Genomic DNA, 72,089 nt, shown 5'->3' with positions numbered 1-72,089 from the left:
GAGGGTGAAGACTGTATGGCACCATAGTAAAAACTGAAAAATGTTTCATGACCATTTTATTAGATTTTAAAATCATCACACAAATTAAAGTTGGCTACTCAAGCCTTCTATGAAACACTACATCTACATCCTTCTTGGTTTCTCGTTATAATTTTGCATAACTCTGTTAATGCACTTCTTGAATGCAATGCATTCATCTTTGGTGGCTTCTCGTATGTCCGGTACTTCCATTCCTTCAATGATATGCTCATTAGTTCATTCACATGATCTGGCAGAAGGCGACTTCTTTTCAAAACACAAATTTCTATTCAATGATGAAAAACACTTAGTTGTAGCTGTTGTGACTGGGAATAGCAAGAGATGAATTCCTACTTCTTTGCCCAGGAAACATAGCATAAAGATTGGGTCGAACCACTAGTGATGATAAAAAAGAAGTTGAAGTCAAATCTTCATTCATTCATCATATGATATTCCACTCTGTGTTCAAATTCTCTATTCTGTCCTGAGCACATGGCAGCCCCATTGCTGGTAGTGCCTCACTCCACTCAACGTCGGTGTTTTATAGGACAGGGATCTGTAAAAGTTACGTAGAGGTTGAGTAGAATCTAGAAGTCGCTGTTGTAGATTTTTAAGAATCAAGTCTGTGTACTTTTTCAGTTGTCTTAACAAATGCTTCTTGTCCTCTTCACTTAAGGATTCAATATAAATGCCTTCATTAGTCAACTTCTGGACTTGAAGTCTTTGCTTCTTCCAGTACTTTTTCAATGGCTAGCTCTCTGATTGATCCAAATGTAGCTTCTATTGCTGGACAAAGATCTACTATTGTTGTAGCAGATGCCTGGATGGCACTGTTTAATGATGCAAGTGGTTTCAACAGTAGACTTACAAGGGAGAGAATGGCAATAGTCTTCTCTGAATGTAGTATGTGATACAGCATGGCCAGAGGGCAGCAGGAGAGTGTTGTTGTTTTTTTTTTTTTTGAAGCAGAAAAGAATTTTATTTGTGTAACACTTACAAAGAATCACCAAAGAGGATAAAGCAAAATTATGCAACAAAACAAAAGCAAACAGAAGGTATAACACAGCAGCCTTCAGGAGGGAAAAGTGTTCAGGCTAGCCTGGGCCCAGAGCGGGAGGGCTTCCTCGACACTCATGGTCTTCCACCCTCCTGAGTTACCTGGTGGCCTAGAGCAGTGGGGCTTCCTCGACACTCGTGGTCTTCCACCCCCTCGAGTTACCTAGTGTCACGCCCAGTGTCATGGATTATTCCTCTCCTGAGAGTGCCTGACAAGATGGGCATGGCTGCGGGGTGGGCGGTTTAAGGGTGGGGGGGGTTACACCCACATGTTATAGGACCCCTCCTAGGTGACAGTGATGATGGTATCCAAAGCGGCAATGGCTGGGGCTGGGGTCTCTCACTCTTCCCCTTAATCAAAGGGTCAGACGGAGGGAACAGGATGGGGTCACCGAGCAGAGAACCTCGGACAGCACCCACTGCTCCTCGAAGGCGTCAAGGGAGTCGGTGGACGCTGCCCAGAGGAACTCCGCCCGGATACAGGAATGTACTGAGGATCGGAAAACATCCCTACACCGCAGGACGCTTCATTAGCCAACCTCCCCTCTCTGGTTTTATAAATGGCTGTTTTAGCTAGGGCTAGGAGGAGGTTAACCAGGAGATCTCGCGATTTTGTGGGACCACGGATAGGGAATGTGTAGATAAGCAGGAGAGTGTTAGAAGGGAGCCTTATTCCCTGTAGAGGGAAGAAAGTTTGCTATAAATTAATTAAAGCACCTGAAGCCAATTAAAGCACCTGAAGCCAGTTACATGATAAAACCCCCCTGCTTCAATCAGACAAGAGGAGGAGTTGAAGCAGAGTGGATTGGTGTTGGAGCAGAGAGCGGTTTGGAGGGAAGCAGAGGAGAGTTTGGAGAAGTGCTGCGGTGGGCTAAGAAGACCAAGACCCTAGGTAAAGGGACACCTGGTTTGTGCAGAGGGAGGGCAGGAAGCCCCACAAGCTGAAGGGCAGGAGAGGGAAGTAGCCCAGGGGAAGGAACCGCTAGTTCTAGTGGTTTATCGCTATCCCTAGGGCCCCTGGGCTGGGACCCAGAGTAGAGGGCGGGCCTGGGTCCCTCCCTCTCCACTCCCCTCCTCTAGGACACTAGTGGGGCAGTTAATACCCCAGTTCAGGGGCAAGAAACGGTGCCCTGAACACCCTCCACCCCCCCAAGAAAAGAAAGCGTGAGACCCATCATAGTAGTGCCGGCAATTTGCCACAAGTAGCAAAAGTAATCCACCAGCATCACTACTTAGATCCATCCCATCTTGGTAGATACTTTCCAAAGCCGGTAATAATGGCTGGAGTAATTTTAAGACAAACCAAGAATCGCTCATGAGAAAGCCAGTGGGTTTTTCCCAGGTTGGACTAATTTGAACTTCAGTCCCAGTGTATCTTCTATATTTTCCAAGATATTCAGTCTTTTTGGACTCTTGCTGAAAAGAATATAATGAAGACATTAAATTTATAGCTTTTTAAATGTCTTTTGAAGAGTCTGCAGCTTGTACTAGTGCTAGTTGGAGTAGATGGCCTCTGCAGTGTGTATGGAAGAGACTACGGTTACACTTTTCTCTGAGCAAAGCTTGTGCTCCACCATGTCTTACAGAGAAGTTTGCAGCTCCATCAAATGCACAAGCAGCCATCTGTTTGGGGTCCAAGTGACAAGGATTTAACTCTCCTAAGATGTGGGTTGTCACAGATGCAGCCAGTCTGTCTTCTATAATTTGAACATCTAGAAATGCATGTACTGGTCTACCACTGACATCAAGATAACATACACAATGACTTAATACTTGATGACCATTTGCATTGGTGTATTCATCAGCCACGTATGCAAATTTTTTGAATGTGGTGAGACAGTTCTTCACTTTTTCAACTGTTGAGTCTTTCACTGTTGCACCACATGTGTCTAGCCAGTCAGTTGAGTTTCTTGTAGAAAGATAGTGAGCATTTGCTGGTCTTGTTCGGAACCAGTGTTCAACTTCAGGATGGACAAGTGACAATGCACTTAACATTGGCCTCCAGTTTGTAGTGTGTGGTATCTCTTGCCTAAATAGAAAGTATGATGCCACAGCCATGTTTGTTCACATGAACTGCGTTGTGTCATAGCCTCATTAACACAAATCGGTGTTGTCCTTGGTCAGTGGAGATTCAGAGTTCAGAGGTGCTTTCATATGAATTCACCTCCCAGGTGGGGGGCAAGAAGGCACCTTGCTCGTTCCTCTAGCTGCTCACTGTTCGCTCCAGCCACTGTTGTTCGTTGTGCCACCGTTCACTCCATCGCTCTGTTGCCAATGGCCCTGCACCATCACCTTCTGCTGCCACCTGCCCCTGTGACCTCTGTGAGTTGGTCTCTTGAGGTTCCACCCAGCTCTCAGTGATTTCAGCTGAGCTCTCAGTGCAGGAACCTCACTGTTAGTGCAGACTGGGCCGTCTCTTGGACAGAAACACTGTCCCACAGCAGGTCTAAGCACTTAGACCTGATTATTAGTGATTTCAGCTGTAGTAGTCACTTAACAGAACAAAAGACTATCTATGGAGCCTAATCAGCTCTTTCTTTAAACCGTGGAGAGGGGCAGGTCAAATAGTACTTGTGATTCAGGCAGACCATCAAGCAAAACACCTGTCCCCACCCTCTCTCTTGATGCCCTCGATCAGCAGAGGCTAAGTACAGTTCTGCCACCCTCTACTCATACAATAAGAATAACAACATTTCTTCCTCCTCCCCCCTCCCCCCCCGCCCCCCCTCTCCCCCGCCAACGCATTCAAGTGATTTGTAACCCAACCCCAGCCAAAGTCTATCACTTGGGAAACACAGCTTTGTTTGCTGGATGCCTAGGTAGATGAGGTGTGAATGTAAATACAATCCGGTCCTGAAGCCTTTCCCCCCCAGCCCCCAGCTAATCACTAGCTGTCAGAGAGAGCTCATTTAGACTTTGCTTACAAATCATAATTTGAAATTATTAGGTTGGCCAACATCACCGAAATGAATACACTGACATGGTCATAAAAACAACAGCTGTATAAGGAAGCTAGTCTATGTTCATACTTTACAAATTTATTATACTTTTTCAGATACACATATTTTATCATACACTTCATGTGCTTTTAAAGTGTATATTAATGTTTCAATTTCAATTCAAATTTCCAAACAATCACTAAATTGGCAACACTGCATGTAACTAGTTCATGAAACTGGGGAGTGTTGGGGAAATTCGGAGGGGGGAGGTAAACACCCCCATGCGGGGGGGTGTAGGGAAATCCCTGGAGCTGAGCCCTTGGAATGGGAGGAGGAGAGGACACAAAATCCCCTGGCATGGGAAGGGAAGAATGAGGAATTCTGGTATGTGGGATGGGGAAAATGGGGTATACAGAGCCCCTGGCATGGGAGGAGTGTTGCGGGGAACACAGGGTTAGGGGGATGGGAAGGTGGGACACAACATTATGGGTAGGAGTACAGCTGCTTGGAAATTTTCCAGCAATATTTTTTCTGTCAGAAAATGCTGACTTATCGAAATGGAAACATTCTGCGGGAAGTGTCATTTTTGACAAAATATTTGCTGGAAACCAGGCAAGCTGCCTGGACAGCCGGCCCACCAACCAACCAGAAGTCCTTGGTGTGTACAATGAGGTTGGCCTTCAGAAGCAATAAAATGTGCAACTCTCTAGTAATACTTGTCACTTACACCTTTTTTCAGTCAGCACTTTCCAGAGGTCCAGTGCTGCTATTGTTCATGATTTAGTGCAAGTCTTATACTATTCGATGTTATGTGAGACTCTCAGCTTTTATTAAAAAAAATAAATAAGTTTCTGGCCTTCCTGGTTGCAGAGAAAAGCTTAAAAATGTGACACCACCCCCAATGGCTCAAAAAACCAAAGGCACATTAAAAACCCGAAAATATATTATTTAAAAACCAATCTCATAATTTTGAGGGGCCTGACTTTTGAATGATTACATTGGCAACACTAAAGACCTATCCCTACCATTTCACAAATGGGGAAACTGAGGTACAAATCTGAAGTAAATTGACCAGGGTCATAAAGTGAGTCAGTAACAGAGCTGGGAGTAGAAAACAGGACTCCTGACTCCCTGACAACTGCCCTATTTACTAGGCCAGGCTGCCTGCAGAGGGACAGAATTATTCTCGAACCAGTAATCTCCAGCTCTGAAACCTTTTGCATGTCTTCCACCCGGATCCCTGGCTTTTGAAAAGGCAGCAATTCTATCCTTTTCCAGGGAGCTACTACTTCTATGACTGGTTGCCCCTACTGAACTCTTCAGACTGGGTCCAACGTATCTTTATTTATTAATTACAGTAGTTCCTGGAGGCCCCAATCAGGATTGTGGGCCTCTTGTGCTAGACACTGCACAAATGGACAGGAAGGCATGATCCCTGCCTTGAAGGATTTACAATCCAATTTAGGACAAGATACCACTGGTGAGAGTAGCAAAGAGTTGGAGGAAGTGGGATTGAAGGTAACAATTATTGGATTATGTATAAAGTTGTGCACAATTAGATAGTTTTGAGTCATTTCAGTATAATTATAAAATACGAATAATTATATAAAATAAATATAGGAAATCCCTACTGCCACCCTGGCTAGTTGTTATCAGTTGGTAATTGATCCCTGATTCCTAGAGGCCCCATGGCAGATGTGGATCTTGAGGAAATCTTTGAAGGAGGAGAGGTTTGTGGTAGCAGGTTCATAGACTAGTCAAGGGAGGGGTTTTCATGCTAAAGAGTGGTGTGGGAGAATGCTTGAAGGCGTCTGTGAGACAGATTGACAAACAGGCAATCAAGAGCAGTATCATTAGCGAGGTGGGGCAGGGGCAGGGGCAATGCACTAAGACAAAACCCTTTCTCTGCATGCTGAGATAGCCAGTTTATATCTCTTCCAGCAGGAAAGTACCTTTAGCTCCTATTATGTTTTCCCTTTTTCTGAGCAGGAGGGACACTTTTTGTGATCATTAGAACATAATACCTTTTGAGTGCAGTAGAGGTGTCCTTAGCAGATGCCATGAGCCATACCTGGGATGCACAGCAAGTGTATCCTGCTCAGAGAAGAGTCCACAGTTAACACCCTGACTTTGGGAAAGTTACATACAACATTTAAAGAGTCCAGAGAAAGGTGAGACTAAAGCACCATGAAATATTTGTAACAAAACCTGAAACTACATGAAATTTGCATTTGATTCAGGGTCTCTTACGTGCTTGAAACTGGGTCAAAATTCCCTGAAAGTTCTCTCTCTTTTGGTGAATTTGTGTCTGATTTAGAGTGTTGCATTAAAATTGTGTGCCTTACATAGTTTCATGTGATTTCAGTAAAATTCCAGAAGGAATTTGACCATTTCACATGAGTTCCAGATCTAAAGAAAATGCTCTCATGGAACCGCTCCACCTGTGAAGAGGACCACTGACATGGGCATAGTTTTGGGGGGCACTTGGGCAAGACACAGAATTTGCCCCCCCCCATGGCTCTGTTGGCCTGAGTGGAGCTGCCCCCCAAAAATTATAGAAGTCAAGCTATATCTATGACCACTTGAATTTTACTAAGTTATAGTTGGAGCCTCAGTTTTACACCTCTAGCAGCGCAGCACCCACTTGTACCACACTGGATGCTTGTGGTTACTATTGACTTAGAGGGAAGAGTATTTCATCCCAAGTCACCCACATTAACTTCAAGCACAGCCTCCCCTTGAGTTTTCAGCACTCTTCTGCCAATGGCACAGGCACACTGAATTGTTCAGACTCCATTTTAACAAGGAGTTGTCAACCCAGGTCACAATAATAGAACAGCCCCAAATTCAACTGCCAGTACTGACAAATAAAAAATGAACTGTCAGTAAAAAAATGCATGTAGGTCAGTAAACTATTCTAGCATTTCTCTGGCATAAATTCCCAGACTCCCTGAGCACTTTCAGTACATAATCTAGATTTACTGCCATTTGGGGGTGGTTGAAATGGTGGATTCTCTAAAGCTTGACATGTCTGATCGTAAGCATGAATTGTTCAAATCCAGAATTACAATTTTCCAGCCTTTGTGAACTCTTTTTACTGCGTGCTCTAGAGATTTACTGAGCTTTTGTAAGTTTGAAGTGTTCTGAAGTAAATTGGAATGCTAGTTAAAAATGTGAAGTCACCAATAAATTACTGTCCTTTTTGGGAGTGCAGAGGAGATCCGGTTGACTTCCTGTCCTGAACCTTTTCCTCAAATGAAAACCAAATCATTTCTTTTTTCAATTAATCTAGCTCTAGAGAATGATGCCAGACTGAAAACCCTGGAGTCTGCAGGCCTGTGTATATATCTAATTCCTGCAAAACAGGGACAGTTCAAGTAGCAGTAGGGCAAGTTTCCCACATGTGCTGTCTCCCAACCAGTGCATTGTTGTTCTCATTCATGCAGATCCCAGCTACTTAGAATACTACAGACACTTGTACATTGGGAACTGGATGGAGACCCTATAACTCATTTCAAGTAGACCAATAATCAGCCATCAAATTTCAGTCACTTCTGCACTAGACAGATTTGAATTGGTGACAAATATAAATGGTTCCAGTTCCATTCTGCCCCTCCCCATGGAACTATTATTGAGATTTAACTAAACTGTTCCATTTTTTCCTCTCACTGTCATAGTCTCTGGGCTTCTATGTTCCAGCTGGGGAATTATCAAAACACTATGAGGGAGGGTTTTTTCATGGTATTTCTGACCTGCAGGAAACTGCAAAGTATCAGAAATCTCAGGAGAAAACCTAGTCTGCTAAGATGTCCTATTCCCAGATAAAAGAGATTTGGAGATGCAACCACTACATTTTAGACACTTTTCTAGCCTCTGAACCTCTGAATCACCTGGTATTTGGGCCATCATAAGTTTGATCTAATCACATCTCATTTGTTTGTGGATTTTTAATGCTCTTATCATTGTAGGATCTAGGTGAGAGATTGCACCAATGTCTCTTCTAATTTTTGTAGTTCCATTTGCACCATATTCTCTGAAGTCCCTAAGGCATACCGGGGTGGATTCTCTGGTCTCTGTCTGCCAGGTTCACTTTGTATTCCTTATGCAGCATAAAGTGAACTTAAACTGGCTGGAGATTCCCACAGGAGAATTCCTCCTGTGTAGGGGGAATCTCTGCCAGTGTCAAATCTGGCTCAGGTGACGTTGCTGCCTCCTTTATGCTAGCTGTCCCCCACCCTCAGCATAAGGAGAGAGGGGGTTGGGCAGATGGAACTGAAAGCTCCAATACACCTGAACCTCCACTGCCATAAGCTCTATTTCACAGAACTTATGCCAGTAGTGTAAACTAGTAGGTCCACATTTGCACTAATTTCCATCAAAGGCTTCACATCCCAGGAAGTTCCCCACCTACAAGGCAGGTGATGATACTGAGGCCTTCTTAGAAAACTTCAAAAGGGCCTGCCTTGGGTACAGCATCTCTACAGATCAATACGTGGTAGAGCTGAGGCCGCAGTTCAGTGGACCCTTAGCTGAGGTAGCGGCTGAAATGCCTAAAGAACACATGAACAAGTATGAACTGTTTAAAACCAAGGTGAGAGTCAGAATGGGGCTAACACCCGAGCCTTCCTGTTGGCGGTTCAGAGCCCTAAGGTGGAAACCAGACGTGTCATTTACCTGACATGCCTACCACATTGTGAAACACTGGGATGCCTGGATATCAGGAGTGAGTGTTAAATCTCCAGAAGAGGTGCCCTTCCTAATGCAAATGGGGCAGTTCTTAGAGGGTGTTCCTGAGGAAATAGAAAGATACATCCTAGATGGGAAGCCCAAAACTGTAATCGAGGTGGGGGAGATTGGAGCCAAATGGGTGGAGGTGGCAGAAAAGAAAAAAGCTGGTCGCAGTTGGAGCGGATACCAGAAGGGACAACCTCAGACCACACTCTACTACCGGGGGCAGCCCAGGGCCCCAACTACACCCCAAGGAACACTCCAGACACCTTTAGCTAGGGGCCTGCCACACCGTTCTCCAGCAAACCACCTCGCCCCAGTGACCCGTCAGCTGGACGATCTTTTAAATGTAACGAGCCGGGGCATGTAAAGGCCAACTGCCCCAGGAACCCCAACAGATTACAGTTCATTGCACCAGAATCACACCAGAGGTCCTCAGGCCCAGATGCCTCCCAGGTACCCTCGGAGCAGAGGGAAACTGTGAGTGTGAGCGGGAAGAAGGTCACCGCATGGAGGGACACCGGAGCACAAGTGTCGGCTATCCATGCTTCCTTAGTGGACCCCAATTTAATCGACCCAGAGATCCAAGTGACGATTCAACCCTTCAAGTCAAACTCTTTTGACTTGCCTACAGCCAAGTTGCCTGTCCAGTACAAGGGCTGGTGAGGAACATGGACTTTTGCAGTCTATGATGTTTATCCCATCCCTCTACTGTTGGGGGAAGACTTGGCCAATCATGTGAAGCTAGCCAAGAGGGTGGGAATGGTCACCTGCAGCCAAGCTAAGCAAGCTGTCACACCTAGCTGTATTCTGGAAACTTCTACCAGTACCCGGTCAGAGGTGATGGAACCGGACCCCATGCCAACATCAGCAACAACAGTAGTGGATCCAGCCCCAGAGACCCAGACAGAGCCAGTCCCAGAACTGGAACTGGCGGAACAAACAGCACCAGAACCAGTGCCTGCACTGAATCCAGTGCCTGCAACCCCAACACCAGAGGGCCCCACTGAACCTGCACCAGCAGCTGCAGATAACCCTACACAAGAGGCTCAGCCAGAGCCTGAACCCCAACATAGTGCACCAGCAGAGAGTAGTTCACAGTCAATGGAAACAGCCCTATCACCTGCATCGCTTCCGGGGGACCAAGCCTACGTCCACAATCCAATGAGGAACTGATGTCTCCAGCATCAAGGGAACAGTTCCAGACCAAACAGGAAGCAGATGAAAGCCTCCAGAGAGCTTGGACGGCGTCATGGAACAACCCACCGCCTCTCAGCTCTTCTAATCAATCCAGATTTGTTGTAGAAAGAGGACTTTTATACAAGGAAACTCTTTCTAGTGGACACCAGGAAGACTGGCATCCTCAGAGGCACTTGGTAGTTCCAACTAAGTATCGGGTAAAGCTCTTGAGCTTAGCCCACGATCATCCTAGTGGCCATGCTGGGGTGAACAGGACCAAAGACCGTTTGGGGAGGTCATTCCACTGGGAGGCAATGGGCAAGGATGTTTCTACCTATGTCCAGTCTTGTGAGGTATGCCAAAGAGTGGGAAAACCCCAAGACCAGATCAAAGCCAAAAGCCTAAGGTGTACCATATTAATTCTCTAAAGCCCTTTTATTCCAGAGAATTAAAGGTTTGTCAGTTTACAGCCCAGGGAGGAGAAGACGCTGAGTGGCCTGCAGGTGTCTACTATGAAGGGAAAAGAGATGGTGGCGTGGAAGAGGTAAACCTCTCCATGACCCTTGGGCGTATGCAGCGACAGCAGATCCAGGAGCTGTGCACTAGCTATGCGCCGATGTTCTCAGCCACCCCAGGACTGACTGAATGGGCATACCACTCCATTGACACAGGTAAAGCTCACCCAATTAAAGCCCAACTTTACCGGATGTCTTCTCCAAGCTAAAACTGCTATAGAACGGGAGATCCAAGATATGCTACAGATGGGGGTAATCCACCCCTCTGGCAGTGCATGGGCATCTCCAGTGGTTCTAGTTCCCAAACCAGATGGGGAGATACGTTTTTGCGTGGACTACCGTAAGCTAAATGCTGTAACTCGCCCAGACAACTATCCAATGCCACACACAGATGAACTATTGGAGAAACTGGGATGGGCCCAGTTCATCTCTACCTTGGACTTAACCAAGGGGTACTGGCAGGTACCGTGAGATGAATCCGCCAAGGAAAGGTCAGGCTTCACCACCCATGTCGGGCTGTATGAATTTAATGTGCTCCCTTTCGGGCTGCGGAATGCACCCGCCACCTTCCAAAGACTTGTAGATGGTCTCCTAGCAGGATTGGGAGAATATGCAGTTGCCTGCCTTGACGATGTGGCCATATTTTCGGATACCTGGGCAGAACACCTGGAACATCTACAAAAAGTCTTCGAGCGCATAAGGGAGGCAGGACTAACTGTTAAGGCTAAGAAGTGTCAAATAGGCCTAAACAGAGTGACTTACCTTGGACACCAGGTGGGTCAAGGAACTATCAACCCTCTACAGGCCAAAGTGGATACTCTCCAAAAGTGGCCTGTCCCAAAGTCAAAGAAGCAGGTCCAATCCTTCTTAGGCTTGGCCAGATATTACAGGCAATTTGTACCGCAATACAGCCAAATCGCCACCCCACTGACAGACCTAACCAAAAAGAAACAGCCAAATGCAGTTCAGTGGACCAAAGAGTGTCAGAAGGCCTTTAACCAGCTTAAAGCGACACTCATGTCTGACCCTGTGCTAAGGGCCCCAGACTTTGACAAACCGTTCCTAGTAACCACAGATGCATCCGTGTGGTGTGGGAGCAGTTTTAATGCAGGAAGGATTGGATCAAGAATTTCATCCTTTCGTGTTTCTCAGCAAGAAGCTGTCTGAGAGGGAAAGCAACTGGTCAGTCAGTGAAAAAGAATGTTATGCCATTGTCTACGCTCTGGAAAGGCTACGCCCATACGTTTGGGGACGGTGTTTCCACCTGCAAACTGACCATGCTGCACTACAGTGGCTTCATACTGCCATGGGAAATAACAAAAAACTTATTCAGTGGAGTTTAGCTCTCCAAGATTTTGATTTCGACATACAACACATTTCAGGAGTTTCTAACAAAGTGGCTGATGCACTCTCCTGTGAAAGTTTCCCAGAATCAACTGGTTAAAATTGTCCTTGAGATGTGGAAAATATTGTTACTCTTTATACACTTGGTAGTATATTTAGAGGTGCATGTGTCTTATTAACTCTGTTTTCTCCTAGAGCTCCAGGAAGAAACCACAGCCAGTGTTTCACCCTATCTGTGATTTGTGTGAAACACTGTGTCATAAATATAAAGGGAAGGGTAATCACCTTTCTGTATACAGAACTATAAAATCCCTCCTGGCCAGAGGAAAAACCCTTTCACCTGTAAAGGGTTAAGAAGCTAGGATAACCTCGCTGGCACCTGACCAAAATGACCAATGAGGAGACAAGTTACTTTCAAAGCTGGCGGGGGAGGGCGGAAAACAAAGGGTCTGTCTGTGTGATGCTTTTGCTGGGAACAGAACAGGAATGGAATATTAGAACTTGTTAGTAAGTAATCTACCTAGAAATGCGTTAGATTTCCTTTTGTTTAAATGGCTGGTAAATAAGCTGTGCTGAATGGAATGTGTATTCCTGTTTTTGTGTCTTTTTGTAACTTAAGGTTTTGCCTAGAGGGATTCTCTATGTTTTGAATCTGATTACCCTATAAGGTATTTACTATCCTGATTTTACAGAGATGATTCTTTCACTTTTTCTTTAATTAAAATTATTTTAAGATCCTGATTGCTTTTTCATTGTTCTTAAGATCCAAGGGTTTGGGTCTGTGTTCACCTATGCAAATTGGTGAGGATTTTTATCAAGCCTTCCCCAGGAAAGGGGGTGTAGGGCTTGGGGGGATATTTTTTTGGGGGGGGGAAGACGTCTCCAAGTGGGCTCTTTTCCTGTTCTTTGTTTAACATGCTTGGTGGTGGCAGCATAGGGTTCAAGGACAAGGCAAAGTTTGTACCTTGGAGAAGTTTTTAACCTAAGCTGGTAAGAATAAGCTTAGGGGGTCTTTCATGCAGATCCCCACATCTGTACCCTAGAATTCAGAGTGGGGAAGGAACCTTGACATACCTGAACCTCCACTGCCGTAAGCTCTATTACAGAACTTATGCCAGTAGTGTAAACTAATAGGTTCCCATTTGCACTAATTTCCATCAAGGACAAGGTGGTCGAGGATCACAGCCTTCACCAGCTCCCTGTAGCCAGTGCTTTTCACTATGTCTTAGTAGAGAATCAGGGCTTTTGTCTTTCTGATTAATCATTTTACAGGATGATCATTGGGGAGATGTCTCCAGGTCCTTGAGCAAATGGCTTTGTAGAGGGGATATCTTTGTAGAGAGGCATCTTGTATTGTCCTCTGAAAGTGGTGAGATGCAAGCTTAGCTTGATCTTCTGTGACAGGAACTTCACAGCTGAAGGTCCTCCACTAAGAACCTCCTGCCCCGGCACCTGAGATTTTTAACTTTGGGGATAGAGAGGAGAGACTGTTGGCTTCCCAGCCTGAATCTTCTGCTCAAATGAAAATCTTGTTCTCTTTTTTTTCTTATAAAGTACATCTTCCCTGCAGAGTTAGCCCAAGCTCTTCCTGTGGTGTTGTCTCTAATCCCCGTCCCGTCTACACACAAAAACCTCTCACCTGACTTTAGCAGTATTCTTAACCTGGGCTAGCTAGCGGCTGGATTAGAGTCTGAGTTCTGCTTTACAGTGAGGATGCAGGACACATTCTTCCACAATTCACTTTGTGCTAACTGCATCACAAAGAACAATGGGATGTGCCCCCAGAAGTCCTAGCAACACGCAAGGTGAGGAAACAGTAACTTGAGTGTGGCTTTGCTGTGTGGCTACACAAACCCAAGCTAGGCTAACATGGGCATTCAGACCCAACTGCTGATCCTCTGATCTCACTCTGCAGTGAAGACGTACCCTTTAGTTAACTGAGCACTGGTGAATGATGCCAGACAGACCATTAAGGGGTGCTCAAACTCTGCCTAGTTTGGGGCTGCCTGTGTAATTTGGCAGGAGCTGAGAAGCAACACCCCAATTTTTATAACTGGGATCGATTCCAGTTGCTCTCATCTTTAATGCAAAGCCTCTCAGCTCAAGTTGAAATACTGCATGCTCTGTAGACTCTTCACAAGCCACTCCTCCATTTTTAAGGTGAAGACACTTGTGGGTCTCATATGATGCACTTTATCCACCCCTGCTTTCCATATCAAAGCAATTGTATAGTAAGTAATACATTAATCATGCCAGGGGCTCATGTTTAAATTACAGCAAGAAATAACAAAATGGGAGTTCCTTTTCACACTTGACTAGGAAATATACGATAGGCAAGAATTCTGTGTTGGCCCTGGAAGATGGACTGGAGAAGTTAATGGGGCTTTTCCATCTCTAACTTTTATGATAGTCGTAGTTAATCCTTTATATAGCACCATAAATTACACAGCACAAATTACATAGCACCATAAATTACACAGCACTGAATTCCACAGCAAGACTCCTAGGATCAGGCCCCTAGCTAAACCACATTCGCTGCTCAGAAGAACTTACAATCTAAATTCTTTGACTTTATGAGTCTATGATAAAACTGACTTCTATGTTGTGTTTGTAGGGGTAGGTAGCAGACCGGGGGAGGGCTGAGATGCAGTTTCCCAACTCCCCCATATCACAGCTGGACTTCTCATCTGTCTCTCCATGGCCTGCTTCTGTATTGCCTGGATGGAGGGTAGGTTTCTTGGGGTTTTGATGCAGTCTGGCTGTATTCCAGCCATCTCCACAGCACTCCCTCCCCTCCCATATGCTCTCCATTAACATAATTCCATCTGCTGAATAAAGAAAGAATAACTCTCCCAGCAGCCCCAGCCCAGAGCCCCTGAGCCAAGGGAGTTCATCAGTCAGACTAGTTTCTCCTGAACTCAGAATAGGCCTCATTAATGGGCCAAGAGGGGGTTTTATTTTGCCTTTCAGCTAGCGGCTGCCCTGAGCCAGGAGTGGAATCAAGTTACTGTGTCTGGGAATCTAGGCTATTCTGTGTGAGCTGCTGACTCAGGAGGTTTCCTAGGATTTTCAAGCAGAGCCCAGTCCTGACAGAGCAAACTGAACCATGGACTTGTCTTGTTTTCTCCTGGCCCTGTGACTGGTATTAAGAAAGATCTGAGGACAGTTGGAATATGCTGGCAATAGAATTGGAGTGAGATTCCTCATCAGGTCGCTTCTTTTGCACAGACAAAAGCCTTTTTAAAAATGTCATATCTATCCTTTGCCCTTTCCTAACCCCTTTCCTTTGAGGATCTCAAAGCAATGTACATTCATAAGTTCCATATCACAGCTTACATCAGTGTCATTCACTCCATTTTGCTAAGGGGGAAACTGAAGATCAGAGAGTGAGACTTGCCCAAAGTCACACAGCAAGTCAGTATCAAAGAATTTAGGAGTTCCTGACTTCTAGTGCTTTACCTTAACCACAAGACATCCTTCTTCCCTGTTGTACAGAGTTGAGGGAGGATCCCTCCTCTACAGAATACTCCTTCTTTGGGCTTCAGGAACCTGGAAACTGTGCACATTATGGTGGGATATATCCATATCCATATGCCAACCTGCTCATGATGATGGCCTCCTTGTTATTGCTATCATCATCTACTAGCCTGACTACTTCAACCTCCACCTTCTCAACACCTGCCTCACATCCCTCCAGTACATTCAAAGTGCAACTAGTAAGATCACCACCCTTGCCCATTGCTCTGACCTCATCTTTAAATCCCTCCACTGTCTGTCTTTCCCATCACATTAAATTAAAGCTCCTCATCTGCTGAAAGCAGAGAGGCAGACCCCACTCCCTCTCTCTAACTTGTGTGGGTGCTGCTCCTTCAGAGTTCCCCCTTCTCTCTGTTTGGTGAAATGAGGACTCTTCTGGCAGGGGACTGTGAAGGTGGAGCAGCATGAGGAGCTGGTGCCTGGATGGGGAGTTTTGGGGCTTTGTATGAGTAGGTGGAGCAGTATCACCACAAGGTGAAGAAGAGGTGTCTCCTAGCTGGGATTCCCCTATCCACTGCCTCCTTTTCACAAGAAGATCTCTCCCTTGGCCTGCTCCTTTATCCCTCTAGGGAGGCAAAGAGAGAAAGAAGGCAAGCTCACCACCTCTGTCTGTCTCCCTGCCAGGGAAAACGGGAGATCTTGCCCTGGCTCTCCTTCCTCTAGCCAGATATCAGAGGAAATAAAATGGCTCTCTCAATTCCACTTTACAATGTGTGTGTAGGTGGATGGGTGGGTGGGTTCTTCGGGGGGAGGGAAGAGAAAGGGAAGGGTGTTGCACACAAGGGATGTTTCTCCTGCACAGCTCTATACCCTGTCCCCTCCAACCTATAGCTGTCTTTAGGAACACACACATATTTAGGAACTCCTCCCCTTTAGGAACCCCTCCCCGGTACACACAGATATTGCCCCCTAGTAACACATTAATGCAACTGCCTCCAGTAATACACACATGCACTTAACTCCCATCTTGGACAGCTTCCTTGAGGCACAAAGACACACACACACAGATATGCATACACACATGTACATACTCACAAACACATATATGATGCTACATTAGCACATGTCATCAAGACACATGACAATGGCCACCAAAATTGGAGTGCCCCCCCTCCCATACATGTTTTTCTGGTTTGGAGGGATCTATAGGGAGGAGAGCTAAGGTCTCCTTCTGACACTGCTCCCTTGGGAACTCCTCTTAAGAGCCTGACTGGCTACAAGTTCATGTGGTATTCCCCCCCACAAACATGAAAAAGGCAGTTCTGGGGAATGAGCAGCTACGATTCCCCCCCCCCCCCCGCCTCTGTACACCGCAACAACTTCATTGGTAACTTTTACTTCCATTGAAACGCAAACAGAATGCCTTTCCCCTTGCACTGCCCTTTTCCGAATTATGCTCAGGGAGGGGTTGCAGCAATGCTCATTGTAGCCCAGATGATGGAACAGAGACAATGGGGAAGTAAGAGAGGCCATTACTATTAGGAAGTCCAGCTCCATGGTGGTCTGAATCTGCTAAGAAGATTTTCAGGATTCTAAGTTGACAGTGTTCTTTTCTCTTTCTTTCTGAATATATTATATCACCGATTTTAATCTACATATACATCCGTCAGATTTGTAGGGCCCACCATAAACAAGGAGGAACTCCCCCTAGAGATTCTACATCAGCGAAGATAACTAAGACTAATCCCAGGGTTGATGTCTGTGGTTATACTGATAGAGGTAAACAAGAGAAAGTTATATTGGCCTCAGTTCCTCCGGAAATACAGGGGACGTGGGGGCGAGTTGAAAGGGGTTGAAAATGGATGGGCGAGACAAGGGGGGAGGAGCATTTATTCAAGAGAAGAGGCCAGAAGATGTGTAAGGGCAAACAAGCCGTTTTATTTCCCAGCACTAAAGTGGGTGTCCCAAGTTCTGTAAGTGCCTCGTGGAGCTGCTTTTGGTTCCTTCCCCTCTGAACAGCACCAAAATGCTGCAAAGCAAAAAGAAGAGCTTTCCTTTTGCAGATGAGACATTATTTTTTATCTTGTTTCAGGCAAAACCAGCTGTGTTCAAAACCTGTGACTGTAGCAGCCACAACACTGGGGGAAGGGAAATCTGGTCGTCTCGTCCACCCACCCCCCCCGAGCAGTTGTGTCGGAGGTGGACGGGGAGGGCTGCACACTCACATTTCCTTGTTTTGTTTTGGAGCCTCCAATAAGCAGCAGGACTTTAAAAAAAAAACACAATTATTTCTACAGCCTGAAGGAAGGAATTAAAAAAATGGGTTCTGGAAGGGGAACAAGTATGTTCCAAATTACGGAAAAGGAAGTTAAAGGTTCAAGTACGTGAGATCTGACTCCGCCTGTGTCTGTCTCCACCCCCTAGAGAGAAGCTTGCCTTGTGGCTTTTCTACTGCGCAGCAAAACAATGTGACATTGGGAATAGACTTGCCCAGTGATCCATGGGAGCATAGGGGTGGTCCCTCTGCAAAGAAACAGCCCTGCAAAATTCAAGCTTAGCCATCCAACCTCTGCTCTGTCTCACTGGCAGCCCTGGGCCTCACGTGCCCTCTTTGGCTCACAAGCCTGTTACCTGACTGGATTTTAAGGGGTTTAAAAAACCTTTTCTCAGTAGAGTTTGTTTTGAGTTGGGCCTTTTTGGTGGGTGTGTGTGTATTTGTGTAGGAGTTTTCCCTGGACTGTGTCAGGGATGTACTTGTAAGAGTAGAGTGCCCTCTGCCGGCTGTAAATGGAAGGACAGCCAACCAATCCTATCCAGAGCTGCTATGTGAAGCTCCGGGTTGAACAGTATAGAACCTCCTGCACACTCCTAGAGAAAGACAAAGAGATAGACACACCAACACACAGTATACTAGGTGTAAACTTGAAACTACATTCAAAGGACAAAACCCAACAGACAAATATAAAAAAGGTGATCTTAACAGAGGGTTGGTGAGGGGAAATAGAAAGTTACAACAGGGTCATTAGGTGCAACAAATGGACTAAAAGTGTCTGGTGGGGAGAATTAGCTCAGCTCAGTGGTTTGAGCATTGGCCTGCTAAACCCAGGGTTGTGAGTTCAATCCTTGAGGGGGCCATTTGGGATCTGGGACAAAAATTGGGGATTGGTCCTGCTTTGAGCAGAGGGTTGGACTAGATGACCTCCTGAGATCCCTTCCAACTCTGGGATTCTATGATCTTAGATCTGTATTACATATGTAAGGGGTATGGGGAATAAAGAGGAAGAACTGGAAGTATTAGTACATAAGCTAAATTATGACTTCATTGACTTCACAGAGACTTTGTGGGATAAATCTCATGACTAGACGAGTGGCATAGGGGTGTACACTGTGTTCAGGCAAGACAGGCAGAGAAAAAAAGGAGGAGGTGTTGCATTGTGCATCAAGAATATATACTCTGAGGTCCAGAAGGACGTGGGAGGCAGACCAACTGAAAGTCTCTGGGTGAAGATAAAAGGGGAGAAAAACAGGGGTGAGGTCATGGTAGGGGGTCTACTACAGACCACCAGATCAGGAGGTGGAGAAGGATGAGGCATTTCTAGAACAAATAACACAAATATCCAAAACACAAGACCTGGTGGTACTGGGGGACTTTAACTACTCAAACGTCCGCCGGAATAGTAATACATCAAAACACAAAATGTCCAATAATTTCTTGGAATGTATTGGAGACAGCTTTGGTTCAGAAGGTGGAGGAAATAACTGGGGGGGGGAACGACGAGGGAGGGGAGCCATTTTAGACTTGATTCTGACCAACAAGGAGGAATTGGTAGCCAATCTGAAGGTGGAAGGCAATTTTTGTGAAAGTGATCGCGAAATGATAGATTTAATGATTCTAAGGAGAGGAAGGAGTGAGAGCAGGAGAATAAGGACAATGAACTTCAAAAACCAGACTTTAACAAACTCAGAGAACTGGTAGGTAAGGTCCCATGGGAAGAAAATCTAAGGGAAAAAGGAGTTCAGGAGAGCTGGCAGTTTCTCAGAGAGACAATATTAAAGGCGCAATGGCAAACTATCCTGATATGAAGGAAAATTAGTAAGAGGCCAATATGGTTCCACCAGGAACTCTTTAATGACCTGGAAATCAAAGAGGAACCCTATAAAAAATGGAATCATGGACAGATTGCTATGGATGAGTACAAAAGACTAGCATGTCCATGTATGGAAAAAATCAGAATAGCTAAGGCACTAAATCAGTTATGCTTAGCAAGGGACATAGAAAGCAATAAAAATGGTTTTACAAAGAGAAAGATGGAGGAAAATCTAGGTCCTCTACTTAGCGGGGAAGGAGACCTAATAATGGATGATATCAAGAAGGCTGAAGTGTTTAATGTCTGTTTTGCTTCAGTCTTCATAAAAAGGTTGATTGTGACCAGACACTTAATACAATGCTAAGAACAAGGGAGAACACAAGTCAAAATAGGGAAAGAAAATAAGTTAGATATATTCAAGTTGGCAGGGACATATGAAATTCATCCTAGGGTACTTAAAGAACTAGCTGAAGCAATACTGGAACCATTAGAACTCATGGAGGACAGCTGAGGTCCCAGAGGACTAGAGAAGAACAAACATAGCACCTATCTTTAAAAGGGGGAAAAAAGAGGACCCAGGGAATTATAGACCAGTCAGCCTAATGTCAGTTACTGGAAAGACACTGGAACAAATGATTAAACAATCAGTTTGTAAACACCTCAAGGATAATAGGATTATATGGAACACCCAGCATGGATTTGTCATGAACAAATCTTGCCAACCAACCTAATTTCCTTCTTTGACAGGGTTACTGGTCTAGTGGATAGGGGGAAAGTTGTAGACATGATATATCTGGATTTTGGTAAGGTTTTTGACACAGTCCCACATGATATTCTCATAAGCAAACTATGGAAGTGTGGTCTGAATGAATTTATTGTAATGTGGGTGCAGAACTGGTTGAAAGACTGTACTCAAAGAGTAGATATCAATGGTTCACTGTTAAGCTGGAAGGCTGTATCTAAGGAGGTCCCACAAGTCTGTCCTGGGTCTAGTCCTATTCAATATTTTCATTACTGTTTTGAATAACACTTTGGGGTGTATGCTAATAAAAATCTGTGGATGACACTAAGCTGGGTGGGGTTGCAAGCACTTTGGAGGAGGATTGGATTGGAATTCAAAACAACCTTGACAAATTGGAGAATCTGTCTAAAATCAATTATATGAAATTCAATAAAGACAAGCACAAAGTACTACACTGAGGAAGGAAAATTAAATGCACAACTACAAAATGGGAAATAACTGGTGAGGCAGTAGTACTGCAGAAAAGGATCTGGAGACTACAGTGAATCACAAATTGAATAAGAGGCAACAATATAAGGCAGTTGTAAAACAATCTAACATAAGGTGTGTTAACAAGAGTTTCATATGTTAGACATGGAAGGTAATTGTCCCACTCTACTCAGCACTGGTAAGGCCTTAGCTGGAATACTGGGTCCAAGTCTGGGCTCCACACTTCAGGAAAGGTGTGAACAAATTAGAGAAGGTCCAGAGGAAAGCAACAAAAATGATAAAAGGTTTAGAAAACCTAATCTATGAGGAAAGGTTTAAAAAAAACTGGGCATGTTTAGTCTTGAGAAAAGAAGATGAAGTGGGGTCCTGATAACTGTCTTCAAATATGGTAAGAGCGATAATAAAGAGGATGGTGATGAATTGTTCTCCATGTCCACAGAAGGTCGAACAAGAAGCAATGGGTTTAATCTGCAGCAAGGGAGATTTAAATTAGATATGAAAAACTTTATAACTATAAGAATAGTTAAGCACTGGAATAGGCTTCCAAGGGAGGTTGTGGAATCCCCATCATTGGAGGTGTTTAAGAAAGGTTAGACAAACACCTATCAGGGATGTTCTAGACGTGACCTGGACTGGATGATCTCTTGGGTCCCTTCTAGCCTTACATTTCTATGATTCTACATTTGTGGAATGAGTCAAAACTAGGACCTGTGTGAAACAGTTCACAAATTAAAGAGTGTGAACCAGCTAAACAGTTTCATGGAGCTTTGGGTCTTTGATCTTTGTAGAGAATCCTGATTGTCATAAATCTTGTTCTCTATTGGGTAACAACACACATAAGAATTCAGTTGTGAGAAAGAATGCTTATCGTATGTTTTCTTATTGTTAATTTACAAAAAAAAAAAAAATTACACCAGAGAGCCCACCAAACTCTCACACTGTACATACACAGTTTTATCTTTCTACAGTTTGTTGTTTTTAGACTAGAAGATCCTAAAAATCATGAGACTCAAAATGTGAACTTTTTTTGGCCAACAATTAGAACTCAGAAACCAATTAAATGATTTTCTTCAAACGCCTCAGAAAAGTCAAGCTTTCCTCAGATGTGCTGAAAATTTGGGCAGATACACTGGGTTTTTTATATAAAACAAATAGGTTGAACTTCCATTTTAAATGCAAAACAGAACACAGCCTTCACTATATTGACCCAATGGCACCACCATAACAACATAGCCTTTGTGGTGATTAAGGGGTTTATGGCAGAGGTGGGCAAACTACAGCCCGGGGGCTGCATCTGACCCTTCAGACGTTTTAATCTGGTCCGAGAGCTCCCTTCAGGAAGCAGGGCCCGGGGCTTGCCCCACTCCAGTGCTCAAGCTGGGGAGCAGGGTCAGAGGCTTGCTCTGCTCCGTGCTTGCCATGGCTCTGCATGGCTCCTGGAAGCAGCGGCATGTCCCCCCTCCAACTCCTATGCATAGGGGCAACCAGGAACCTCCACATGCTGTCCCTGCCCCAAGCACCGCCCCTGCAGCTCCCATAGGCCGGGAACCGTGGCCAATGGGAGCTGCAGGGGCAGTGCCTGTGGAAGGGGCAGTGCACAGAGCTGCCTGGCTGTGCCTCTGCTTAGGAGCCAGAGGCGGGACATGCCACTACTTCTGGGAGCTGCTTGAGGTAAGCGGTGCCCGGAGCCTGCACCCCTGACCCCTCCCATGCCCCAACCCCCTGCCCCAGCCCTGATCCCCCTCCTGCCCTCCAAACCCCTCGGTCCCAGTCCGGAGCATCCTCCTGCACCCCCAACCCCTCATCCCCAGCCCCACCTCAGAGCCCACATCCCCAGCTGGAGCCCTCACTCTCCCTGCACCCCACCACTCGCCTCAGCCCGCAGCCCCCTCCTGCACCCTGAACTCCTCATTTCTGGCCCCTCCTCAGAGCCCGCACCCACAGCCAGAGCCCTCACCCCTCCCACACCCCAACCCCCAATTTCATGAGCATTCATGACCTGCCATAGAATTTCCATACCCTGATGTGGCCCTTGGGCCAAAAAGTTTGCCCACATCTGGTTTATGGTAATTCCTGTAAGGGAACTGATCAGAGGATGGACTAGCCCATGTGATACGAACTTATTTCTTCAATAATTCAAAACTTTCTTCCATAGCACTCATTTATGTAGCGATACATTCTCAGACACCACAGGTATATTAGCTATTTCTGCCACAGCTTAGAGAGAAGTCAGAAAATTGTGGTTTCAGTAGGCCAGAACTTTCCCAAATTTGTGCTTTGTCTGAACTTCTCTTTACATTTGTCACCCTGCAGCTAGGGCCTCACTATTTACACATTCATTCACTCGCAAACTTGCCTCTTATTCTCACAGATACACTCATTCACCCTCTCTACAGGTTTTGTCTCTTACATATATGCCCCCTCTAGCTCCCTTTTACACACATTTTCTCTGACACAGCTGTTTCTTTCTTATTGTTTTTCCCAAATTGTCCATTTCATTAAAAAAATGTTTTTGTTGTATTCCGAGGTCTTATTTTATGGCTATTGGCATTCTCGTGTGGATAGTGATGGGGACACAGCCACATTTCTTCTGCTCATATTCACACTGTTTTGTATTCTACCTTTTACCTTTCTTACCTTTGCTTTGTGTTCCTGCACCAGTGGGCTGTTTAATGCTGCAAACCTTTCCGTAATGCTGTTTGCACTGCTGAGGTGGCTCTGTGAAAAAGGACTGAAAGAAAGGAGGACTTTGAATAGGCCAGTCACTGCTCCCCCATTTCACGCCACCTTGCAAGCCAAGCCTGGTCTTTCACACTTAAGGTAGCAAGATCAGCCCCGGGATGACTGGGCTGGGGCCCTTCTAGCTGACACCTAGAAAAGTGTTCCACTTAGAGGAAGGGAGAGTCACTGTGGCAATGCTTTTCAGGGAGGAAAAAGCAAAGGAGATCCACAAGGGGATCTGAGGAGAGGCCTTGGGCAGGAGATTGTCTGCTTCAGAAGGGTCTAGTCTCTAAAAAGAGACCAAGCGACAGGCACAAAGTTCTTGGTGCTAGTATTAGGGCAATTGCTACTGACATTAACTCATCTCTCCCAGTGTATGTCCAGGCTTGAGACAGCCCATGGCATCTTCTGACTTTTGATACTGATGTGACACCTAGTGGCCAAGACAGGAAACTGTCCCTATGTATGTCGTAAAAATTCCTGCAAAACAGATTTCAGAGTATGTTTACCCTTCAAACATAGAAGGTTAGAGTTGGAAGGGACCTCCAGAGGTTATCTAGTCTAACCCCCCCAATCCCCAATTTTTGCCCTGATCACTAAATGGCCCCCTCAAGGATTGAACTCACAACCCTGGATTTAGAAGGCCCATGCTCAAACCCCCACTGAGCTATCCCTCCTCCCAGCCATGTTAGTCTGTATTCACAAAAAAGTACTTGTGGCACCTTAGAGACTAACAAATTTATTTGAGCATAAGCTTTCGTGAGCTACAACTCACTTCATCAGATAGCTCACGAAAGCTTATGCTCAGACAAATTTGTTAGTCTCTAAGGTGCCACAAGTACTCCTTTTCTTTCTGCAAAACAGAATTACTCAGTTCCACTAACAAGACTGTGTGTCTCAAGGCATCAGGAAGTAAGGGCCTGAAGTTTAAGTCTTCCATTCTGGCTATGATTATTAGTAGTGGTTTAATGTAGCACCCATGATGTCCTAGGTGCTTTCCATCCATACAAGAATAGATGGTTCCTGCCCTAGAAAGCTCACAGTTTCAGGCCTGATTGACAGACAGATTTTGAACTGGTCTAACTGTTTCAGACAGGGGTGGGATTATTTTTTATCAAAATAGCTATGCCAGTACATCCCTGGTGTGGATACAGTTATACTGGTATGAAGGTACAAAGGTGCCTCATACCTGTATAACTTATTTCCCTTCCTGGGGATGGGGTGGGGGTATTGTACTGCTTTAACTATACAGCTATAGTTAAAACAACACAACTTTTGTGTGTAGACAATCCCTAAAGGACAGACAGACATAGACTGAAGTTAGAGATTTTCTCTACAAATCAATAAGCTTCACTTTAGTCACATACATGCCAATGCCAATTGTAAACGCTTCCCCTTTTACTACTTCATTGCTCAAAGCCTCACACTCTGTCCTATACATCATAGAGTCCTTGCAGAAAGCAGGATTTAGGTTTTAATTTGTATGGAAAACATTAGATCTTTATTTTCAAATTGTTTGTTTTTTAATTTTTGTAAATCTGTTAAAATTTTTGCAATTGCAAGAAAGTAAAAATAACATTCAGATACTACTTGTTATTTATCAAAACATAATTACCATAAAAGCCAAATCTCATAACAGATTTTAGTAATAAAATGATAATTTTTCCTGGTATTTCATGTAAGCATAATGTACTGCAATCAAGCCAGTGCCTCATTTGTCTTGTTCCGTCATCACGAGTCTCCTTCTTCACTGGTCTCATTTATGCCTACTATTCTGGGGGCTCTTATTAGGCCTTTAGTGAAATTTTTCTAAAAAGGTCTTGATCCTGCAAGTGCTGCTGCTCCACGACACTCATTGACGTCTTTGGAAGCCAGCTCTGAGGCCCAACTTGTTTAACTTTCCTTCTTTATAAATTCTAATGGTTGAAATTTCATTGGGTAAAAGGAGAAACAGACTCGTTTGTACATGTGTTAAGAGAGTACTCAGCCTGGTGCATTTTGAATACTGAAATCACATCTAGTCCTTCTAAGCTTTTGTTTGTTGCGTACCCACATTTTATACACATTAGGCCTGATTCTCCTCTCATCTACACTGAGGTAAATCAGGGAAATTCCATTAAAGTCAGTGTATTTACAGAGGAGTAAAACAAATAAAACAGGTTTAAGTAAGAGGAGAATTGGGCCCATTATGTGTTTATGTGTATATATAAATATATATGTACACACTCACAGAGGGGGCTGGGAGGGAGAGAGGACTGCATAGGTAACATGCATAGTTCTGAAAATTTCATTGTATATGCAGAAATGAAGCTCAAGACATCAGGCTCCTGAATAGCATCATCAGTTGTTTTACATATTTGTTAAACGTCACAAGATAACAACAAACATTTTTCATTAGCATAAACTAAAATGTCCTTCTGGCTCAGAACTCCTGCTTTTGCCACGTCCTTCCTTTGAAATGTATCATAGAATCAGAGATGAATATTACCTAGTTGCTCCCATCTTTCCATTACCCCAATCCTTCACCACCACCCACTCCCTGCTTGGGTAAGAGGGGCAATGTTCCTTACATGTTATTCTCTAGGCTCTGTCTAATCCATCTTTAAAAATCCCAGATTCTGAGACTTCTGTCACTTTCCTCGACAAGACAAGTCTACAGACCAATACAAGGTTTTTCAACTATTTCCCACCTTTGGTCTCCAAACCATCCTCTTATTTTGTCTCCTGTGAGCCCATATCCCAGAATCTAGATGATCTGGTGGTCCTTTCTTGCCTTAAACTCTATGATTCTAATCCTTTGTACTGTTTCAGCCCAAAAGACCAATACATGTTGTATTATTAAGTTCATTGTAGCATACGCCGTGGACAAAAAATAGAGATCTGCTCAAAAGTCAAAATAGGTGTAAAAATTCACAAAGAAATAAGTACAATTATTTCAAGCTTGTTTCAAAGTTTGAACAAAAGTTTAATGTTTTTACAAAAAAAATACAGAGGACTATGGGAAGTGCCATTGACTTTCGGGCCCAATCCCAGTGCCACTGAAGTCAATAGGAGTTTTGCCATGGGGCCAGGACCTGACCCTAAATTAGCAAAGCTTGCATGCAGGTACATATATTTTAGTTTACCCTTTTATGAATATTTTCTCCCTACACGTTTCTGTGGGAACAAGCTGCATATTCAATAAACCCAGTTTCTGCAGCAATTTACATTCAAATGTTGGAGCACAGGTCCATCAATGGCTATTGGCCAAGATGATCAGGGATGCAACCCCATGCTCTGGGTATCCTAAGCCCCTAACCATTATCTTGTTGCATTGGAGAGGCTGGTGTGTCTCAGTGACCCTCAGAACTACATCGTCCAGAGTCTTGTACTTCAGGTAGGGCCACCCTTGCTCTACCAGATCACCACAGGTCTGAGGTGAGGTTCCAGACAAAGCATGGTCCAGACTTTTCAAGACAAGACCATAAGTAACAGTAGATGGTACTACCTGTGACTGTGTACCAGAGTGGACAGCTATACCTGGCTTCCCCTGGGAAGTTCTCTCTGGTGGGCCAGGCAGTTAAGCAGATATGCTCATCTCCCCAGCTTGAAGGTATATGGCAAGAACTGTGTGGACAGCCCAGGCCATCAATTTGGGTGCAGTAGGACCTGATGGCCATCCACTGCATCCAGTTTTGTCTCCAGACATCACAACATTGTCATGCCATTGAATTGAGACAGATCTGGATGAGAGAGTGAGAGTGACTCTCTGCAATTTTCCCTCACTTAAATCCAATTCACGCGCTAGTCATGATATCAACTACTCATCCCCACCTCACATAATGTGGTGATAAGTGAGCAGCAAAGCAGCAGGCATGGATACACTGGAAGCTATAGCTACAGACTTGCACATAGGTGGCTCAGGGCATAGGCTCGCTTTTCACTGGACTGAAGCAACAATGGAGTTTGGCAGCCCCTTGGGTGACCGAGCAGTCCTATTTAGGATCACACTGCTCCCCTCCATAGTATGAGAAAGGGGCTAAAAAAGGTGCCCTAAACATTGTCTGCTTCACCTTAACCCTGCTCAGCATACCATGGCCTATGGGAATTGTGCTATAGTGGTTGAAAACCACACAAAAAGACAAAGGTGACACCACTCACCATTGATGCTTGGATTGCGCACACATTAGTGGACTGCATAGTAGCAGATAGACCAGAGAGAAGAACAGCTCTAGTTGGTAGAGAACTGGCCAGATGCAACATCCAGATAGCAGCCCTGAGTGAAACTCACCTAGCTGAAGAAGGACAACTCACTGAAAAAGGAGCCAGATATATCTTTTTCTGGAGTGGCCATAGTAAAGAAGAGCAATGTGAAGCTGGTGTTGGGTTTGCCATCAAAACACAGCTAGTTAGCAAGCTTACACATATTTCATGCTAATGAGACTCCCGCTGTTTGGAAAAAGATGTGCAACTATCATCCTATGTACCCACCATGACGAACCCAGATGTGATCAAGGACAAATTTTACGAAGACCTGGGGTTTCTTATTGCAGAAGCGCCAAAGGCAGACAAGCTCATCATCCTTGGTGACTTCAATGTAGAGTTGGCGCAGATTATCCGGCATGGCCAGGCATTATTGGAAAAAATGGTCTTGAAAAATGCAACAGCAATGTGCTCCTCCTGCTGAGAAAATGTGCTGAACATGACCTCCTCGACACCAATAGTCTTCTGTTTGTCAAACCACAACAAGACATCTTGGATTCATCTATTCTTCAAGCACTGGCATCTCACTGACTGCCTCATCATCAAGAGAAGAGACACACAGGGTGTTTGAGTGACAAAGGCCATGAGAAGTGCTGAATGCTAGATTGATCCCAGGCTCGAAATCTCCAAGCTGAATATTGGGATACATCCTAGTAGGCAACCACAAGGTAAAAAAACAACTAAAAACTTAATGTCTCCAAACTGAAACAGCAGAATGTGAAACAAGCTTTTCCTGAAGAACTGCACAACCAACTTGTAACAATTGATGCAAACTCTAATAACATTTAGAAAAATTGGGCATCTTTTAGAGACTGTATACTCGACTGCATCCAATACCCTCTCTGTTCCATCACACGTAAACATCAGGATTGGTTTGATGAAAACGATACTGACACAGGGAAAATATTGAACGAGAAACATCGGTTCCATAAAGCACTTCAACATCTAAGAAGCCAGCCTTCAACAACATCAAGAGGCCTGTCCAATGCAAACTTAGAAAGATGCAAAACTCATGGCTAAGCAACAAGGCAGATGAGATGCAATCCTACCTAGACAGGAATGACATGAAGAACTTCTATGATGCTCTGAGGGCAATCTACAGGCCACAGTCATCAGGAACATCTCCAATACTGAATGCTGATGGCACCACACTGCTCTCTGATAAATAAAAGATACTGAACTGAAAGTGAGCAGAACACTTTAACCACATCCTCAATCAACAGTCATCTATTAGTGAAGAGGCAAATGATCGACTGCCCCAGATTGATATCAACATATCTCTTGCTGATCCCCCAATGCTGATTGAAACTGTGAAAGCAATTAACCTGCTGTCAAATGGCAAAGCACCTGGAGCAGATGCTATACTAGCTGAAGTCTACAAGGCCAGAGGCTCACACATGGCTCTGAAACTGACTGAATTTTTCCAATCAATGTGGACTCAAGGAACTATATCGCAGGAGTACAAGGATGCATCCATCGTCCACTTGTACAAGCGAAAAGGCAACAGACAATCCTACAACTATTGGGGCATCTCCCTGTTGGCAGTAGCTGGCAAAATTCTTGACAGAATTCTGCTGAATCACCTTATGCAACACATTGAACAAGAGCTCCTGCCTGAGAGTTAGCGTGGCTTCAGAAAAGGACTTGGGACTATAGAAATGGGGTTTGCAGCTTTTCATCTTCAGGAGAAATGCCAGGAACAGAACTCCAACCTGTACATGACTTTCATTGACCTGCCAAAAGCATTTGATACAGTCAGTCAGGAGGGCCTTTGGAAGATCATGGCAAAATTCGGTTGCCCGGATAAATTAATCACAATGGTTCATCAATTCCATGATGGCATTCTTGCTCGCATTGTGGATGACGGTGAGTCATCCGAACCGTTCCCAATCACCAGTGGAGCGGAGCTGTGTGTTGGCTCCAAATCTCTTCAGTATGATGTTTTCTGCCATGCTTACAGATGCTTTTTGTGACTGTGACATTGGAATTGGCATCAGATACCAGACTGATAGCAAGCTTTTCAATTTGAGGAGACTACAGGTGAAGATGAAGGTACAGGAAGTCACTGTTCATGATCTTCTGTTTGCTGATTACTGTTCCCTGAATGCCAGATCTGAGTCTGACATGCAGCAGAGTATGGACCATTTCTCTTCAGCTTGTGACAACTTTGGTCTTATAATCAACATCAAGACAGAAGTGATGTACCAGCCTGCACCAGGAAAGCCTTATATACAGCCTACTACCACAGGGAATGGCCAAACCCGCCAGGCAGTGGACAAGTTCACCTACCTCAGCAGTACACTGTGTGCAGTTCACACTGATGATGAAATCAATGCCAGAATTGTCAAAGCAAGTGTGGCCTTTGGCAGACTACATGCACATTGTGGGAGCATAGAGGCATTAGTCAACAAACAAATCTGAAGGTCTACAAAGACATCATATTGCCAACTTTGATGTATGCGTGAGAAACCTGGATGGTGTACAGTCACAATGCTATGAAGCGGAATCACTTTTACATGGGCTGTCTGAGGAAACTGATGAGGATAAGATGGCAAGACAAGGCCCAAGATACTGAGGTTCTCATGTGGGCAGACATTCCAAGCATCCATACTCTGTTGATGAAATCACAGATGAGATGGATCTTAAACATAAAAAAGAAGCTTACAAGAAGTGGTGGAAGATTGGACAAATGACCAGGGAAGAGTATAAAAATATTGCTTGGGCATGTAGGAATGAAATCAGGAGGGCCAAATCACACCTGGAGCTGCAGCTAGCAAGAGATGTTAAGAGTAACACGAAGGGTTTCTTCAGGTATGTTGGCAACAAGAAGAAAGCCAAGGAAAGTGTGGGCCCCTTACTGAATGAGGGAGGCAACCTAGTGACAGAGGATGTGGAAAAAGCTAATGTACTCACTGCTTTTTTTGCCTCTGTCTTCACGAACAAGGTCAGCTCCCAGACTGCTGCGCTGGGCATCACAGCATGGGGAGTAGGTGGCCAGCCCTCTGTGGAGAAAGAGGGGGTTAGGGAGTATTTAGAAAAGCTGGACATGCACAAGTCCATGGGGCTGGATGCGTTGCATCTGAGAGTGCTAAAGGAATTGGCGGCTGTGATTGCAGAGCCATTGGCCATTATCTTTGAAAACTCGTGGCAAACCGGGGAAGTCCCGGATGACTGGAAAAAGGCTAATGTAGTGCCAATCTTTATAAAAGGGAAGAAGGAGGATACTGGGAACTACAGGCCAGTCAGCCTCACCTCAGTCCCCGGAAAAATCATGGAGCAGGTCCTCAAGGAATCAATCCTGAAGCACTTACACGAGAGGAAAGTGATCAGGAACAGTCAGCATGGATTCACCAAGGGAAGGTCATGCCTGACTAATCTAATCGCCTTCTATGATGAGATTACTGGTTCTGTGGATGAAGGGAAAGCAGTGGATGTATAGTTTCTTGACTTTAGCAAAGCTTTTGACACGGTCTCCCACAGTATTCTTGTCAGCAAGTTAAAGAAGTATGGGCTGGATGAATTCACTATAAGGTGGGTAGAAAGTTGGCTAGATTGTCGGGCTCAACGGGTAGTGATCAATGGCTCCATGTCTAGCTGGCAGCCGGTATCAAGTGGAGTGCCCCAAGGGTCGGTCCTGGGGCCGGTTTTGTTCAATATCTTCATAAATGATCTGGAGGATGGTGTGGATTGCACTCTTAGCAAATTTGCGGATGATACTAAACTAGGAGGAGTGGTAGATACGCTGGAGGGCAGGGATAGGATACAGAGGGACCTAGACAAATTGGAGGATTGGGCCAAAAGAAATCTGATGAGGTTCAACAAGGGTAAGTTCTTAGGTAAGGGTTCTGCACTTAGACGGAAGAACCCAATGCACCACTACAGACTAGGGACCGAATGGCTAGGCAGCAGTTCTGCGGAAAAGGACCTAGGGGTGACAGTGGACGAGAAGCTGGATATGAGTCAACAGTGTGCCCTTGTTGCCTAGAAGGCCAATGGCAATTTGGGATGTATAAGTAGGGGCATAGCCAGCAGATCGAGTGACGTGATCGTTCCCCTCTATTCGACATTGGTGAGGCCTCATCTGGAGTACTGTGTCCAGTTTTGGGCCCCGCACTACAAGAAGGATGTGGATAAATTGGAGAGAGTCCAGCGAAGGGCAACAAAAATGATTAGGGGTCTGGAACACATGACTTATGAGGAGAGGCTGAAGGAACTGGGATTGTTTAGTCTGCAGAAGAGAAGAATGAGGGGGGATTTGATAACTGCTTTCAACTACCTGAGAGGTGGTTCCCAAGAGGATGGTTCTAGACTATTCTCAGTGGTAGAAGAGGACAGGACGAGGAGTAATGGTCTCAAGTTGCAGTGGGGGAGGTTTAGGTTGGATATTAGGAAAAACTTTTTCACTAGGAGGGTGGTGAAACACTGGAATGCGTTACCTAGGGAGGTGGTAGAATCTCCTTCCTTAGAAGTTTTTAAGGTCAGGCTTGACAAAGCCCTGGCTGGGATGATTTAATTGGGGATTGGTCCTGCTTTGAGCAAGGGGTTGGACTAGATGACCTCCTGAGGTCCCTTCCAACCCTGATATTCTATGATTCTATGGGCAAGCCATGTCACCAAAATGTCAGATGAGCACCTGCCAAAGATCTTTTATGGTGAGCTAAAGGAGGGAAAGTGCTCTTAGGGAGGCCAAAAGAAATGTTTCAAGGACTCCCTCAAGTTGTTCTTGGGGTGGTTCAACACTGACCCAGAGTTTTGGGAAGATCTCACTCTTGATCGTGCTATCTGGCACAGCCTCATCCATGCTGGCGCTCCAGTCTATGAGCAGAGGAGAACTGCTGAGGCAGAGCAGAAGCACCAGCAGTATAAATCTCACAATAGCAGCACATCTGCTATTAATCAAGCAACCCATAGCAGCATCTATTGTTTAATTTGCCACAGGCAGTTCAAAGCTCAAATTGGCCTGATCAGCCACTCATGTGTTCACAGAAACCAAACCAACCAGTTATGTCATAGTCATCTTCGAACTCTAAGCAACAACAACAACAAGCTTCTAACTGCCAGAAGCTGGGACTGGACAACGGGGATGGATCACTCAATAATTGCCCTGTTCTGTTTATTCCTTCTGAAGCACCTGGCACAAGCCACTGCCAGAAGACAGGATCCTGGGCTAGATGAACCATTGGTCTGACCCAGTATGGCCAGTTTGATGTTCTTTGCAACCACAAGGGCTACAGACCAGTTTTTTAATGCCAGTTTAAATTTTGCAGTTTTGTGACTCCCCTCACAATAAAAGCATCTTCGGGCCCCAGCCTCGGTCTCAGTCCCAAGGTTGAGAACCACTAATACATTTCACTGTTAGGAAGTTTGCACTGCTATGTAACTTAAATTTTCTTTTTCTTGACTGCATCCCATTACTCATTGTTACATCCAGTAGGAGTGTTCTGAACTATCCCTGTCCTTAATCGGGGAGCAAGGAGAGCAAATTGAAGGTACCCTCATTCCCACCAAATGAGCACATGCAGGGCACCCACCTCCCAACCAACAATCACATCCACTTGAGGTACCTGAAATCACCTAGCATTCAAGGGGAGCACACACAGGACACTCCTACCCATCCAGCACTCTAACCCAGGGAGCACTGTAATTCAAGGCCCTGTCACTACAACACCCTAACTAGGGGAGCAAACCCAGGGTACCAGCAGCTCACCCAGCACTTGAGATTGTGAAGCATGCTTACCTATTCCATCTAACTTGTTCATCAAAGCATTTACACTGTGCTCATCACTGTGGTATCTGACTGCCTGAACCCCAGGTTCACCTTTGTTTTGTCATCACTTCAGCTTCCAGGTGACCGTGAGCTAGAATGTGGAGTTCCACTGTCCCTTATGGTGCTGGGTATTATTTCCCCTCACCTGAGTGTGTGAGAGGTGTGAATTTTAGTAGCTTGCATTTGGTTAGGTAGGGCATTTCTGTAGCACAGCACAGATGAACTGCAGTGAAAAGGGGATAAAAGAAAGGGGATGGGTTTGTTATCAGGAAATAAACCACACACATCCCTATGTACTATCACCCTCCGAGACCCCCATCACCACTTCCCTGACCCCTTATTGGGCTGGTCATTTCCCATCACCTCAGTCTTGTCATTTGGATGACTTAGCACTGTGCCCATGCTTCTGTGGTGATAAGGCAGCATGACAGTTCCTGGCCAAGTAGTGGGACTCGTGAACAGAACTTCTGGTCTCCCATGGCATCACCCTGTAAGAAGTGGCATTGTCACTAGACTAGGCCTTGGAGTATGTTTCCAGGTCAGAGGTTGCTATGCTGTACTGGGAGTGGGTTTGGGCTTCTGAGATGCTGAGCTGGGGCTGGGAGTAGAATTTCACTTCCAGGTCAGAGGTTGAATGCCCCGTGAGGCAGAATGTGGTTCACTCTGGGACAGCTGATGGTTGGAGGGGCCCTTTTGCTCACTGAATGCTGGCTCAGCAGAGTTCTGGCTGCTTGTGGATTCCCTGGTGGTGGCTGGTTGGCACCATGAGCTGAGAGAAGTGGTTGAAAAGTGGGCAGGGTCAGACCTGGGCAGTGCCAGTGGCTTCTGGCCAGAGCACATCACCAGGGAACTGCGTGATGTGACCATTTCCACAGCACTCTTGAAAGTCTGCAGCACTCGCTCACTCTTGTGCTTCTCCTTCTTCTGCCGTGACTCTTTCCTCCTTAGCTGCCACCACTGGTCTCGTACCATCTGCTTCTGTGTGTCCACTAGGCTCCTATGCAGCAAGAGACAGTGAAGAAGGGGGGACAGAGAAAATAGGAAGTAAACAGACGGTCACTGTGGTTGTAGGACATCCATCTGTTCCCTCAGGAAGCAAAGCTCTACAGTTAATCAGGGCAACTTGCTGCTCCCTATTGCCTGGGTCCATTCTCTTTTCTGTCCAGAGGCAGGAGGCTCTAGATGCTGATGAGCCCAAAACACTATCTTGGATTCGTCTTCTCGTGCTTTGACTGCCTTTGAGTCATACACTGTCAAGATCTTGCAGAGGCTACAGCCCCCACACATCGGAGAGGGTCAGTGTACTGTAGCCTATGCTCTCTGAGCAATGCAGTGTGGAGGCACAGGCAAGCGCTGTGGGATTCTGTCTGGACTGGAGCTAGGTGAAATTTTTCAGATGAAACTTTTTTTCACCAAAGGCAGACTCTGATTGACCAAAACATTTTGTGAATTTGTGTTGAACTGGCTGACTTGTTTCAGTTAAAAAAAAATCCCCAAAAAGTCCAAAAATGTTTTTACTTTTTGATTTGAAACAACTTTTTGTTTGGAATTTTATTTAAAAATTGTTATAAGTTAAAAAAAATTGAGAATAAAACATTTTATTTGGGGTCAAACTGAACTTTTTAAGAATTGTTTTGTTTAAAAAAAATTGTTTTGGGTCAATACAAAATGATTTTTTTTCTGGTTTACTTACCAAACTGACAAATCAATTAGTTATCCACACAGCTCTAGTATGGATAGTCTCCGCAGCAGGTAGCTAACTGTAAGTGAAAGTTACTCTAGATAAGCAATGTAATGATATCAGAGCATGGGCGGTGATTTCAACCTGCTCCTACTAGACACACTTTACAACCAGACAATTTTCTGTGGAAGTTTTGGTACACTGGATAAACTGGTAATATGGAGCTCAAAATTTAGTTTAATGCAAAGAAGCCAGAAGAAAATGAAAGCTAGTATAACTGTCCTAAAGACTCCAGCCCCCAGGTGGTCAGGCGAGGGCCACAAATGCAAGAAATTAGCAGAGATTGTGGTAAACCCTCTTCCCACTTCCTGTAATTCAGTCTGCCCACAAATATTTCCCCATCATAGTCCTGAGGATCATCTTTGCTTAGAAAAGTTAGAGATGTAAATTATCTATCATGTCCCATCTAGTCTATCCTAGTGGGAGCGGAGCCAGATTCTTCCCTGAAGACTATTCTGTTCTAGAGCTTAATTCAGACCTAGTTCTAAATAACCCAAGTGATGGACCTGGGCCTTCTCTTGGCAAGGAGAATACGCCATAATCTGAAATTTCACCCTTCGGAAATGTTTCCTGCAAATCACCATATAGTTTCCTTTTTAGAAAAAACATCTGTGACGTTGCACCCCATAATGCTTTATGGAAATATGCTTATGAAAGTAAATATGACATAACTGGAATATGTTTTATGCTAGATATGCCATGTAACATATCTCTGCAAAGGTTATGATCTACTGGATATATTCATCCTATTTGTATGCATGTATCATTTTTGTATTCGAAGCTATGAATATTAGCTATGTTCTTGTTTTATTTTAAGTAGCCTCAGTGAAGCAGTTGGTCAGCTTCCTGAGAAAAGGCTATTCTCAGTAAGTGCCCAATCAAGAAACACTTAAGCTAACAATGAACTTAGAGACACCAATCCACATCTGAGCTTTCCCAGGAATGTGGCCTGGCTAGTAAGGAACTCAGTCATGCATGGACATGTGACTTGCCCTTGACTCCAAAACTCCATCTTGGAGCTGGATTCTGAGTAGGCGAGAGGAGGGGGTCTCCACCCACAAGAGAAAGTCTATTTAAGCCTCTGGGAGACTCCTCCATTTGGTCTTCCGCTGGCTCAAGAGATAGCCTCTCCACCCCCAAAGGATACCTGAAAGAAACTGGAAAAAAGGACAGTAACCATAGGAGTATGAGTGATTGCTGGACCCAGACTAGAAAGAGGTTATTCTGTAAGAGAAGCTTACTGGAACATCTCTGAGGGTGAGATTTCAGCTGTAATCACTTTCTTACTGTATTAGGCATAGACTTGCATGTTTTATTTTATTTTGTTTGGTAATTTACCTTGTTCTGTCTGTTGGAACCACTTAAATCCTACTTTTTGTATTTAATAAAATCACTTTTTACTTATTAATTAATCCAGAGTATGTATTAATACTGGGGGGGGAGGGAGAAACAGCTGTGCATATCTCTCTATCAGTGTTATAGAGGGTGAACAATTTATGAGTTTATGCGGTATAATTGTATAAGCTTTATACAGGGTAAAATGGATTTATTTGGGGTTTGGACTCCATTGGGAGCTGGGCATCTGAAAGTTGGAGACAGGAACACTTCTTAAGCTGTTTTCAGTTAAGCCTGAAGCATGTGGGGGATGTTGTTGAAATCTGGGTCTGTGTTTGTAGCAGACTAGTGTGTCTGGCTCAGACCAGGCAGGGCACTGAAGTCCCAAGCTGCCAGGGAAAACAGGCTCAGAGGTAGTCTCGGCACATCAGTTGGCAGTCCCAAGGCGGTTTCTGTGATTCAATCTGTCACAACATCATCATTTTAAAAAATAGAAATAAAAACCACACCTTCTGTCTGAAACAGTTTTAACCAGGGGTTGGCAATGTGTCCGTACATAGACACAAGTGTCCATGGTAAAAAATGTTGAGGTCAGTGGGGGGCGCTCACCTCGGGTGGCTCCCTACAAGTAGCTCCCTGACCCTGCTGTTGCTGGCAGAGGCATGGATAGGCAGCTCTGCCCGCTGCCTCCGTCCCCCGTCCCCGAGCGTTGACTTTGCATCTCCCAGCAATTTGGCTGGGAACTGTGGCCAATGGTAGCGAGGCGGGGGGCAGAGCCTGCAGACGGAGGCAGTGTGCCTGCAGAGCTGCCTGACCACTCCTCCACCAGCAACAGCAGGGATGGGGAGCTGCCCGAGGTGAGTTTAGAGTGAGGATTGTGCAGCTTTAGTCACACATTTCTCCATGAAGCTCAGTTGGATAGTGGGGTTTGGATGGGATTAATGCTAAATATGCATTTTTAAAAATGCTTTAATTGATTTTTAAACCAGAAAATAAGTTAGAATGTAATTGTGTTGTTAAAATAAGGAAAAGGAATCACATCACCTGTAAAGAGTCTGGTATGTCTAAGTTTGCTGCTTGCAGATGCTATAGCACTAAGAATTGTCTTCAGCACTTAGAGCCTGACTCCAAAGCCCCTTGAAGTTTATGGAAGGTTACCCATTGATTTTAGTGGACTTTGGATCAAGTCCTAAGTGAACTCAATAGAAACCAGTTTCTGCTGGGTTGTAAATCATGATTCAATAACCCAAAGGCAACTTTAGACTATACACATTAAATTTTATTTTGATTAACATTCAACGATGAAATTCTTTTCCTTATCCAGCCTTAAAAAACAAGTGGAAATTGGTTTGCAATTTCTGGTGCTGGGCTCCAAAGTTTAACCAGTCGTGTTAACTTTCACTGGTTTCATGGTTCCCACCCAAAAACTCAGGAATGCAGATTTTCATTAGAAAAACTTGGGCCCAATTCTGCCAACATTTACTCGTGAGTAATTTTACTCATTTGTGTAGTTCCATTTAATTCAACATGAGTAAAATTATTTGCAGGCTGGTTTCCAGGATTATTATTATTTATTACTTGTATTATTCTATGGCTAGGGTGCCACACACCAGATCTCCATTAAGCCTTTTTTCTTTTCTAATACAGCTCACCACTTCATCTACAATCAGAACCCCATTCTACGTAAGCTTTCAGAAGACTGCACTGTGCTAAACAGAGTAGCTTCCTTTGAACTCACACCCTTTTGCGATTGGCAATTTTAGATAAACCGCTAACATCATTTGAATACAGAATATTAAATATTAAAAGCTAGCAATTGTATTTTTCTAGCTGTCCCTTCCTCTGCCATGACGTATATGTTTTTCTAACAAACAATTCATCACTATTGTGTCATTTCAGGAAGAAAGCCAAGTAACTAGGCAATTAATCCAGTAATAAAATAATTTATATAACAAATTATACATTGAACACATCCAGGCTCTTGCTATGCCTTGAAACAGATCTTGAAGTCACAGAGGAGAGTAATTGCTTATTTTAAATAATAATATTTTGCACTTGTACAGCACCTTTCAGCTAAAAATCTCAATGAATTTATTATTATTATTATTATTAGCTCGCTAGCTAGGTTACTGGTTTTTTTCAGTGTGGAAAATTATGTGCGCTATTTTACGGGTTGAATGATTGAATGACATAACCCCCCGCCAATGTCCGTCACTAAGTCCGGTAATTTTGTCAAGTGTCTGTCGCACAACATGGTGGTGCTGACCTCTAGTCTTACCTAGTTTTATTATAAGTGACCCATAAAATTCCTAGAAATGAAAGAGTAAAATAAATATTTTCTCTGTGATTTCAGATTGTTTATTTTGTGCATTTGACTGCACTATGGGTACAGTCAATTTCACTGATTCTCTGTATAGTCAATCAGGGCCATTTACTGCCAGGCCTAGTGATTACTACTCTGAGTAGCACCATGGGCCTGGTTCTCTGCTGCCCTGTATCTATGTAATCATTTACACCTGTGCAAACTGAATGTGAAGTGGGTGTAACATACTATAAAATCACCATGCTAGCATTCTAACACCTCCTCTACCCCCACTTTGCATTCAGTTTGTATAGACTGTAAACTCTTTGGGTCAGGGACTGTATTTTTGTTCTGTGTTTGTACAGCACCTAACATAGTTGGGTCCTGGTTCATGACTGGGACTTCCTGGCACGATGATGATGATGATGATGATGATTAGTAATAATAATAATAATTAATTAATAAAAGTGTAGGGCAACAGAGGATCAGGTCCACTGATTTCAAGTTGTCCTACTCATGCTACCTTGCACTAGGCCTGGCACTAACTGCTTGAAGGATTGGATCCTTTAGTTTGTCAGTTTGCATTGTCATTTGTGTGGATCTTTCACACAGCAACAGAGGAGAGATGAGGCTTTCAGTTCATTAGCTACAAGGTTGTTCTTGTAACACAAGAACCAGCGGTCACCCGATGAAATTAATAGGCAGCAGGCTAAAACAAACAAAAGGAAGTACTTCGTCACACAACGCACAGTCAACTTGTAGAACTCATTGTCAGGGGATGCTGTGAAGGCCAAAACTGTTACTGGGTTAAAAAAAAATTAGATAATTTCATGGAGGATAGGTCCACCCATGCATAGGTGCTGACTCTGTAGGTGCTCTGGGGCTGGAGCCCTCCCACCCAAGCTCGCTTCCACTCCGCCTCCTCCCCTGAGCGCGCTGCTTCTCCCCACTCACTCCCAGCTCTTGCGCCGCAGAACAGCTGTTTCCCGTGGCAAGCCGGGGGGGTGGCAGAACACGGCGCGCTTGGGGGAGGAGGCGGGGCCTGGGTGGGGATTTGGGGAGGGGTCCAATAAGGGCAGGAGGGGCGGAGTTAGGGTGGGGACTTTGGGGCAGGGGTGGAGTAGGGCCAGGGGCAGAGTAGGGCCAGGGGCGGGGCCAGGGGCGGGGGGGGTGGGCGAGCTCCCACTGGTGCAGAAAAAAGTTGGCACCTGTGCACCAGTGAGTATTAGCCAAGATGGTCAGGGACCATCGCTCTGGGTGTCCCTTGCCTCTGAGTGCCAGAAGCTGGGCGTGGACACCAGGAGACGGATCACTCGATAATTGCCCTGTTCTGTTCATTCCCTCTGAAGCACCTGGCACTGGCTGCTCTGGGAAGGCAGGATACTGGGCTAGATGGACCATTGGTCTAATCCAATATGACCGTTCTTATGTTCTTTTTAATTAAACATTAATTTCCTCTCCCCCTCATCACCTCTTCACTATTCAACCCACTCAGTGTCCACACACAGAAATCCCTAGCTTCAATTCCAGTATTCTTACGTCTCATCTTCCTAGCATTCAACCCATTGCCTCCACATAGCAAGATTTGAGGGGATTATTTAAACTAGGATCTGGGGAAGAGTTGACGGCAGCAGAGAAGCTCTTAGGTCAGACAAAGGCGTCTGCTCGGGATAAAGGTATGAGTAAGAGAGAGGACAAAATTTAGTGGAGGAGAGAGAGATTGAGAACACCAAGGTAAATAATGGAAAAGTAATAGAATTATGATGATAGTGATCTAATGCTTGGAGATTGGTCTGGTGTTGAGTGTGACTGTTGCCTCAGTTTATGGCTTCATCGCTTGTAAGAGTTTGCATTGTTGTGAGGAAATACACTTGAGCAACTTTAACTTTAAGTCAATGGAGTTTTTGGATGGGAATTTTGGTTAGGGCAGAAGTAAGATTTACCAGATAGTAATTGCCAGGATCATTCTTCTTTCTTTTTTTGACAATTGATTCCTCCATAGCTTTTTTCCAATCCTCTAGTATTGCAATTCCCCAGTTGTCCAACATTTGTTAGCAGCACAGTCAATTTTTAGCAATTCCCCAAACATCCTAAAGTGCATTTCATCTGTATCTACTAATTTGTACCTGTTCATATTTTCCAAGGTATTACCTGTTTATCATATTTAAAAGGTCTCCATTACTTCTTAGTAATTGTCAGACCTCTTTATTTTTCTTGTTAAAGACAGATTTTAAAAAGCAATTCAGTATCCCAGCAATTTTAGGTCTGTCATGGATTTCATCCCACTCCTGCCTTTCTAGTATATCTTTCCTCCTGGATATAATTGTTTAAACCAGGGATCGGCAACCTGTGGTACATGTGCCAAAGGCGGCACGCGAGCTGATTTTTAGTGGCACTCTGCTGCCAGCAAGGGTCCCAGATGCTGGTCTGGGGTTCCGTCCACTGGCCCTTGCCAACCGGGGTCCTGGCTGCCGGCACCACTCATCCCGCTGCCGGCCCAGGCTTCCATCCATCCAGGCCAGCAGCAGGATGAGCGGGGCTGGCGGCTGGGACCCCAGACCGGCAGCATGGGCGGCAGACGGAACCCCAGACCGGCAGTGCGCTGAGCTGCTCAGCCCGCTGCCGGTCTGGGGTTCCCGCTGCCAGTCTGGGGTTCTGTCTGCCACCCGCGCTGCCGGTCTGGGGTTCCGTCCACTGGCCCCTGCCAGCCGGGGTCCTGGCTGCCGGCACCGCTCAGCCTGCTGCCGGCCTGGGGTTCCGTTGCGGGGGCCCTGTAAATGTAACATTTAATACTGGCACAAGAAACCTTAAATTACTGAAGACTTGGCACTCCACTTCTCAAAGGTTGCCGACCCCTGGTTTAAACCCTTATTCCTCTTAATCCTTTTGGCAGCATTAAGTGTGGCTGCTCCCCTCTTTAATTCTCCTCTTGCCTTCAAGGTCCCTGTATCAAGGCTGCTAAAATCTGTCTGATGGTGTCTGCACAGGACTTCATTTAGACCTCTACCACACTGCTCCAGAAAGGGGGCAATAGTAGCATATAACTCCACGGGACTCCTCCATTACAGCCCTCCTTCTCCTTCTCCCTCTCTGCAAATAAGTGCAGCACTCCCACATTGTGGAGCAAGATGTGCTGGTACTTGGCCTCTCATGGAGCTATCTTCTCTCCACTTGGTCAACAGGACTATACTCCAACCTTCACAAACCTGTCCCAGACATGCAGGGGAATGTAAGCTTTATTTTTTAGATTCAGTAGCCTTGACTATCAAAAGTTCCCCATTCCTCTACTTTCCCAAGCCATAAGTCACTTTGTTTTAGCTTCTTTCCCGCACTTATCCTTCCACCTTTCACCAGCTGACCTGCCTCCTGTCTTCTCTCCTAAGGTTCCTCCTCCTCCTTTTCTTTAGGCTTCTGTGCTGGCTGCTTCTCTTTTAAATTACTGATTTAAAAGGTGAAAGAAGAGAAATCAGGATTTTAAACCAGTTTAATGAACCTTCTCCCTCCTCCTAGATGCCTGAAAGACACTGAGAAGGCCATGAAAAAACTGTCTGAGGTGGGAGCGATCCGGACATCAAAGTTAGATCTGTCCCATCTCTTAGCTATATGTGTGACAGTAACACTATGGCACATGAAATAGACCCAGCTGGATAGACTAGATTAACATTTGCAAAACTGGCCCATCTGCTTCAGACCTTAAATCTAGACTATAATATGACATATTTAAAATCCATGGCAGTGTTTGAAGAGTGAGGATATTCTGGCAAAATTATCAGAGCTTTGAGATCATCAGTCGCATCTTAGACTGCAAATCTAGGGGCAATTTCCTTTCCCAGGACAAGTGGCTTGGCCTGCAGCTCCGAACAGCCTTGGAATGTCCGACCACTCAGACTCTCAGAACTTCCACACTACTGCTAAAGGCTGATATTTATTCAGAATTACGGAAGGCACTGTGGTTTGAAAGCAGGTTTGTGCAGAAGACCGGGACCCCTAAGAAGAAGGATCATATAAGGAAGCAAAGAAATGGAGGTCTCTCAGGATGGAATAGAGGGTCTGAAAGCAGAGATTTGCTGCCTTTATGGAATCTTCTTCTGGGTTTCAGAGTGGAGGGTGATGCTGAGATGATACCTGGAGAGTCCATAACTGTCACACAACAACATGTGCAGCACTGAAAATGCCATTCTATTGTGAGATTCATGCCATTTCATGGCAGGCTTGGGAAACATGAGGGATTTTGTGGTATACGAGAAGAGGGCAGAAAAATATAGAAGTTCTGGCCTGGATCAAAAGGGTTGCTACGCATGCAGCTGGTAATCTCACCTCTAGGCTACTCAAAAAGGCAGTCTGGATCATGTCACAGAGTAGGAGGGATCCCTGAATGACCAATGCCATGTGCCCCAGCTGTGTCCTCCCCTCCAGAGTGAACTAGCCTAGGTTCATTCAGTATCAATCAGAACTGAGACAAATAAAGAAAAGAAGAAAACGAGAGAGAAAGCAAGTGCGGGAGATGCTTCACTCACCTGTAATCCACCATCCCTGTCCGGTGCTGGTCCAATTTGTGCACCAGTTCCACAATCTGGGCTCGATCTAGTGGAATTCTTGATTGCTGGTGGGAGAAGGGAGAAAGGAGATTGATTATCTCTCCTCTTGTGGCTCCCAGTGGCTGAAATACAAATGGTGCCAGACAGCGTGGCTTCTTTGCACAAAGAATTCTTTTTACCAGCATGAGAAGCAGTCACTATTTAATAAGTAGGTGAATAGCCTGGAGCAATTAGAAAGGGAGGGGAGAATTTTAGCAGGTGGCCAAATCCACCTTTCCGAGCATTCAAGAAAAAATGCAGTTGTTTTTTGCACCCTTTCTTTGTCAGGTGTAAACAAGATTAAACATTGAACTGTGGGTGTTTTCTCACAGGCAGTGTTGAAGTGATCACCATAGTTGGGGCAAAGGAGGGATTTTTTCCTCAGGATGTGTTGGCAGGGACTGAAGCGGCTTTGTTTTTTCCCATAGCACTGTGCAGAGATCATCCATAAAGATCCAATAGACATATTCCACACAATCAGTCTCCTTTCATCATCTATGTTTCTTTTAAGTACCCTGGAGGAACCAAGATAGATGGGAGTTGGTATACTGGAATTTTACATGGTTAATGTTATTCCAGAATGGATCCATGGCTATTTTGCCACCCACATCATATATTAGGTCTCATGGCATTTCCTTTGTGCCTCATTCAGGGATAAGTGTTTCTCATGACACATGTGGAGTTAGCCTAGTGGTGTGAGCTTCCTCACAGAAGGGCTCAACCAGTATCAGCTGGAGGCTTCAGCAGTGTGAGCTTCCTCATAACAATACCCTACCCTGAGAAAATTAGAAGACACTGTTTCTGAAGCACACCTGCATCATGGCTTTCCGGAATTCTGCCACAGGGATCTTCATACTTCCATCTTTGTCCATGTTCCTAAAGAAATCCCAGAGTCTCAACTTGCGTTCATCCAAGTAGTTCTAGGAGAAGCAGAGAAACAAAGATAAAACTGAAATAGTGTTCAGTAACTGCCTCTATCACTTCCTTAGTGAGACTATTCTGCAGTCTGGTATCTTTCTAGGTATTTATACTGTGTTCATTATTGTGGTATCTGAGCTTCTAATGCAGTGCTTCTCAAGCTATCTGATGTTGGGGACTGGCAATTTTTTTCCCCAATGTGCGCGCAGACCAGCAGCCGATGGCTCGCGGACCGGCACCGGTCCGTGGACCATCACTTTGAGTAGCACTGATCTAATGGAGCCATTTGTCCTAATTTTCAGGCTAAATTTTCCTTTGCTCAGGCTCATCCAGTTCTTCCTACTTAGACCCCATTGGAACAACCCTAAATAATTCTTCTATCTCCTTGCTCTTTATCCTTCAAATATTTATATATGATTCTCAAGTCCCCACCACACAAGTCATTGTTTGATCAAATGATAAATATTTAGTTCTTTGGATGTATCCTCCTAAGTCAGTCTCTTCCTCCAGGTGCCTGATCATTTTTATTGCCCTTCTCTGAACTACCTCCAGTCTGACAATGTCTTACGGGCCCCAAGGAGTCCAGACCTGAATGCAATATTCTAGGAGAAATGAGCTAGAGTGCCACTGAGAAGTGAAGTCAGGAAAGTAACTGAAATACTTCTCTGATGGATTGTATTTACTGAGGGACAACCTATCCTATATCCTCAATTACTGAGGGACAATCTACACTCATTACTATATTTGCTTTCCACAAGCTACTTTTAGTATAACTTTTTATGAGTGATGTACTTGAATATTTGGATGCTAATATTTAAACTGTATTGTTAAATTTATCAGCCTTAATTTGGGATATTGCAGATTATGTATCATCTGTATTTTATTGTTTTTTAAACCAAACTTTGTAGTTTTGGATAATTTAAGCATTATACCCAGATGTATATAATTTTAACATTAGCTTTAATAATTTTTTTTATTCCTGATGTCATGTAGAGAGGGAATAGCATTTTCTTGCTGTAAATTGTGGTGCTTCTGCACATGCAACCCAAAACAGCTTTGTCTATTTTTGATACCATATTCTGTTGCAAACATGTCTTCTTTGCTGTTCATTCTCATCCCAGGTCTGTGTTGGCCGCCAAGATCTGTACACACAGTGAACAATTCTCTGTGGCTCTCACCACTTCTCCCACCTTCAGTGCAACCAGCTGTTCCAAGTGCACCCAGGCTGTACACTAGGTCTCCTAGCACCTTGTATAGATCCCAACACACTTATTCAAAGCCACATATAGTGTTGCAAAGGCTAACTGGATAATAGTCTGCTTAGACACTAAGGAATGCAGCCAGGTTAGCAGTAGCAACCTGATCATGAAAAAAGTTTTATCCAGATCACCAGGTTTCATTTTATGACATCGCCACCTGCTGTCATTTGTAGAAATTACAGGCCTTTGAAAATAGCCAGTTATATAAAGTTTCTGGCAATCTTTGTTAATAAATCATATAATATCTTGTGTAGCTTAATCCTGAAGGCTCCAAAAATGTGACAACTAGGGGTCCTATTAAGTTCAATGGGGATAGTGGGGGTTTGTGATGATCTGAACTGAGCTTCACCAGCATGTTTCAGACAGCTCATCTGACGGTTAGACAAGGAAGCAGTACTGTCAGGGGATTATAGAATAGGACTGGGAATCAGAAGAGCTGGGTTATATTCTCAACCCTGCCACTGACTTGCTGTGTGAAATTAGGCAAGCCATTTAACTTCCTTGTGCCTCTGTTTCCTCACCTGTAAAACAGAGATAATACTAACGCATTTTTGTAGAGTGCTTTGAAAGCCTTGGATTAAAGCTGTCATCCAAAGTCACAGAATTAGTATTACTAATGATTTTTTAGTCACTAATGACCTGAATGAGATTCAAACCATCAGACTAGAGGTTAAAAAGAAGTTTGTAGCCTATTCAGACTCCTGTGAGCCATCCAATCCCCAGCCATGTGTTTCCCCTAAAAACCAGAAAGATTTGTTAAGTAATTCTACATGGAATTTAATGTGTGGCTATGGAATGCTCCATTTCACAATACAAGAGGAGACTGCATGGCCTCTTCTGGAGGGTCCTGACTGGATGAATTTTCTGCTGAGAAGAAAGCTCACCCCTCTCTGCAGTAGCCCGGAGTTTGTGCACTGGTGTGGAGAGACTATGGAACCAATCTGGACTGCTTACCTGAATCAGCTTCATGGGGTCTGGACGCTGTTCAGGCTTCTTGGAGATGAAGCCTTGAACCCCACCATAGATGACATCTAATTCAGGGTGCACCTGACACACCACATCCAGCAGCTTGAGGAAGCTTCCATTCACAAGCACATTCTAATGTAGGGGAAAGAGGACACTACATTCAGCACAGGCATCCCAGCCATATTGTCCAGCCTGCCTTGGTGTTTAATGAAAGTAAGAAACCTCCTGTATTAATGAACCCCATCTTATGTCAATATTAACTATTCTCCCTTGGGAAAATAGTTGGATTCTCTCTTGGGAAAAGGACTTGCTTTATTTGCCACCAGTTCTATCCAAGTCTTAGTTGGATGTCCCTGAAATGGACACAGGCTGTGCCATTGTGCCAGAGACATTGTGTTATCTTTTTATGTTGTTGTTGCTGTTAAACTATGATCTGTGACCATATGCCTCATACCTTCTCTCCTTTAGTGGATCCCACTGCGGGCCCAAGACTCTCCAGTGCTTCAGCTTCTGAGCATATATTCCCTTTCTTTATCCTCACCACCCATCACCACTGCTGATAAAATTTACTTCTGTTTGACACAAGACAAATGCCCATCAAGCTGAAACACATCTGCCGCCTTGCTCGAATAGTCGGTCATCAGCGTGGTCCCCTCCCCACTTGCTCAACATATGACCTGTTCATTATTGCTTGGCTTTCTGCAGAAAAAATAATATTAAAACTGTGATCTAAAGTCAAAGGGGTTAGTTTCCCCAATAATGCCTCTTTACAGTCCTCCCTACAGGGACAGGGGAATCTGGGAGGGGTTCTGGGAGCTGTGAGGAGCCGTGGCAGACCCTCCACCTGCCCTGGGCGGAAGGCCCAAGCAGCCCCCCACCCAGTGTCCCAGCCCGCCATGCAGGGCAGGTGGAGAGACCCAGGCTCCCCACAGCTGCCAGTGTGGCTTTCCCCGACCTGGCTCTAGCAGGGAGGGGGCAACTCAGAGCTGCAGCCTTGCCCTGGTAATAGCCAGGCGGGCAGCTGTGGGGACCTGTGGTGGACCCTCCACCTGCCCTGGGCATGGATCCCAAGCAGCCTCCGCCCAGTGTCCCTGCCCCCCAAGCACCCGCCCAGGGCAAGTGGATCCGTGCCGCGGTTCCTCACAGCTGCCCGCACGGCTCTTACCGTCAGAGCCCTGTGTGGATACAAAATTTGTATCCGCATCTGCACTGCTATCTGCAGAAATGGTCCATGGATATAAAGCGGATACCCACGGTTTTGCACGGCTCTAAGTATGTAGTGCTGGTGAAAGGTTACATATCGGCAGTATCTGGAGACTAAGAGTTTGGTTTTCAGAGACGCTGAGCACTTGCAGGGCCCACTGATTTTGATGGAGTAGTGGCGGCTCAGCATTTCTGAAAATCAGACTTACCTCAACTATCCCCAGAGCAGGCATAGCAAGAACAGCACTAATACAATATTCTGTCTTAAGATTTTATAGCTACCTGTAGGGGGTAAACCTCAATATTGATGCAAAACTGGTTATTAATGAAATCATTATAATTGATTTTTATTATGTTAGGTTATTACAAACTTGTCTTTGCCTTTACTGAAATTTTAAGAGACAATTAAAATTATGTTCATACACATGATGCTTGGATAATATGATTGCTCAAATGCTTGTTAGTTGCTTATTTAATTATATAAAACATCAAGCTAGGTAAGGAGATTCCTGGAGGCCTCTGCTTTCTGTCAGTGTGACAGGCTTCCAAAGCTCAAGGAAAATAACAACATGTTTATTACCCCAAGTGAAGTTACCAAGACTCTGAAATTCATCTTGATACCTTCTATTTTGGTTTAGTATTTCATACTATTTTCTTTTATCATATGTTTTAGTATTAGTTATTGTGATTCATGCTTTTTATAGAATATTTAATATGAGTCTTTACTTGCAAGTTGTAAATGCTGTAAGTGGTAAACTGTGTAAAAGAATGTAAGGAGGATTAATGCTTTGGATGTGCTATCTAGAGATAAACTAAGAAATCAGAAAAATGGGCCTTTTCACCCCTTTTCTCTGCAAAGAAAAGAACCTCTTGGTTTCAATCCCACACAAAGGATTCTAGAAAAAATTCTTATTGAAAATGATTTCTCTTATAGACATTCTAAAGTCTTCTTTCTTCAAGTGATAAGGAGAAAATTTATGATTGGGAAATGTTGTGTAGAAGACTTTTGTTTACATCTCATTCCGTGTTTCCATTTAAAGGTGAAAACCGTTGTTTATTTCTTGATTACTTAAGTTGATATATGATTATTTTTAGACGTATAGTTGCAAATATTTTTATCAAATTGCAAGCCTGATATAATAACTTTCTGATGCCATTGCTATGTGAATAATGAAATGTTTTGTGTACAAATATATCAGAAATGATTAAATAACTGGTGACTAATGTAAGAAGCCATTAAAGTATAAAAACAGTGATGTTAATGGGGGGAATTAATTAGTCAAGAAGAAGAGATGATGTCTTCTTTGACTATTTGAATTTAAAGATTTTCTCTGAGAAGTTTAAAAGGGCTATTGGAGAACTGAAAGTCCCTTATGTAGGAAACAGGGGTGTTTGTACTCCTTTACTAGCAGATGAAATTCTGTTTCAATCTCTGATGAGACTGAATGGACTGAATAAAGGAAAGATTAAAACTCTAAACTTTAAATACTCTCTGAGAAGTTCCCACCGCAAGGACATAAGCTGCATGTGCATTCACAGATTGCATATTCAGCAGCTGAAGATGCTACTAAGACTGTTTTATGAAGGTGCTAAGCCAGTGAAAGGGTGACAGCAGCTGATATTTGAGTCCAGCCAAGCCTTGAATGAGGTATACCTTCCTTCTCCAGTGATACTACGGAAGGAGAAGATTACAAATCTCTCCAAACTGAATAAGCAAGTAACAATACTCTGCTCCCATCTCTCAGCTTCAACAGCACACTCATCACAGCACCTTCCTCTAAGCTCAGCTGTTCATCTCATCTCTGTAAGAAAGCAGCAGCTGTAATAGACAGCTGAGGAAAAAAACCTAAAACTGAACATTAAGAAGAAGTAAGCTTCCAGTTCAGCACTATTTCTGCAGCATGACACAACAGTGTCTACAGCAGTGTCTCTCAACCTTTCCAGACTATTGTACTCCTTTCAGGAGTCTGATTTGTCTTGTGTACCTCCAAGTTTCACCTAACTTAAAAACAACTTGCTTACAAAATCAGACATAAAATACAAAAGTGTCATAGCAAACTATTACTGAAAAATTGCTTGCTTTCTCCTTGAGCAGTATAAACAAGTCATTTATGAAATTTCTGTACTGACTTTGCTTGGGCTTTTTAAGTAGCCTGTTGTAAAACTAGGTGAATATCTAGATGAGTTGATGTACCCCCAGGAAGACCTCTGCTACTCTGAGAGGTACACGTACCCCTGGTTGAGAACCACTGGTCTACAGCAGCATTGGTGAGATGAAGTTTATCAAAGCACTCCCAAGTGATTAGATTCAAATTTTTCTTTTAATGGTTTTAATGAGATATTAAAAAACTATTGTAATTTAAGGTATTAACTGCTTCTTCTGTTAAACAGACTATACATTCCTGGAGAGAAGACATCAGCTAACTCTTGTAAATAAAGAGAAAATGTGTGATTTAATTTGGATTTAAGATACTTAATATGCATTAATTACTTGTCTCAAGACCTCTCATTGAATGGCTTCTTTTAAGTAACTGAATTTAAATGTCTTTGGTTTCATAGAATTTAGTTAAGATTACTCATCTTTGTCCATTTATAATGTGTTTGTTATCCATGATAAACCAAATAGGAGTCACCTATCCTTGAATGAAATTCTTTTGTCCATCTATAAACAGTTTTAGTTACCTGTGATATACTTAGACAGGACTCATTACTGATTTGGGGAATAATATTGTTTGGTCTTCTCTTACCTAAAGAAGAGTAGCTCCATTAGAAGAGGACCCACCCTTGAAGTAAAAAAGCTCTTCACAGAGAGGCATGCAGAAGAGATTGTAACTGAAGTAATGATTGTTATTGCTTGTTTGTGTTCTGTTTTATTTTTATTTTTTTTCTTTATTTAATAATAAAATACTCATAGTGCTTATTTTGCTTCTCTTTAATTGTGGTATCTCCTAAGATCTGGCAAAGAACCATGTATGACTCTAAAATAGTGAGCGTCACATTGGGCATGAAGAGAGGCAATGATTAAGATTTGTCCTATCATTTCTTGGTATGGCTATAATATGTTAGTAATTTTTGGAATAAAAAAGTTACTTAGGAACTTGAAACCCCCGTTTCTACACAGCGATCACCATAGTACCTGGGCACATATTCTACTATACTGCCCTGGAAGGCCATATTGTAGCATGAGAAAGGAGCTTAGCCTTGATGGCAAACTCATGCTTTGTCCTCTTTTCTGAGATTCTAGTCAAGATGGCCAATTACTGCTAACTGTGATGGTGATATGGATAACTATCTACCAGGAACTAGACTGAGACATCACAACTTCCACTCATGCCATTGAAGAGCTGTTAAATAGTAACTTTTTGTCATTAGTGGCTGGAGCTGAACTGATACAAGTAACCCAGAAGACAGACCTCAAAGGGTTCTGAAAGGGTTTAGCGCTAGAATTCAGGTGGGTCCAAAAAGTTCTAATGTATATATTTTGGGATTCTCCCAACCCTAACACCATCTTACTGAGATGTTGATCTCTTCCATCTTGGATTTTGGATTCTTCCTGATGGATGTGACAAGCGCAACGGCACCCTCTACAGTTAGGGGATTATGAGACAGCTGTAGTGGAAGACAAATGGAAACAGATTAGGAGGAGAATTTCACTTCCTGGCAATGGGTGTGGGTGTCTCTCTTTCCCCGTCAGTCTAGACTTTAGGAGGGTCATGGCCCAACTGTGCCCTTTCAACAAGTTTATCTTCATTATCTGTCCATCTTGTCACGTTCCCATTAAACTCTGCAAAGCCAACTACAGGAATACATTCTGGTCACCTCCTTCTTCTCCTCCTTTGCCTGCCTCTAGCTTAGCATAAAACAATTTACTCTCTGTTTCAGTTTAGGCAGCTCATATCAGAGTTTTCCTCACCCCCCTGGCTAAGGGTTTTCCACTCCCTTCCCTTACTCCTTGCCCAAAAAGCCTTTGTCTTTACCTTCAGGATTTTGAGATTTCCATTGTCCTCTAACCCCCTGGCCAGCTTCCCAGCCCCTTCATTGTTGATATGGTTGCTACTGATGTCCAGTTGGACCAGAATGTTGTTGAGTTTGAGAGCTTCTCCAAGGGCCAGAGCCCCCTCATTCCCAAAGCCATTCCATGAGAGGTCAAGTATCTTCAGTGTTCCATTGGCCTCCAGAGAGAGAAGAGAGGTGATCACCACTGGCATCACAGCCATTGCAAATCCAGCTGATGCATCAATCTATACCTCTTGTGAAGCCCCCTTTCATGACTGAGGCAGTGAACCAACTGGGGACTTAAGAGCTCTGCCTGCTTCTTCACTGTTGTATTTGCCAGATAGGATTCCACCCATGTCAGCGGCCTCACAGCAGGACCTAGCAAATGCCAGCTGGGGCTCCAGCAGTGTGAGTTTCCTCACAGATGTGACCTGCCAATGCCAGCTCTGAGCACAGTGATGCAAAATTCTTATCAGCAGTGCTGAGTGGGACAGAACCTGTGTGAGCTAACCAGGGCCAGCCCACAGCCCACTGGTGTGAACTTCCTCCCAGCACTGACTGTCAGTGCCCTCTTTGTGTGAGCTACCAAATCCAGCCCAGACTTCAGTGAAGTGAGCTTCCTCTCAGCACTGCCCTATTACTACCAGTGCCACAGAGACTCCCCACTAAGGGCTTTCTCTCAGGGGTGCCCTTTACACTAGAGTGCACAGTCCTTTACATGCTACTCTGAAAATAGGTGATTATGAAAAGGCCAACCAGCATCCATGAAGCCGTACATTGGAGAGGGAGGTGCTGTGCCCGAACAGTCTTTCATGAATCATGTTAGCCATTACATCATCATCAGACAGACTTTGGCTCAGAGATGGGTGATGTTTGAGAGTGTTGGTAGGGAGGCGAATCTGTGCCTCTGCCCAAATTGGGATCTCTGAAGCAGATTAATCTAAAGTAAACTAAAGCTTGACAGGTGCGAAGCCTAGATGAGGGGTCACTGGGAGTATGTGTCATGGAAGAAGACCCCTTTGTCAGAGGAGGGTATGGATGGGAGTATCTGTTGTTTCTCTGTTGCTTGGTTTTGAGTGTTGCCTAAAGTTGACCACTCTGTAAAATTAGAGGGGCACAGGTTATTGGCAAACACAAGAACTTGAATGGCTAGTGACGATATAAAAGAACCATTAGCAGAGCAAGGGCAGACCAGTGCTTAGAATCATAGAATATCAGGGTTGGAAGGGACCCCAGAAGGTCATCTAGTCCAACCCCCTGCTCAAAGCAGGACCAATTCCCAGTGAAATCATCCCAGCCAGGGCTTTGTCAAGCCTGACCTTAAAAACCTCTAAGGAAGGAGATTCTACCACCTCCCTAGGTAACGCATTCCAGTGTTTCACCACCCTCTTAGTGAAAAAGTTTTTCCTAATATCCAATCTAAACCTCCCCCACTGCAACTTGAGACCATTACTCCTCGTTCTGTCATCTGCTACCATTGAGAACAGTCTAGAGCCATCCTCTTTGGAACCCCCTTTCAGGTAGTTGAAAGCAGCTATCAAATCCCCCCTCATTCTTCTCTTCTGCAGACTAAACAATCCCAGCTCCCTCAGCCTCTCCTCATAACTCATGTGTTCCAGTCCCCTAATCATTTTTGTTGCCCTTCGCTGGACTCTCTCCAATTTATCCACATCCTTCTTGAAGTGTGGGGCCCAAAACTGGACACAGTACTCCAGATGAGGCCTCACCAATGTCGAATAGAGGGGAACGATCACGTCCCTCGATCTGCTCGCTATGCCCCTACTTATACATCCCAAAATGCCATTGGCCTTCTTGGCAACAAGGGCACACTGCTGACTCATATCCAGCTTCTCGTCCACTGTCACCCCTAGGTCCTTTTCCGCAGAACTGCTGCCTAGCCATTCGGTCCCTAGTCTGTAGCTGTGCATTGGGTTCTTCCGTCCTAAGTGCAGGACCCTGCACTTATCCTTATTGAACCTCATCAGATTTCTTTTGGCCCAATCCTCCAATTTGTCTAGGTCTTTCTGTATCCTATCCCTCCCCTCCAGCGTATCTACCACTCCTCCCAGTTTAATATCATCCGCAAATTTGCTGAGAGTGCAATCCACACCATCCTCCAGATCATTTATGAAGATATTGAACAAAACTGGCCCCAGGACCGACCCTTGGGATACTCCACTTGGCTTCAGCCAGGACATGCCAACCTTCCAAGCTCAGCTAACAATCAGGGTCAGGCTTATCATTATTCAGGAGGGAGGCTTACTCTGAGACCAGCACCCAATGCCACAGCCCCCTTCATCTGCAAGTGGTTCCAGCTCAGGTTCAGAAACTCCAGTGCTTCATTGTTGGCTGAGGAAGAGGAAAAGAGATGGTAGCTGAAGAAGGAGAATGAACAGAAATGCATTTTAAAAGGCACTAGAGATTCATGTTATCTAAGGAGTGGGGAGACACGAGATAATCCCAGGCACACACCGTACAATACATACTACAAGTGAACACATATAGATAAATAATATAGCTAGACACACATGGTAAGCATGCTCACAGACAGACTCACACAGTCTCTCTCTCTCACTGACCCACACACACACACGAACTTGCAGTTACTATACACAGAGCTGCATACAGATACATGCGCAAATATATTCATACAAAAGACTCTACATTTCCCCACCTCCCACGACACTAGACACAGGCCGCAGAAACAGGCTACAGATACTATTAGGGATCTTAAAGGAATAATAACACATCCTATATTAGAGAAACAACCTGCTGCTGCTACACTCCGTATTGATTCCACACTCGACACTACTGCTGCCATCCCCACTAATAACGCCCCCGTCACTGATACATGATAGTGATACCAGGGATCACTGCCCCTTCCTCCAGTGGGAATCTGATAGTGGCCTGAGCACCAAATACTCCTCTTGTAAGGTGTGTGTGACAGACTGACAATTTCCTGCAATGTCATGAATGAACTTTATTGATTTAAATTAAACCTTACTAAATTAGGTTCAATACCTTTGTGGTCCATTATATTAAATATGCAGTTGTGTATGTGTTAGTGGGAAATTGTGTGTAATTTCTCTAAGGAGACTGACTAATGCCCTCTATGGAAAGGATTAGGAATTTCAAAGGCCTTTTTGGAATAATACATGTAGAGTGGATTTCCTAGGAAGTACCTGGGATTAAGGGGAATGCAAATCACCTATTTGGAATCCACCCTTTTGAGCCCTGTCTGGAGAGGAAAAGCCATTGTCTACTAATTACCTGTTCCTGTAAATTCCAGATCAAAGACCTCTGAACTGTACAAAGGGTGGACTAAATATGTTATGACTGTGCTTGTTATGAGCTGAAGCTGTGATGAATTTGAAACCACAAGAAAACCCCTGATGGAGACTGAAGAATTACTCCTGCCAGAGCCCATGTAAGGGTTCGGGTGATCTCTGATAAAATTATTAGCATGCGTGTAGGTTCTTTTATTGTTTTTAATGTTTTGTCTGTAACGCTTTGACCTTAAGAATCAAATAGGTTTGCTCAGAAAGAACTGTATGGTAACTTATAGCTCTGGCCAGTCACACCGTTAACCATCTCTGAAGAGAAAGCAAACAAGTGTGCTTGGGCAGCATGTCTCTACCTGGAAGTACCTCGGTCAAAATGTAGTGGGATACAGGAAAGACAACAGCTGGGGAGCTGGAGGCTTGTGAGAGGCCTGTTGGACCTCTGAAGGGAAATACAGGTGCAGTTGCCCTGAACGGTGACAGAGTGCAGTGGAATTCTCTGAGTTGGTAGCTGGTCTTGTGAGGCCCAAGGGTGCCCTCTACAAGGGGAGAGCATGAAATAGCCTATGCTCCAGATGCTTCTTGGAGCAGGGCAGGCTCAGCAACATTCTGAGGGCTATCAACCTGATCGGAAAAGCAGAGATGCCCTGAAAAGCAGCTTAAGTTCCAGAGCCCAGATTCCTCCACCAAACCATTGCTAAGAGACCAAGACAAAGGGTTGCTACAGATCCATCAACAACATGAACTGACTTGCAGCCGGTGAAACCTGCCTCTGTTTTAACTCTAGCCAGAGTCTCCATGCTCACCAGAGAATCTGAAGAGCAGAGAAGATGTTGGTGATGCTGGGTACGTCTCCACTTTGAGCTGGAGGTGTAATTTTCAGCTCGAGGAGGCAGAAGAACACAGTTCTCTGGCTTATGCAAAGAGCATATTACACTGGAGGGGTGAGGGAAGGGAGATGGTTCATACCAGTGGAGGCTCACTTTCTGTAACAGATGGGTGGGATTCTACTTTCTACATACACAAAAAAGCAAGATACCCTCTGCCTGCAGCTGATTAGCAAGCAAATAGAAGTTCAACCCTTTGTGTCAGATGTGCACAGCTATATGTGTGCCTGTACCAGTCCAGCTGCAAAGCATGGCACATGGTGGCAATTTTACTCAGGGTAGGATGTGTGTGAATCCATTAGTGCTGTGTGTGAATCCATTAGTGAGAGAGGAGGCCTGCTACAGTGTTGGAAAATGACCTCTGATTGGGGCAAGAGGCTGGCTGCCAACATATTCCTATCTGATTTTATGATGATTCTCCATGGACAGCAGTTTGCATCTCAGCACCCTGGCAGGTTTGCCCAATTTAAAAAAAAAAAAACGATTAAAAATGTTTTTGCAAAGATCTTTTCATTTTGTGCCTCAGTGGAGCTGGAAGTAAAGAAATTTATTTCCACATGAAAGCTGGGCTCAGACACAGCCTCTGCTTGCTCTGTGAGGGCCCCTGTTTATCTTTAGACCCCGTTTCCCCACTGGATTAACTGAGGCACAAACACAGTCCCTTGTCACTCATTGCAGGATTGAATTTATCGGTCTTCTAAAGACCTGGGCTGATCTTAACAGTAAATCCATGATGGTGGAAACACTGAATCAGGAAAATGAAAGTGTTATTTGGACCAAAGAAAGGATTTCAGTATAGTTTAAGAGAGCACTGTGTGGTTAAAAAGCATACATTTGCTGCCAAGGGGCCATTGTGATAGGCAGAAATGCTAAGAGAAAGAGAGAGATTTGTAAAGGTCTTTCCCTGTGATACTATTAGCACCTGAGATTTGGATTTTGGCAGATTGAGAAGTCTCAGCCCCAAGGAAGTTGAGAGAGTCACCCAAAGTGAGTGGAATTAAGGGTGAATCAATGGCCCAACCAGGAAGGTTAAAGCCCTGGCTCCCAGTCCTTTACAGTAGCCATCAGGCCCCACAACCTTCTTGCTGTAAAATGTAAGAAAAGTGGAGGATTCACTTCTGCATCAGGGCTGGCCCCCAGAGCTCTCTAAGGGAAAGGGTGCCTGTACTGACTGCCCAGCTGGCTCTGTGGAAGTAATGAGTGGAGTTACCCAACATCTGTCCCAGATGCTCTCCTCCCTTCTCAGAGAACTCATTGTGGCTGAGGTCCAGCTCCTTCACTCGGTAATTGCCCTATGGAGAGAAATGGTATAGAGAGAATCAGATCTTCCATCCAGCTGTAGTCAGCTGCCATCTTAAGACCCCAGAAGAGAATGAAATATAGGCTTTCAGCTATTCTAGTGCACAGCAGTTTGTCAGCACGGAGACAGAGAATTATGATTCCCAGAACAAAGCAGGTTTGTCAGTCTTTTAACATGGTATTTTTTCCTCATGAAACAGAGGAGTCAAAAGGACTTTATGCAGCTAGGTCCAGTAACAACAAATGCTGTTCAAACTTCACTCTCACAGCTCCTACCTAGGGAGGTGGTAGAATCTCCTTCCTTAGAGGTTTTTAAGGTCAGGCTTGACAAAGCCCTGGCTGGGATGATTTAACTGGGAATTGGTCCTGCTTTGAGCAGGGGGTTGGACTAGATGACCTTCTGGGGTCCCTTCCAACCCTGATATTCTATGATTCTATGATTCTCTGTTCATGGACCTAGTCCTGTTCTGCAGCACCCCCCTGCTATTCCAGTTCTGTCCCCATATTCCACCTCCACCAATGTGCCTCATTCCTGACCTATAGCACTTCATGTTACAAATGCAGATCCTGGGCAGAAACGTCCAGCGAAGCCAAATTGTGTTATGGTTTTTGTGATAGAGACAAAATTGAGAAAGGCACTAAACTTCTTTTCACTTGTGACTTTCAAAGTGATTTAAATCAGACCACTTATGTTTCTTGAAAGCTTTGCATTCTCAAAATCCCCTTCTGTACTCCTGTTACGCACTCCAGAAGGTTCATCTCCTAGCCAGAACCCAACAGCTGTCCTCAGAAAACATTGACCTGGTACACACTTCTCCCTGTCCTCCAAGCCTGTCTCCTTTCTAAAGCAAGTGACAAGCACTCCTCAGAATTATGTCAGGAAATCATCTGGGTACTAAGAGGTGGGAATCAAACCAAGTAAGTATGGACTTTAAAATGGGGAGAGCCCTTAATTAAGGCTACAATTTTGTCATAGCTATTTTTAGTAAAAGTCATGGACAGGTCATGGGCAATAACCAAAAAGTCATGGCATATGACCTGTCCATGATTTTTATTAAAAATACCGCATAACTAAATCTTAGGTGCTGGGGAAGGGGGGCGCTCCCGCAGACGTTGCTGCTGTGGGGGAGGTTCCAGGGGATGCTGCTGCTCCGGGGGCAGGGGGGGAGGGCGCTCTGGGGTCACGCTGCTGCTGGGGTGGGACAGCCTGGGGCCCTGCTGCTGCTGGAGGTGGGGTGGCCCAGGGCTCCGCAACACGGCTGCTGGGGAGGGGGTGGCCCAGGGCTCTGCTGCTGCCAGGTTACTCACCAGTAGTGCCTCAGCGAAGTACTGGGCAGTTTCCTCCCTAAAGTTGTTTCCTGCAGAGGAGAAGCATGTGTTAACAGAGCCCAATGGTCTCCTTTGTGACATTGCACTGTGTCTGGGAGAATCTCCTGGGCTGGCTGGAATGGCATCCCATAATGGTGAAGAACAAATAGGGTTGAAAGAGGTTATCTCCCCACTTTCTCTTCTTTTGACCTCCTTTCTAGTGTTGTTTTGGGACCCACAGAGCACTCAGACATTGCCTAACTGAGGGCCTTACCTAAATTGCTCAGAGGTGGCTGTATTTTAGAGATCCTTATCTTGGTATAAATATAGGTATAAATCTAGACTTCAGTGCAGTTACTCTGCATTTACACCAGAGTACATATACATGAGAGCAGAATCTGGCCCATAGTCTATAATGTGCTTTCAGGATGAGAAGAGTTATAGAAGTGAAAAATATCATATCAAACTCCTCCTCTGCCCTCTTCCTAGAATGCATGGACCCACCTGAGAGCTGAACAGCCCGGAGACAAGAAATATTATCCAGGAACATCCTGGAGATGGCTTCCGCTCCTTCTGTGCCTATGTGGTTATTGGAGATGTTCTGAAAGGGAAGTATCAAGTATATGAAAAGAAAACCCCCCAGAATGGAGCTGCTTTTAGTGTTGTTTGTGGCTGAATGTGCAAGAAAGGCTAAGAGAATCCAAGACCAGCAGGACAGAGGCACTAGTCAGGCAGGGTCACTCTTAGACAGTAATTAAAACCAGAGGTTTCCTTCTATTTTGATACTTGTATGTGCAACCCCAGCTCCTTTGTAATAGGAGCAAAACTGCAGAGCCAACAACTTCACTGAGGTCTTGGTCTTCAATGAACCAGCAGTTACTTTGTCAAAGATCTTTGATGCCGCACAAAGCCCAAGGCCTTACAAAATCCATTCCATATGCCCCCAATTTTGGATACAGGAAACATTACTCAGAGCATATATAAAAAAGTAATTTTGTATTCCTCTCTTAATCTGTTCAGAAGGGCTTCCACACACCCTCTTGGAGCATGAAAATCTCCGATACAGAACATTTTCTCCATTGGCTAACCATACTGTAGAAGGATTTGTTTATGAGAAAGAAGGTAGTCATTTTGTGTGTTCCTGCAAATTAACTAAATAATTCCATAGCTCTGGGGAGCCCATCATGCTCTCACTATTTTGCTTTTCTGCGGCTTGTACTTTTTAAACTAGAGGGGCACAAAAATTATGACATTCAGAATGTGAATTTTTTTGTGAGGAGGCAATTAGAACTTGGCAACTAATTAACTGATTTTCTTGAAACTCAGAAAATTCAAAATTTCCTCAGATATTTTGTGCAGAAAATCTAAGGCAGATACTATTGTTTTATATTAAAAATGCACTGTACGATTTGGTATAGCACAAGGTGGGGATACGAGACCTGAAAGATCAATGGTCTGACCCAGTAAGGAAGGATACTGGATGAGATGACAAATGGTGGGAGCTTGTATGTCTCCTATGTTGCCATGTTCCAGTGTGTTAGAACTAGGAAGAAAATTGGATACCAGCTCTTGAATGTAGCAGTTCTCTCGTAGCATCTGTACCAGACACGTGACTCCTTCAGCCAGGATCCAGTTATCTTCCAGCTCCAGATGAGTGGTGGTTGTGTTGGACTAAAACAGCCCAAACAGGACAGAGAGAGACAGAGAATTGCTGGAATGTTAGTGAAATGGGCAATGTCCTCGGTGTAATTTACATAGTCCCTGTATACCTCCCATATAAGGCACTGCAGAAACTGTGCCTAACATAACTGTGGTCAGTGAAAAAGGGCAGAGCTGGGGCTGAGGGTGTTGGGACATGAAAGAGACTTGGTTAAGTGGTGTAGCTGCCAAGTGATTCATGCTCTGCACTGCTGTTATAGGAGAATCAGGTTCAATTCCCAGTCTCAATCTTAGGCTCCCTGGGTCTGCCCAGTGGTTAGCAGAGAGCCAGGGTTGGGGTATCAATCTTGCTGTCTTACTTCCTGGGCTTGTAGGGGGTAGGAGTGCTGGAAAATCAGGCCCTGAGGGGGCCTGTAGGACCCTTCTACAGTCAGCAAAGAGGTTCCTTTTTTTGATTGGAAGCTTAGTGGCTGCAACAGCTTTGATAAATTAAATTGATAAATTAAACAGTAATAAGTCACCAGGGCCAGATGGTATTCACCCAAGAGTTCTGAAGGAACTCCAATATGAAATTGCAGAACTACTAACTGTAATATGTAACCTATCACTTAAATCATGTTCTGTACCAGATGACTGGAGGATAGCTAACTGCACACCAATTTTTAAAAAAGTCTCCAGAGGCAATCCTGGCAATTACAGGCCAATAAGCCTAACTTCAGTACCAGGAAAACTGGTTGAAACTATAGTAAAGAACAGAATGATCAGATACATAGATGAACACGAGTTGTTGGGGAAGAGTCAACATGGCTTTTGTAAAGGGAAATCATGCCTCATCAATCTATTAGAATTCTTTGAGGGGGTCAGCAAACATGCAGACAAGGGTGATCCAGTGGGTATAGTGTACTTAGACTTTCAGAAAGCCTTTGACAAGTTCCCTCACCAAAGGCTCTTAAGCACAGTAAGATGTCATGGGATAAGAGGGAAGGTCCTCTCATGGATCAGCAACTGGTTAAACAATACGAAACAAATGGTAATAATAAATGGTCAGTTTTCAGAATGGAGAGATGTAAGTAGTGATGTCCCTCAGAGGCCTGTATTGGGACAAGTACTGTTCAACATATTTATAAATGATCTGGGAAAAGGGGTAAACTGTGAGGGGGCAAAATTTACAGATGGTACAAAATTACTCAAGATAGTTAAGTCTAAAGCAGAGCTACAAAGGGATCTCACAAAACTGGCTGACTGGGTAACAAAATGGCAGATGAAATTCAGTGTTGATAAATACAAAGTAATGCACATTGGAAAACATAATCCCAACCATACATACAAAATGATGTGCTCTAAAAATTAGCTATTACCGCTCAAGAAAGAGATTTTGAAGTCATTGTGGATAGTTCTTTGAAAACATCTGCTCAAAATGCAGCAGCAGTCAAAAAAGCTAACGGAATGTTAGGAACCATTAGGAAAGGAATAGATAATAAGACTGAAAACATCATAATGCCACTATATAAATCCATGGTAAGCTCACATCTTGAATACTGCATGTAGATCTGGTTGCCCCATCTCAAAAAATATATATTAGAATTGGAAAAGGTACAGAGAAGGGCAACAAAAATGGTTAGGGGTATGGAACAGCTTCCATATGGGGAGAGATTAAAAAGACTGGAACTTTTCAGCTTGGAAAAGAGATGACTAAGAGGGGATATGGTTGAGGCCTATAAAATCATGACGGGTGTGGAGAAAGTGAATAAAGAAATGTTATGTATTCCTTCACATAACACAAGAAATTTCTGGGGTCACCCAATGAAATTAATAGGGAGCTGGTTTAAAACAAACAAAAGAAAGTACTTCTCTACACAACACACAGTCAACCTGTGGAACTCATTGTCAGGGGATGTTGTAAAGGCCAAAACTATAATAGGTTCAAAAAAGATTTAGATAAGTTCATGGAGGATAGGTCCATCAAAGGCTATTAGCGAGGATGGTCAGAAATGCAACACCATGCTCTGAGTGTCCCTAGCCTCTGATTGCCAGAAGCTGGGAGTGGATGACAGGGGATGGATCACTTGATGATTGCCTGTTCTGTTCATTCCCTCTTACACACCTGGCATTGGCCTCTGTAGGAAGACAGGATACTGGGCTAAATGGACCATTGGTCTGACCCAGTATGGTGGTTCTTATGTTCTGTGTAGAGGGTTAGAAATGGTGGGGTTTCTCAGGGCTCCTACAAGGATAAAGTAGCTTTACCCACCCCTCCCCCCCACACTAAATAATAGCCTCCAAAATTTGGAGCGGCCCAGTATACCTGTTGGCTTTGAGTTGACACTACTTCCATCCTTGATCAGGTACTCACCACCAGTGTGATGGCAATGGCTTTGGCACCCTTGGGTCCTAGACCATGATGGTTCAGGTTCATGTAAGGCTCCTCTATGTTCCGAATGAAGTAAGAGACAGGCACCACTCCCACCAGTTTGCAAGCCTCTAAATATAGCTCTGCACCCTTTATGGTTGCAAAGGACCTCTCGGTATCTACAGAAACAAAGGAGGCTTGTGAGCAGTGTACTCAGTGTCCCATCTCTCTTCCCCCCATCACTGCAGCTATTTCTTCACCTGCAGAGGGAACTGGTTGATTCCTTGCTGGGGTCCATAGGTTACCTCACGAGGAAGGGCTAGAAGACATGAGCCAAGCAACCCCCCCCCCCCCGAAGAGTCAAGCTAGTAAGAATCTCTGTGCATTTCTCCCTTTTGCTCAGCGCTGGCCTTGCAATTTGATGGAAGGAAAGATTAGGATCATGTGACACGTTCTCTCCCCCTCAACTGTGATGATGGGGGAGACTGGGACAGCCCAAGAGTTGCCAGGCTTGCAGGGAGCCAAGAAGTCACTTGTGCTTTTTGTGTTCATGAGACCCTCACTCCGCATGTTTTCAGATTCATGAGTCAAATTCAACCTTTCAGTCAACAGGCCACGCCAGATTCATGGGCTTGGCTTTCTGTGGCTGACCTATGTCTAATTTTGCCTTGTTGAGCTAAGCTGAGGGAAATGGAATTCCACAAGATAAGAATAAGATCTCTACTCTTAAAGACATCTGTTTCTGGGACAACTTATCCTGTACCAACTCCTTCTATGTTTGACTGTTTGGTTTCTCATATCTAACTTCAGAAACCTGGAACGTGACTAAATCATTCCAGGTCTAAACAAGCACTTCTGACATCAGGCAAGTAAGCCTTATTCTATTTATCGTAACTGAAGCCTATGGCAGATAGTGCCAGAGGAGGCTGGTCAACCCGCAGCATGTTGGCTTACAAATGGCAGAAAGAAACTCTGTGTTCTCATCATCTTGGCCACTGGAAGTTGCTGACACAGCTGCAGTAGAACAGACCAGGACAGCTGATGGCTGCATTTCTGTAAAAACCTGTCATTTGGACTTTCTTCATCAAACCCAGTATTTAGAGGTTGTATTGCTACATTTATGCAATGGTTTAACCTCAGCACAAACTCCACTCTAGTTAAAGTACTTTTGACAGTTATATTTGAGGACTCTCGCAAACATCTCCTTTTACTTCGATTCTTCTGGTTTTTAATTTTCTTTCTTTCTCCTTTCAATTTATAGTACATTAACAAAGTGCCGATCCTAGGCTCCAGATATCTTTGCCATATATAAAAATGTGAGCAGAGTTTGATTAACCAGACATTTACTAGCTAAAGGGCTAAACCCACTAGCTAGAGAGTGATACTAAAGATAAGAGGGGCTCTACCAGCATGGTTTGGAGACAGAGGCCTTGGTGAGAAGTCCACCCTTTTCTTACCCAAACTGCTGGAAAACGGGAAGGGTGCTGGGATTCCTACTAGGGCAGTGTCCTTGGTCCCTGCTCAGGGACTCCACTTCTTATATTAATCTCTTGTTAATAGGTGCTGCACTGACTGTGAAGGAAAGGGTTTAGTTGGAAGTGTGGCCAGCAAATGCTCACCTTCAATCTCTAGGTCTGTGTCAGAGCTGTCTGCTCTTGTCTTTTCCTCTGCTGGGCTGTTGGATTGGTCAGCAAGCAACAGGGATTCCACAGACAGGCTGCCCTCAGACATCTCATTCTGGTCTGGAATGAAATTGATCTGCTTCATTCTGTGAATGCAAACTTAATGCATATGCAACACCCCACAAGACACTGCAGAGAGAACCTTTTTCTCCCTTCACTGAATCCCAGGGTCCCCTTAAAAATGTTTCAGGTACTTTCTTCCCCAGCCCCAAATCTATGTGCATCCCTCCACTGCATTATACTTACTTGGAAGCTGTCACTGGTGTATGGATGTTCTCACTTGAGCAGTTGGAGGTGCCTGGACACCCAATGGCTTGGCATCTTTTGGAGCAAACTCTCCAATAAGCTGGAAGCCCAAGTTTATGGAGGGCTATTTGTTCTCTCACACTAGTCGTTTACTGATTCTGGTGACCTGCATCTTCCCTCTCCCTGATTTCTGAAATTACCAGTCACTGGCAATCAAATCCTCCCACCCCCTGTGTCCTAGCCCTTTTGTTAACCCTCAAGCCAAAACCATGCCAGTTACTTTAAACTTTTCCTTCCCAGATGGCTTTCTCTCAGCCTGTGTGCTGCCTTTGCTATTAGTCTGAGAGTACTTAGTTGCGTACTTCGAGTAAGGCGGAGGAGAAATGGTTTGAATGCCACTGTACACTAGGATTGAGCTGTCACTCAGGAACAAGACTTGTAATCAGATCCCAGTGGATGTGATACAGCCTCTCTCACTCCCAATTCATAATTTATTTTACAATTAGGGAGAAAGAGAGATTGGAAAACTACCCTATGGGGGAAATAAAATCATGCAAGAGCCAAGAAGAATAATGTCACCACACCCAATCCTGGCTGACAAGTGGAAGGAAATGTAATCTTACTATTTATCTTTCTCTTTTTTCACTGTTACCTCTCTGCTGCCTTTTCCTCTGACTTCTTACTTTCCTTTACTGACTGGTTATTGACCTGTAATTTTGTCCCTTCTCATTCAATATTAAAGCTTGACATGGAATCCACAGTTTAGCTGTCCAGCCAGAGATGTATGTAAGAGGATGACTGCCAGCTGCGGCAGGTGACAGGACATCTCACTCACTCCACTCAGTTTGCCTCCAGCCCCAACCTCCCGACCTAAGACCCAGGCCCTTTTGTCAGACTTTGCTTGTTCAAATGAGTCATTTGCTGACTTTGTTTTTTAAAAGGAGGAGAAGGGGGCAAAGAAAGAAAAAAGTGTCTCTAAACCCTTTATAAACAACTCAAAAGACACACCAAATAGAAGTGACTAGTTGGAGACATACAATAGTTTCTCTTGTGTCCTTTCATTGTTATTATTTATTTGTATTGAGGCCCTCTGAGGATCAGATATCCACTGTGTTGGGCATTGTAGTGGGGCAGCTGCCCCACTCCTGCAGAGCCAATAGTAAAAGCAGCCCTGGAGAGGGCTGCGGCTGGGAACAGCTAAGCTGATTGGGGGAAGCAGCCACAGCTGGGGCCATACCCCAATCAGGCCACAGCTGGCCCTTATAAGAGGGCTGTGGGCTAGAAGCTGGAGGAACCTTGCTCTAGTTCTGGAATGAGAAGGGTTAGCTGCCTGGAAGCAAGGTACCTGAGGTAGAACAGTACTGGGGAGCTCCAGCCTGGTAAACAGCCAGAAAGGTACTGGGGCTGTAGAGGGGCAGCCTGGGAATAGGCAGGGGCAGCTGATCCTAACCCCTTGCCAATGATGAATGGTCATTACACTGCAGTCTGCCCCAGTGAGTGGGGGGTTAGATGATGACTGGCAGTAGCCATTGAGGCAAGGTGAGTTTAGAGGGTTGGGGGTTCCCTAGGGAGGGGAGACCCAGAGTGTGGGGATACTGCTGGGGCAGAACCCCAGGGTAAAGTGCACTGGGTTCTGGGAGGGATATGGATGCCAGTGGCAGTTGAGACACCAGCCTGCAGAGGGTGCTCTGAAGGCTGGAAGGAGCTAATTGCTGAGACAACCAGCAGGTGGTGCCCTGCTGGTGAGTCATTGCCCTGCTACAGGCATAATAATAAAGATAATTCCCCAGCTCTGAGGAATGTATAATCTCTTTTTGTAACACTAATTCTTGCAGCCTCCCACCACCCAATAACATCCATTGTTGTTTTGTGTCCAACATGGCATCCAATCCGGTGCCACCTAAGTAATTCCTGTGAAGTAAGGGCTCCAGACTTGAGCTCCTTGGGGCTTTTGTCTATGAAAAGCCATGCACACCTGCAGTGCTGTAGAAGTTAGTAGTATATCTAAAGTGCTGTTCAAGAAAAGCACAGGCAAGGGTTTTTAAAAGTGAACATTATATTATGCACTAAATATATTATCTCTTTTAAAGAGACAAGGTGGGTGAGGTAATATCTTCTTTCACCAACAGAAGTTGGTCCAATAGAAACAAGCTTTCAAGTATGCAGAGCTTTCAGATCTGGAGGAACAGATTGTTTAGCATAAGTATTATTATTTTATTTATTAAAGTAAATGTAGTAAAAGATGCCAGGATGGCAGTTCTGGAGACTCATGTCCTTCATTTATCCAGACTACTGGTGCTGCCAGGGTAGCACTGTGGCAAACTTCCTCCTGACACACAGTGTCCTTATCAGTGTACTTCCACCATAGTGATGAGAGGGGATTTCAGTCTCTGTGGCTTGGAGTGAGACATGGTAAGTTGTGAATCCAGCCTCCTTGCAGGTGCTTTCTTTTACACATCCTCAGCACTGCCTATTCTATTCTAGGCCCATCTCTTTTGTTTGTTACCTCTTTAAATTATGCCACATGGACATTAGACAAGTCAAAAGAATAATTTTTACTTAAATGGTAAGCTGTCTGGGGTGGGGTAGTGATGTAGTGGCCTCCCACCCACCCATAGGGGGTGGGTGCACTTGCAGATCCCTGGTGTGTGGAGTGAGGCTGTGCTCACCCTGCCCACCAGAAGTCAGTGGATGGGACAGGAAGTACAAAAGGTGGGTCTGCAAGCTCAGTTGGGCTGCAGCCGCTGAAGGAGCCAGATGTCTCCAGCCTGCTCCCAAACTGGGAGATTGCCATGGACCCCTGCGGCGCTGAGGACTGGCCAATGTTGCCCAAGCCACATGCTTACCATGCCAAGGAGGAGTTGTCGGGACAACTACTGGCCTTCTACCTGGACAATGCAGAGATCCCCTTATAGATCCAGGTATGCCCCAATGGGGAGATAGGAAGTCGCCTGGGGGAACTAGACAACCGTCAGGTTGAGAGCTGGCCTGCAACCCAGTCAGTGTGTTGCAGGAGGATACCCAGCGGCAGACTCCTCCACCACTGTTGGGGCCCTGGGCTGGGATGTGGTGGAGTTGGGTAGGCCTGCATCACCCCTGCCACTTAACTGCTGTCCTTAGGTGTACACAGTTGCATAGGGCACCTGAAAATTTGGGGCACCCCAGGGTCTTAGTGTCCACCCGCCTCCCTCTTCCTATCCCTGTTATGACCCTTCCTGCAGCCTGGTGAGTCTTCCTCCAGGGATCGAGTAACTTAAAAGTGAAAAAGCTTTTCAGCCTGCCAAACCTATTAACACAATATTGAAACGGTTAAAGAGGCATTCAAGTGGTAATGAAGCCATTTAACAGGCATTTGCCAACCCCCAGGTATATACTGTCAGTTTCTGAATTTACTGACAAACGGTTGTGCGTTACTGTAATATTTACTCAGAACATGTTAGTCTACAGGACCTTAGTTTAAAATTTGCTTTAAAAATATTTCATTTCTGTTGGTGAATATTATAAAATTACATCTCTAAAAAAAATCCTTGCATAGATTTTTAGAAGCACAATCTGAGTATTCATCTTTAGCCTTAAATGCTTGGATCTTCAGACATACAGTTTTTTAAATAAATCCTTCAAAAGACCACCCTTATCTAAAATACACATGAATTTTAATTACTGTAGTACAAAAAACTTGCTTCCAAAGTCTCTGTCCATCCCTTTCTCTCTTCACTCCCCTGTTGGAGAGAGCCCTTAAAGGGACAACACCCCTTTCCTTCCAGATAGCTGGACAAATGAGTTTCCCTGTCTTTACCTCTGACTATTTGATGAACTAGTTTTAAGAGAACCCTCCAGTAAAATCAGTATCTTAGTAAGATATCAAATGCTTTGTTCTGCCTAAAATCTTTGGAAACATTTTTTAAAGTTGGTGAAATTTCATAAACATGTCTACTGTTATGGAGATCACACAAAGTAAATTAGTGTTACTTTTTTTCTAAAAGCTATGAACACTAAACCTCTGACTGATTTTAAATGTCTGTTTCAGTGAGTTAAATATGTAGTACTCTGGAATGATTACTTTATGAAGGCTTAAGAGTACATTTAAAATATAAAATCAGCTTAGAAATACTGATTAAGAAAATGTAAAACAGGGAAGAGCTGCATCATGTATTCCATAATATTTAATGCTGTAGTCAGCAAGACAGCTGACTTGCCCTTGCTACAAAGTTTTTTGCAAATAAATCTAACTTCAGGGTATATCAAAAAACCTGTGACTGACCTTTTTTATTCCCATGTTTAGTGCTTTTAATTAGGTACCTTCTGCATAGCCAGTCTTCACTAACTGGCATGCAGTAGAAAACATGCTCCATTTTCTTTAGAAAGAATTTGCAGAAGAGTGGTGTGTGGTTTTCTTCTCATCCCCTCCCCCCAAGCCCCATGTCATCTGCTTCATTTGGGTTCAGGGATTTGGCTGGAAGGGGGTGAGCAGAGAGGAGGGAGACAGTGGGAAGAGGGTGGGGCCTGGGGTGGAGTATAGGAAGGGCCAAAGGCAGAAGAGGTGGGCTGCTGGGGAGCTAGTCTCCCCAAGCAGCAGCTTCACCCACTGCCCATGACAGCAGGTCAGCTCCCACACACCCAGCTCACGCTGCAGTCTCCTCAGGCAGGGGCCATAGTCAGAGCTGAATGCGTTGGTGCTGCACATTCTGCGTGAGGGAGAGGGTACGGGGGTCTCTGCAGGGAACACTGACTCTCCTCCACCATGAGGCGGGATGGGCGGCTTGGTATCCTTTGCTGCCTCGTCCCTCCCCCCAGGTTGCGAGCCAGGTTGCCGTCAGGCATAGGGGCACCAGTTTAATAATACTGCATAGAGCCCCATAAATCTTAAGGACAGCCCTGCATCTGCCTACAGTCCACCGAGTGAGGGCACTAGGCTCTACTCCCGCCTGAGCTCCCCTGGACTGTTTGGGTGCTCTACCCCGGCCTCAGCCCAGAGGACTTGTTGCCCATACTCTGTACTGGCCCAGCCCAATTAAGGGCTCAGCTTACTTACTGTCTCTTTGCCACTCGCCCCTGAGTACAGGTCCAAGCCACTGACCCTTCACTGCCTTGATTATGGCTTATCGCTCTACCCGGACTGCTGCCCAGAGCTACAAGCCAAGAGTGACTCAGCAATTCCCCCACCTGGGCACAACGCCCTGCGACTAGTGAGGCGGAGTGGCCTCTCACTGACCCAGAGAGGGAGGGGCTATTGCTAACCCACTACAGACAGGGACCATCTTTTTGTTCTGTGTTTGTACAGCACCTAGCACAATGGGGTCCTGGTCCATCACTGGAGCTTCTAGGCACTAGGAGGATACAAATATTTATGTACAGGATTTACAAAAAGATTTACTGGTATCACTACGTGCTAAGAAGACCTTTGAGAAAGTAGAGTGATCTTTCCTAAAAACATGACTACCAACAATGGGCAATATAAACACTTGGATAAATTACTCTCTCCACTAGAATAAAAGTTAATGAGGTATACGCCAAAGACTTTCATCTATGAAGAACCACCAGACAAGGTTGTCCTCAATTCCTCTTTTTTGTTCACTCTTTGTTGAAATTAGAAATTGGTATTTTAAAACATGAAATGATATGATTTAGTTACTTTTATTTGTATTATGTGCAATAAAGCAACATACAAAAGTTGTAACAGATGGTAAAAACAAAACTATAGTCTAGTTTTCAATGCTACTTTAAATGTACAGAGCTAGGAGGCAGTATACTGAAAGAGTTCAGTTTGTGAGTATTGATATTTTGGAAAAGCAACTGTAGTAGGTGATCACATATAGTAACATTCAGTTATGTAGAATTAAGACTTATCTGCAAATAGTGAAATTAGCAAGGAATGAACATACTTGTTAAGTTATCAGAATGAAAGATTTCATTATTTTTAAGTGAATAGTTACCTCAAGCTTTGCAGTTTCTTTTGTTAGAAGTACAGGATCTTCCAAAATTGAACATTGCTCTTTTCTAGTATTTTATTCAAACTAATCAGATGGAACATAGAATGATGTGATATGCAGTACAATCTAGGATTTATGTTCCATAAGAAATTAATGAATTCAGTGATATGAGGCTATGGAACTAGTTATACTAAATCTGAAATATTATACAGTGGGGGGGAGGGAATCTATTATTTACAAGATACATTTGTGGTTTTATGATCCAAACAAAGTATTGAGGAGTCAATATTTCTCTTAATCTCACTTGGCCAATTGAAAATCATTTTACTCATATTCTGAAAAATGATTTGCTGGATTTGGAAAAAACTACATTTGGCTTAGCTTGGCCATAAAGCAGCAGTAAAAATGAATTACTTAGCAAAACTTCATTTGCTATTTCAGGCCCTACCAGTATGGATACCAAAAATAACTGGAGGCAATTCAAACAAATTATTAACTTTGTGTGGGACAGTAAACTCCAAACTTTAAATGAGAACTCTTAATAGAGCAGATCTGCAAGGGGGATTGGTAGTACCAAATTTACTAAACTATTATTGGGCAGCTCAATTAAAATCACTGTCAGCCTAGTACATTGGATGGAACTCAAACGGGATTTTAAATATAAATGTAGTGTATTTTTGTACCTCAAAAATTAAGACATACACACCAGGGAAACAATATATACATCACTTTGGATATGGAATCTGACACAGATAAGAAGTAGCCTCTTCCTCTCCTTGTTTACACCCATCAGAAACAATCCAGAATTTTAACCAGAGTTATCAAATCCAATGTAGACTATATGTCAGGAAAAAGTGTGTACAACCACCGACTGGATATTCTGTAATGATAAACTATGGAAATTAATATGATCAAAAAACTGACAAGGAATATTAATATAACAGTTTGACTTATTGCAACTAGAGCATTATATCAAAACCCATGTAAGAAGCTTATATCTCAAGAGGATAGAAACACTAATTACAGGAAAGACCACCTTAGAGGGCCAGATCTCTGTATGGTACAATGAATTGTTACCGATGGACCTGGAAAGCAAGACTACGTTAATGGGAAAAGATCTAAAAATGGATATAACTTTGCAACAATGGGAAAATATCCTGAGAGGTCAAAACTTCATCTAATTGTGTAACCCTTAAGGACAATTATTGCAGAATACTTTATCAATGATACCTCACTCCATTTAAGCTAAAGAAAATATATAAAAAAGGAAGTCCTAAATGCTGGAGAGGATTTGGAGGAATAGGGACAGTTCTGTATGTTATGGTGGGAATGCCTGGATAGAATAGTATTTTGAACGCAAAAGCAGAAAATAAAACTTTCAAAATAATTAAAGTTAGGCTACCCATAGTGATTTTATTATGTTACAGCCCAAAAGAGACTATTGAATGGGGGAAGGACCTTTTGATCCTTGGGTGCATAAACACCGGAATCTCGAGTAGGAGTAGCGAGGTTATTTTTACATCTATATTTAGCTCTTGTGCCAGCACTGTTGGAATATTGTGTTTTGGTGTCCACACTTCAAGAAACATGTTGATGAATTGGAGAGGGTTCAGAGAAGAGCCGAAGAATCATTAAAGGATTGGAAAACATGCCATATAGTGATAAACTCAAACAGCTCAATCTATTTAACTTAACAAAGAGAAGACTACGGAGTACTTTAGTCAGTCTGCAAGTACCTACCTGGAGAACAAATATTTGATAATGGTCTCTTTAATCTAGCAGACAAACAAGATCCAATGGCTGGAAATTGAAACTAGACAAATTCAGACTGGAAATAAGGTAAGT

At 44.2% G+C, this 72,089-nt stretch overlaps 1 protein-coding gene across 1 annotated transcript; it reads right to left on the bottom strand.

Annotated features, from left to right (window-relative positions):
• Positions 1 to 32,331: 32,331 nt before the first annotated feature.
• Positions 32,332 to 64,153, bottom strand: LRRC74A (leucine rich repeat containing 74A). The gene is made up of 14 exons (XM_073350348.2): positions 64,006 to 64,153; positions 62,390 to 62,565; positions 59,941 to 60,048; positions 58,882 to 58,978; positions 58,378 to 58,427; positions 56,981 to 57,062; positions 53,866 to 53,951; positions 51,584 to 51,778; positions 51,120 to 51,215; positions 46,392 to 46,535; positions 44,073 to 44,180; positions 43,201 to 43,286; positions 34,111 to 34,302; positions 32,332 to 32,353 (listed from the first exon to the last, which is right to left on the bottom strand). Exons 1-14 carry the CDS (start codon positions 64,151 to 64,153, stop codon positions 32,332 to 32,334), a joined length of 1,590 nt encoding a protein of 529 aa, XP_073206449.1.
• Between the last annotated feature and the right edge of the window lie 7,936 nt (positions 64,154 to 72,089).

The sequence above is a fragment of the Lepidochelys kempii genome, chromosome 6, assembly GCF_965140285.1.
Source record: "Lepidochelys kempii isolate rLepKem1 chromosome 6, rLepKem1.hap1, whole genome shotgun sequence".
NCBI classification, from domain to species: domain Eukaryota; kingdom Metazoa; phylum Chordata; order Testudines; family Cheloniidae; genus Lepidochelys; species Lepidochelys kempii.
Note: the sequence above shows the minus strand (reverse complement) of the source record. Positions and strands in the feature narration are given on the sequence as shown.

Bases quoted from the DNA above. Each gene is read 5' to 3' on its own strand.
- LRRC74A (XM_073350348.2), bottom strand. From the start codon at position 64,153: ATGAAGCAGATCAATTTCATTCCAGACCAGAATGAGATGTCTGAGGGC. The intron at 62,566-64,005 runs GTGAGCATTTGC...TTGTTTCTGTAG, and splicing joins CACAGACCTAGAGATTGAAG to ATACCGAGAGGTCCTTTGCA. The intron at 53,952-56,980 runs GTAACTCCACTC...CCTCTTCCTCAG, and splicing joins GCATCTGGGACAGATGTTGG to CCAACAATGAAGCACTGGAG.